Here is a 56,706-nt window from a genome sequence, read left to right as displayed (position 1 = left end):
GTACAGACGGATGGAAGGATTTTGAAAAGACATAGAATTACATCCTCCCATAAGAATAAGTCAGGAACATGGTTAAGGTTATCTGGGGATGACATTTGTAACATTTCGTTGCATGATTTTATAATCGAAGAGAAACAGAAAGTCTGAAACTTTGTAAATCTACGTACATGGTTTTCTAGTTAGGCTATGACATCGATATGCTCGTTTTGTTATCAATTAATCTCCACAAAGGTAAGCATACCTACAAACACTGTTCCACAAGAGATACGAATGTAACTTGTGATACCTAAGTGACTTTACAAATCTTACCTGTTAAACTACCAGCTACCTGATTATTGAAACTATGTCAGCCCGATATGAAAAGACATAGCCCTATCTTCTCCATGTAATATATCGGAATTTGTTGTCTTGTCGGGTTGCTCTAAGCCTTCAATAATCGGCCTGCTGATGAGTTGCAAAATATTTCCACTTCCAGACGAATGATCATGTCTTGGTTGATGCTTTCGATAGTAGAGTTGTGATGTCGGTTCAGCCGCAGCACTCACCAGAAAATTCCTTCTTCGATCGGACCTTTGATGATTCATTGTCGAAATAGCTTTGAACTGATTAAAGATAAATGACACCGCACGAGTGTCATTTAGTGATGAATCAGAGATCAAAGTATAAATTTGAAGCTGCTAGAGCAGTAATTTTATCAGGCAAGAGTGACCGTCTAAATGCAAAATCCACTTATGACAGATCTCAGAAACTTTGCATCACCGCAAGGAGACATTAACAGAATATCTATACACCAAATTATTTACGCAACTAGGTGAATTTCTTTGGTAAATTATTGCGCTTAAGAGAAAGTCCTGACTGTAGAAAACAAGAAATAATACCTGTACCGATAGCATAACTGTGTATACGCACTACAGTGGTCACTTATAAAGAACAGACACGAACAAACACTTATGACAAACATTGAACAAGAGAGCAGAACTGGATTAAGTAACTGTAGTCTCTGATTTAATTCTACACTGCGAATTTGAAGAGCCATAAGACTCACATCAGATGTGTAAGTAATCACTTGGTTTGGGCCAAAGAAACCTCGAACTACATGAGATCATATCGATAAAGCTTAAGAGGTCAAAAGGCTATAATACTAAATAAATCGTGAACTTCTAACTCTTGAATGAATTCAGGACCACTTACTTAAGATAAAAAAACTGCAAAACATTTGATTTGAGGCGAAAGTGAAAAGAGAATGGTTAAAAAAAAGTAAAAGAAGAAAGTCTGGGTTTGGACATTGGACTTGTAAAACTGATTTTCAGAATGCACCTTAAAATGAGCCGATAGGCCGTGGCTCCAGGTTGTAAAATACGATGAATATTATTGCCAAATGCTTGGTTGAAGTCGAAAATGGATTTAAATTAATTAAAATTAAGAGATTTCGAGTTGTTTGGATCATTTGTGTTATCAATCTGCGTTTGTTTACACGACCGCGACCCACATACGGCAGGGGCACGCAGAGGATCGATAATGGAAATCGTTCAAAAGAGAGATAATATTCTCCGCGCGCAGAAAAATCGATATATCGAAAAAGTGGCGCGCGGAATTATTTTCTGGTGCAGCGCCGGAAAAAACAGTCGGCGAGCAGGAATCGATATATCGAGAATTCTGCGCGCGGAACAGATTTGGAGCGCCGCGCCGGAAAAAATAGTTTTGACACAAACGGCGAGCAGGAATCGATATATCGAAACTTCCGCGCGCGGAACAGATTTGGAGCGCCGCGCCGGAAAAAATAGTTTTGACACAAACGGCGCAAATATATCGAAAACCGGCGCGGAATCCGGAAATTCAGAGATTTTCATCGAAAACTGATTTTTTCTTTCCGCGCGCCGAAAAAAAATTCCGCGCGCAAGAAAAAATTCCGCGCGCGCAAGAAAAGGGTTTTGACACTAACGGCGTTCCATACACGTGCTACCTATACACAGAACAGAACAGAACAGACTTAGACTTGTTCTCATCCTCATTCGCATTCCTTACTCTCGCATGGTGCAATTCATTTCAAAGATCGTTTTGATCAACGCTTTTTCTTGGTTCTTTCAGTGTTTTGTGCTTTCAGCTTGTTAAATAACAACTAAATCAGTCAAGTCCAGAGTTTCGAGCTTTCCGTAATCAGTTAGTAAATGCATTTACTGTGCTACGAGTCAACCGGAATTTGTTAAGAAAATGATGGATATTGTTAATTTTTTTCACAGAGTCTACAGATTAGGATCGATTTTATCAGAAAAGCACCAAGGTTTTGGATACGTTACAAATTTGTGTATCTCCCATGGGACACTTCCAAGTACTACCAACATAACCATAGAGAAAAAAAAGGAGGTGTTTGCATTTCGGGCATCTTGGAATTTTTCATAGAGTATCTATAGCTTTGATGACGTCATTGGGTACAGCGACGTTTTTATCCTGTCGATTTTCTTGGAAATGGTGTAATTTAAGGGAAAAAGTCATTCTATAAAAAGTGCTTGAAATTAAATAAAGAGTTGATTTAAGTAAAAAAATCGGACATTATGGTCCGTTTTTACAGCGTCAACATAACCCTCAACGAGCGTCTTGTTTACATCGATGACGTAGGTGGGTACAAATCCTCAAGATGCAAACACCTCCTTTTTTTTCTCTATGCAACATAACATCCATTTGTAAATAATATCCATGTGGCAACGGAGCAAATCGGCCGGTGCAACCGATGGCACCGTTGAGGGTATAACCTCAATCCTGAACATTAGAACAGCAATTCAACCTCGGGTGAAATTATTTTCCGCGGAGAAATTATTTTCGCCATGAATAATTCATCTCTCTCTCGCTAATTTTTTTCTCTCTCTACTATCTATTTTTCTCTCTCTGCCAATTTTTCCTCTCCCTGCCCTCTCACCCCCTCTCCCCAGCCATCTTCTCTCTCTCCAGTCTTTCTCTCTCTCCGGAAGAAGTTGACACTTTTTTTACAAACGGCCCTTCATATACCGGCGCGGAATCCGGAAATTCAGAGATTTTCATCGAAAACGGGTTTTTTCTTTCCGCGCGCCGAAAAAAAATTCCGCGCGCCAGAAAAAATTCCGCGCGCGCAAGAAAAGGGTTTTGACACTAACGGCGTTCCATAGTGGTCGAACTGGCATGCGATATATCGCATCGATTAGGTAAAAAATCTCAGCAAATTTTTTATTTTTAGCCAAAAAAGGACGATAGCCCCTACGCATAAGCCTGATAAATCATTCTAATCTCAAAACTCGGCAAAATTCATCAGAGAAATGGCAGCAGAGTAGTGTATGGAAGAAACCTCGCATTCGATTCAGCTATCGATCTCTGTATCGAATGCGAGGTTTTTTCCCAAACACTATTCTGCTTTCATTACTAGCCGTCTTTTATTTCGTCTACAGGATTCTTCGCGGACCGCGGACCGCGGACGATCGGTGATTTTCGTAGATACTTCAGAGAGCCAATCACAGCGAGGTAGGTGTTAACAGCGCGGACCGCTGGAGGGCGCCACTGCATTTTGTTTATGTGTACCTGATTCTGATAATACTGGGTGGGAAGCTTGCCATAGCCATAGTGAAGCATCTAATAATAAAAACTTTCTTAGGAGTGCTCGATAAAAATTTTCGAAAACGAAATAAGATGAGAAATTTGGGCATAAATGCCAACACATTTCAAATGACAACCAATAAATGAATAAAACCGTAATTATTGGATAGTTATAAAATCCTGAATTGTTTCAACAGATATGAAAGTTCGACGATCATGGGTCAAAATTGGTCAAAATACAAATAGAGACTAAATAGGATTGACAAATGACAAAATAGAAGGGCACGTGAAGAAGACAGAAGAAGATGATATTGTCGAGAGGTTAGGGTTTCGTCCGCGGTCTACGGTCTGCGAACTCCAGACCTCGCAGACGGCCGCGGACCGCAAACGTCTGCAGGTGTCCGCATCCAGGCGAATTCTTGTGTCCGCTTCGCATCCTCGAAATTAAGCCCCGCCCACTCCAAGTCATCCGCAAAATAATAAAAGACGATTGCAGACGCCTGCGGACCGCGAAGTGTCCGCTGCAGACGAAATAAAAGACGGCTACTTTGAATTTTGTCGATTTTTGGGTTTAAAATGATTCTTTAGACTCATGTGCAGGGGCTATCGTCCTTTTTTTGCTAAAAATCCAAAATCTGCCGCGATTTTTTACTTAATCAATGCGATATATCGCATCCTACTGCGCAGTTCCTCTCCCCTCCTTATCGCTTATCGCTCCCACTCTTCCGCGCCTAAGCCTTTCAACCTCCCTCCCTTTTGATCCATAGAGTACATAGAGTCGTAATGTAATTGGGAGAGCTGGCGCCACTTTTAAGCATTTTCCATGTCCCGAATTCCGAGACTCCTGTGTGACGCCGGGTCACTTTTTCGATACATAATCGATTGTTTGCGATACACGGGTACCCGGCCATCCGATGACAACAACAACAACAACGAAGGAGATAGGAATCACCATGTATTCCACACCGCCATTTTGGATCGAAAATGTATCGAAAAAGTGACCCGAACTCGGCGCACACCGGGCTCGGAACTCGTCGAGCAGAACATGGCGCCAGCTCTCCCATTTACATTACGACTCTATGTACTCTATGTTTTGATCCCGCACCATTGAATTCGTGGCGCCAATGCGCTAGCCTGCCGTCTGACCTCCCCTCCCTTTATTTATCTCTTCCCCTTTCGTCCCTCCTCCGTGCCGTGTGTTTTGAGTCTTGTGTTTACAAATTTAACTTGTGCTTTTAATTTTTCGGGAATAGAATGCTAATTTCTAATTTCCTTCAGAATGGTTCTTAGCAGATTATGTGTTTTATTTACCCTCTCAATCTTGGTCACACTCTCAATCGGTAAGCGAGAGCTTATTTCCTCTTTCTCTGTTGAATTTAATGTCCACTCACCTAACCTGTATCAGCAGATGTCCTTTGCAACTGCACTCTCAGATTTCCTATTTTAAGTTCTCTGGTCATGATTCAATTTAATCAGTCAATCACATCTCTTAGAAATTGATACTTGGAGAAAATAGGTGCTCTCAATACTTGAGGCCACGATTAATTTGTTAGCGTCTGTCATAGCCACAAATTTTTTGATTACCCAGCACTTTATCGAAGAGCATAGTGCAGGGATCGTCGATAAACAAATTTAAGGACGAAAACTGATGCCTGTTTTAAGCGTCACTGGTTTTACCTTTTCTCGTGAGAGTTTCAATGATGTTAACACAAACTTTGATGCATCCTCTCATGTAGGAGTCTTTATTTTCACTTTATGTTTGCCAGTAAGTTCTTAATGTAAGTAAGAATCCCTGCTGCATACAAGTACGCCCTTCCATGTTAATAGAAGTTCTCTAGTAGTGGGTCTCCATCTTTATCTCCATGTACTTAAACAGTAAATATCAGAATCAAGGTAGCACTTCTACGTTCTCTCTTGCATTGGCTGATCTACTGTGTGGGGACTCCAGAATCAATGATAGAGCATGCCAACTGTATGTTGAGGCTAAAATCAACATCTAATCAGCTTTGAATTGCCATTGCTTAACAGGTTATTACACGCATTCAAGTGGCTTCATCAATGTAAGGTGGGTAAAGAAGAGTGGTCGCATTTTGAGTTGAGCCGCCATTTTAAAGGCTGTGACGTGCAGAGTGCACATGCTCTGCCGTGCAATCAGAATGTACCCGATGCTGACGCCAAGCGGGTGCGAAATGCAACCACCATTCTTTATCGGCCTTGCCCTTAATGAGCAATAATGTGAATAAGATTTCTTACCTACTTACACGTACAAGTACATATATCCCGTATGAAGTTGAGGAGTGTCCTCAAACTCTTATCCTATCAACAGGTGCAAGGCAGTAACATTACAGCATGACCAGACTTTAGTTTAGGAGCCATTGAGTAATTTTTGTAATTGCTGCGTTTTGCAGCTGAGGAAAGCGATAATTCCATTTGTATAATGTTGCAAAATTGCCTTTCCTACTCCTAACAATGTGGGAGCAGTAGTGATGTGTAAGTAAGTGCCCTGCATCTAAAGGCTCTTGCAGCACTCATTTTTAGTTTTATCTTGAATGATGTGACAGGACTTGGTGATCCACTCAAAGTATGAGCCTCGAGTCATCTTGAAACGGTTGAAAAGTCAGGCATCTCAGGGGATTAAGCTAGAAATGAATTTTGTGGGTAAATTAAAGATTTAGTAAAGGGTAATTGTTCCTTTTAAGTGCCTCTTTGTACACAGTGAACCTCTGGAATATGCTACATCCAAACTAAATGATCTGGCCAAATTTTAGAGTAAGTCAGATGATCTGCTCCTCTCAGTTTTCTGAGCCAGTACTCTGAGTCTTCAGATGCATCTTGCGTCTGGTGGCAAATGAAGTTGATTGAACACAACTGCCATTACTTACCCCGTATTTTTATTGCAGGTGACGTTGATGTAATTTATGATGATGACAATGGTTTGAAGGCGTTAGTAGCAAACGTGACAGACGTAGAACACTCGTCAGACTCATTGGATAGCAGAACGGCCAAAGTGAAGGAAAACATAGTTTATGCTTCATTACTGAAAGCGCAAAACTTACATGCGCGTCCAGCACTCAAGCGCATCAAGTGTCACTCCTGCGACAATGATTGTGATACCAAGGGCGTCTGCACTGATGCCATAGTGGTATGTAGCTTATTTAAATGAGATAATTTTTTTACTGTCAAAAATAAACTGAGGTCAAATTTTTGACCAAGTCTTAAAATACATTTGCAAGTGTACAAATAAAGAAATAATAACAATAAATGTAATGCAACTACAGCATCATCAAAATATTTACCAGGATTGCGCATGCTCGGCCCTTAAGTAAATACAATCTCCACGAATTATGGTGGGCATAAAAGAATCAAATCATGGAAAAAATTAGACAATTTTATTTGAACTTGTTGCTGAAAACTTTTTAATCTTGAGACAAGCCTAGGTTTTTCCGTTTGTTTTATTTTTGTCACTTTCGAGGGAAACAACAGGGGAAGAATGTATGTTTCAAAAGGCAAAAGGTGCAGAATTGCTGGATATTCTTGAAAGCACACCTATAAAGCATTCATGCACTTGATAACTTGCAAAGTGTAAAAATAAGCTGTTGAAGCGAAATGCAAACCCAGACTGTCGCATCAAGTCTATCGCGAGCGCAGGCAAATAAGAAACTGTGTTAAAGTGGTATATAAGCCACCTGCTGAATCGGCTCACGTGTGGGAATTTTCATACCTTTTTGTTGGCCCAGTTGGGTCTATGAATTGGTTCCAAAAGTCTGAGGGCAAAATATGGCCAAGCGGAGACGGCAGCTCCGTGAATTGCTTTCGTTAGTTTGACTTTTGCAGTGATCCATCATGGAAAAATCATTTTATTTTATGCATCTTTGGTTGTTTCAGTGTTACACTGCTCACACTCGAGATAGCACAGGAGCGGAGACAAAAGCACGAGGTTGCACCGTAGAAGCTAACCATGTAACCATGTATTGCGGGCCACACAATATATCTGCAGGCAGCTTGATCCTACGCAAAGACTATACTGGTCCGGATGGCCATCATGCTGTGGTCGACTGTTGTTCAACTGATTTTTGCAATAATGCTTCCTTCCCTGAGCTTCGTCCTCAAGAACGAGATGGTAAATTTAGCTTTTGTTTTTCCTGCGCACGCTCAAACTTACAGTAAGACCTTAATTTATCCGATTGGGATTCAACGGATCAATCTTCTGATCCCTTCAAGGGCTTCAAGCTAATTGAAATTAATAGATTCTGTGATTTAATAGATCTATTTGTGGATTTTGTGAAATCTGATTAATTGAAGTTTTACTGTAGTTTGTCACTGCTTTGTCAAGATTAAGAACAAAAAGTGCTGTTCGATATCTAACATTTTTTAAATTTTTTTTTACGTGAAATCCTGGAGAATCCATGGCCACAGAGTAGCATCAATGTTAGAACAAACAAAAACCAAAAATGTACACCAGAAATAATATTATTTGAAAAAATTTACATGCACTCAGGATGCTGATACCTTAGCCAGTGCCAATCTGTAGATCTTCTAATTGTATAAAGTCTAGACCCCTGCATGATCTTAATCCTACATTCGATGTACCTTTCTCACTCTGTTCATGATTTTTGATTGCAGGTGAATTCTCGTATGAAAGCCAAAAGTACATCCTAAAACTATTTTTGGCAATTTTTGGTCCCCTGGTTGGAATCGGAGCTTTATCAAGCATTGCCATCCTTGTAATGAGGCGGAATCACCATAAAAGATTGTTAGCAGCTCGGGAGTTGCATGCCAATGCCTTCATCACAGATGGCGATGTCTTACGAGCTACAGCGGCTGGAGAAAGCACTGTCCGAGTAAGTCATCAGTGGCTGGTTATTATTAATGGTTGTAACACTTCCTCAATCCTCAGCATTTTAGAGAAAATTAGTGGCATGTCTTACATCTAAATTTTAAATCCAATTATGAAGACAAAAGTGAGGATAAACTAATGATCAAAAACAAAGTTTGCAAGGATCTGGATTTAGATAAGCTCCATCCTTCTTCACAGAATATGGCTTCCTTAAGTATTTCTTTGATCTTTCCAATTTATTCCTTTCTCAATTTGTCAAAATTTTGCAATTAATGATTGCAAAATTGCCTGAGTGTCAAGATTTTTCCAGCACTTAAATGAAACGAGGAGTAAATGTCAGAGCAGTAATGCTACGGGAAATTGAGCTTTATTTTCTTGTAACAATTATAACTAAAAATGTATGTTGTGTATTCCAGGAATATTTAGAGCAGTCATTAACCTCCGGTTCTGGCTCTGGACTTCCACTCCTGGTTCAGCGCACTTTAGCCAAGCAAATTTCGCTTGTCGAATGCATAGGGAAAGGAAGGTATGGTGAAGTGTGGCGAGGTGTTTGGCATGGTGAAAATGTTGCCGTCAAAATATTTTTTAGCCGTGATGAGGCCTCATGGAGCCGAGAGACAGAAATTTACAGGTAATTTCGTTTTTTCATCTATGATTTTATTCATTCAATGCAGAAAGATTACATAGTACGCTAATTTTTATTTTTTCTTGTTTCAATATATTAGTATCAGCCATTTCCTTTATTTTTTAATACCAGTTGGTGCTTACAGTGCTTTATTTATACTTCCCTCAACAGTTGCTATAACTGATGTTTTGATTTGTTTGAAAATATTTCAAATGATGAAATGAAACAGCCACATATCATTGCTTCAGAGCGGAAAAGTATCTAACTCACATTTTTCAAAAAATCAAGTTAGTGTCGTTTTGAAACCTCCAATAACGGTTCCGTGTGTGTGGAAAATTTGGTAGCCCTATCTTACGCTGGTTATGAGATACGGAATTTCAAAAATTGCTTTACATTGGAATCGATGGGGCCAACGCATAGCACGGATTTTCCCTGATATCTCGGAATGACTAAAATGAAGTTAGGTACCTCTTGACTCTGGGGTATGATGAAAAGAAAAAAATAAGTGTAATATCCCAGGGCAAAAGGAATGCAGCCATAAACAAGGCACAAACTTGACGCTAATTTTCTCCTATCTCTCGTGCTTTACAGGTCGGTATAAGAAGCTTGTGTGCATGATCCCCGCCAATAAGGTTAAACTCATAGTTGACCCATAGTTAAATTCAAAGTTTGTGTATATGAACTATGCTCAGAGTGAACTTGGTGAGATAAAGCCCAATCGCTGCGTTTAATTTAAGAACGTTTTTCCCATAATGCTTTATTGAACTGCCAAGCCAAAACCTGTTCGCCTCTATGTAAGCATGCAACGGACTTGTTGCAGGTGACGGTCTTGCAATAGTGAACATGTTTGAAAATCTTTTAAAATTTATTAACAATCGTATTTATTGAGAATTGGTAATAGTCATTGACAGTGGTGATCCTGGAAGAAAAGCATCACTTGGAAGACTCCGTTCTAACACTACCATTGCATGTGAATCAATGGTTAAATTGCCAAATCATGTATCTGGCTTTACAGTGTTGCAGATTTCCTGCCTTATTTTTTTTTACTTTTTCGAGGGATTGTTGTTTAAAAATGATTTGAGAAAATGTCCAGTTATATTTTCATAAAGAAAAGAAAAAGTGGCAGAAATTTTGAAACATTGCAATCAAGATTTGTGTTCTCAGGATCCCTTAATTTTTAAAGACATTTTGTGATTGTCCATATTTGTGGTCTAAGTAAATTCTGTACTGTACTTCACTGCAACCCTCCATTCTGCCTATTATGTATTACGTTTTATTTTGTTTTATCTTTTGTAATCTCTCCGTTTTGTAGCACTGTCTTGTTTCGCCATGACAACATTCTGGGCTACATAGGATCGGACATGATCTCTCGTAATTCATGCACTCAACTTTGGCTTGTTACCCACTATCATGCTCTCGGCTCTCTCTATGATCATTTGAACAGGACAACGTTGAATCATTATCAAATGATGAAAATTTGCCTATCAATTTTGAACGGTTTATCTCATTTACACACAGAAATTTTTGGAACGCAGGTAATGGCTTTTATTTCAAATGGATTTTTCCTCTTTTTTTGGACAAATTATTCATGTCAACCCTTAGACAACATCTATAGTATTTATGAATATTACCTTTGGAAAAAATTTGTAAGCTATACGCATGTGGAAAATTTAGCTTTTCTAATTAAGTCACAAATAGGGCATTGTATCAGAAAGGAGACGCAAGCAGATGAAAATACAGAAAATAAGAGATAGTCTAATTTCTGTACGAACAGTAGCAGCTCCTAAAAGACATTGAACTTTGAAGGATTTCTGATCAAGATTAGTTCAATACACTATCTCTATCCGTTCACCTCTCTGCAGCCACTCTTATTTTTCTATCTGAAGTCAAGAACCAATGATTACTAATTCTCCACAATTTCCACTAGTGGCAAGATATGGTTTTTTAGGAAATGTGAGTATACAATTCAATATGCATTTTGCAGCACCATCCTCTCTGCATTTTTTAATGTATTTTTTTCACAATATCATAAGGATCAAAAACTAAGAAATATTGCTGTAAAAATGCTCGTATTGTCCCTTGTTCGTAGCTGACTTTGAAAATAGTGGTCAAAGTTCATTACTGAATTGAAATTCTAATTCTGAATCAATCCGAATGTTTCAAAATTACACATATGGTTGAAATTTGTGCTATTTCTTTCCTTTTTCCAGGGTAAACCTGCCATTGCTCATCGTGACATTAAAACAAAGAACATTCTTGTCAAAGCGAATGGAACGTGCGTGATTGCTGATTTTGGTCTGGCTGTTATGCATTACCACTCAACGGGTCAAATGGATATTCCTCCAAATCCCCGTGTAGGAACTAAGCGTTATATGAGTCCTGAAGTTCTTGATGAAACGTAAGATACCATTACCTAAGATTTTCTCACAAAATGTTTAAATTTTAGTATGTAGATCAGTATTTTTAGATACTATGAAGAGCTCTGAAAACGCCCAGTGATCGGTAGTTTTAAGCAGCTTAATTTTTTTTATTGCGGCAGGAGAAAAACGGAGGTTGCCCAAATGATACTTTTTCTGAATTTTCTCTTTCTCATTCCTATGCTGGTGCCAGGATGGTTCCAGAAAACCGCAGGGTAATTTGAAATTTATGAGGACTCTGAAAGCGATGACTTGGGCAATTGTCTAAAGGGTGAAACTCGACCATATTGTACTCCCTCAAATAGTAAACTAAGCTGCCTCTTTGTCTTGCTCTTGTCCCTTTTCATGATATCAGCTGAACCATGTGTATTGTGATAAAAATATCTCTATTGAATTCTTAGTAGTTGAAATTTTTCCCCATAGAGTAAATCCTTATTACAGTGCAATGTGACTAAATCTATTTTGGAAACCATACATCTTTTTTTATCTGTAGAGGAAATCTTCTTGCGTGTAAAATGGAAGTTTGTAAAAGTCATAATGATTGCCAAATTGTATGTTTCAGACTAAATATGAGCTATTTTGATGCTTTTCGACATGTCGACATGTATGCATTGGGTTTGGTCCTGTGGGAAGTTTGCCGACGCACAGTTGTCAATGGAATTGTGGAAGATTATCGCCCTCCTTTCTTTGATCATGTGCCTAATGACCCCAGCTTTGAGGACATGCGTAAAGTAGTCTGCATAGACCAGTACAGACCCGATATTCCTAATCGATGGTCCTCCGATGCTGTGAGTATTTCTTTCCCTCTCAATTTTTTTCATTCTAAAAAGCTAAAGATAGCAGGAGCTCTCTACATTTTCATATGTCCACGTAGCAGCTTTCCACAAAATTTTCTATGCCTCTCCTAAGGTGACTCGTGATCCAGGATCTCACATTTTCTGCGCTCTTTAGTCACGTAACAGGGTCAATACAAATATTCATATGTATGCTAAAACTTGGACCTGTTGGAGGTCTGTGCAGATTATAAAGATTCAAAAAAGTTAGCTTTGCCTTTATTTTTTGTCACTCATCCTATTCCTTATTCATTCTTCTGATTGAATATCAAAATTATTTTTTATTTCAGGTCCTGAGTGGTATGTCCAAACTCATGCGGGAATGCTGGCATCCTAACCCCAACGCGAGACTCACAGCGTTACGAGTAAAAAAGACTTTAGTTAAATTGAAAACCAATTTACTGCCTAAAAACGATGAATGGTAGTTCATTTTAGGCACAATGCATTGCGTCTGAGTTTTTCGTATCTAATTGATCTTAAGTTAATGACTGAGATTTTATTTTTCTAACGGCCATATTTTTAAGGCAGCTCCTTAAGAAATTTTGTATCTCTAATTTTTTTTAGAGAGCGTGCCATATCTACATACGAGAGAATCGTTTTTATCGCAACATGATCCTTATCAATTCAGTGATTAGAGTTTGAGATAAACAATGTTTACTTGGTATCAATTGATTGTGATATTACTTTTCTAAATGTTATTTGTTGCTTAGATTAATTTATGCTGAAAATTGGTTAGGTTAGGTCAAAATTCGGTCACTACAGCTCAGTTGGTAGTGACGCCAAACACCATGAGACAAATTCATGATGTATACAAACAAGATGGAGGGAAAATTGTCCAATTTTTGCCGTGTGCATTATTTACATCGTTGAAGTTGCCTTTTTCTAGAACAGGGAGAACCCTCAACTTTCATAGTCAATACAAAGAGACCGCCCAATAAAGGATGATCCACAAATTCTTTGCCACCAGCACCTGCCTGTCACCCCCGTAACTTTTGAACAAAGTGAGAAAAAGACTCGAAATTTTGTTATTGTTCCTAGGTCAAAAGAAGTGGGTCAGTTGCGCTGGTCACAGAATCGGGCTTAGATGCTTGATTCTTTTAGATTAGCTGAAAATAATAAGATCCGTCCAAACAGCAACTTTCTGCGTCCAATATTAACGGAGGTATCGTCCTTTGAAAAGTTGGGTTTTTGACGTCATCCACCACGGCAATGACACCCTTGGTTTCTTCCACCTTACTTTCATCTACCAGTGAGACACACATTTGCACTGATTATTCAACGTGAAACCTGAATGAAAGCAACGTGGAAGAAACCAAGGGTGTCATTGCCGTGGTGGATGACGTCAAAAACCCGCCTTCAAAGGACAATATCTCCGTTAATATTGGACGCAGAAAGTTGCAGTTTAGACAGATGTTATTATTTTTAGCTTGTGTACAAGAATCAAGCATCAAAACACGATTCTGTGACCAGTGCAATGGACCACTAGACAAGGTACGAATTTCAGCATTCTGATACATGTTTCTTAACCAAAATTTCTCGTAGATCACGATACGCACAACGAAAATTACCGAAATTAACTCTTTACGAAGATATTTAATGATTCTTGATGCGTGAATTGAAACCACCCGCTCATGAAAACTCAATGCTCTACGTGATTTACATCGCGCGCTAAACGTTATCATAAACGTCTCAGCGATATAAAAATCTGGCAACCTCAGTCTTGACGCTTTGGCTCAGCTATAGCAAATTGATTATAGTTTGAACAACACATGGTGGGAGATGAACATTGCTCGATTGAGAAGCTTGCTGAAACCATTGTAGTGCGCGATTTGACTCACGTAGAGCTTTGAGTTTCTCGTGAGCGGCCAGTTCAAATTCCTCGTGACTGATGCGAAATAAAAACGTTAATATCTTCGCTAAGAGTTGGTTTCAGTAACTTTCGTTGCGCGAATTGTGTTCTACGTGAAATTTTAGTTCAGAAACATGTATTAGAATGCTAAAATTCGTACCTTGTCTAGTGGTCCATTGACTCATTACTTTTGGAACCACCCAAAATTGTGAAAGGCATCATAGCAACTCTGAAAGCAAGAACACTGAACTCTGGAACATAGGAAGAACTCTGGGAGCTTAAGGGGTGGTGCGAGACTTTTGAATCACCCTGTATGCAGGTATTAGACTCATCTATGTACTTCTAACCCTATGCAGAAGTTATGTAAAATAATATGGTGAATTCTTTGCATCATTTTTGACTCAGACAATAAATTTAAGTTGTAGATATAATGTTGAGACTTATTTTTCTGTTGTGCCTAAAAGAGATTTGAAAAGACAATTTTGTATATGTGTAAAAAGAGATTAGATATTTAAAAGGATTAATTAGTGCCAGCTTCTCTAAACTTGTGTAACAAAACTGTAGATCAATTTTCTATGCTCTGGAAATCTCATCTGCCCTTTGCATGTGCTCTTTTGACTTGACATACAGAATTTATGATAGCATAAAGCTAACTTTTCATGCTCGAATTCTAACAATAGGAAGAAAAAAGTGTTTTCTTTTCAAAAGGCAGAATGAAATATTCAAGGGTGTTTTTATTGTAAAAAAGTGTAAAATATTATAAGAGTTTGTTTCAATGACTGATCAATGATCTCATCTCTAGGGCTAGTATTAAACAACTGTTCTCCTCACAGCTTTTTCTTATTCTTCTTTTTTTTTAAATAACATTTTGATTTATCATTTTTCTCTTCCTGCAAAATTTTCATGCTTAATATGAACAATTCTTAGTGCTGGAAATTTCTCAACGTAAAAGATGAACTTCATGTAAAATGTGATGCCCATTAGCAAGCTATACCTTCTTAACTGGGTATTCATTGTAAAAATTGACTTCAGATTTTGTGAGGGAAGTGTCGGAGAAACATTTGTCATTGCAGTTGTCTCATTTCCTTTAGCTCATTTGCAAACTTATCGAGGGCTAAGGAATAATACCGTCTAACTGGAAATTTTGACGAAAATGAGTCTGCGACTTTATTACATTCTACAATAATGAAATATACAGATTCGAATTCTATATAGGAGCGCTGTAATGTATAAAAAAAATTGTAAACCTCTAATTTGCAAAAATGACCAAGTTTTTTCTTTGTCCTTTCAAAGTGTCATTTTGCAGATAGACGGCATTGTTTCTTAGCCGTCGATTATCATCTGTTATCAACTATCAGTTGTTATCATAGTAGGTATTTAAAATTTGTTTATTTCTTTGTTGTTAAATTATTTTTTTTTATCCTAGTTTTAATGCGAAAGTTGTAGTATGGTAGTAGTTGTGGTGAGTTTGTAGGATAACCCCTACATTCTTCTGCAAGGACCCTGGTAAATAGGAGCCTAGAAGTCTTAAAGCCCTAAAAAAATGACCTACAAAGCATTTGTGTCCCTCATTTGGCCAGCATTACTGTGACAGAAATTGCTGTTTCACTTATTTGTCTTTTGCAATGCCAATAAGTCATTTGCTTTTTAATGCTATTACTATAGTTTGGTCTAGCTTCGAATGAAAATGTACAATGACACTCTCTTTGTACATATTTTGTAAATTTGTGATTTAAAATCATCAATGCGAGATTAATTTATTTGTCTTTTTAAAATTTTATATGGTTCAGACCTTTTTTTACTGGTTTATGAGCACCAATTAAAACAAGACGAAAAATTTGAAAATTTTCAAACCGGCATGATGTAGCCTTTTCTAAGCCTTGGCTATTGAATTTGTGATCGAAGAATGTTAATTAACTGCTCTTTGCTAAATGCGATTAATTAGAAGGGCAGCTAAGTTGAAAATTCAGATCTGCTGCTTTCTCTTCTTTTAGTACATTAAGCAAGGCCTAAAAAATTCAACTTGAACTACCTGTGGTTTCCAAATTTTATATTTCATCAAAATTCAGCATTTATCATGTTAGGGGCTGTTCAAGGATTATGTAATGTATTTTTGCCGACTTTTTTCACCCCTACCTCTACCCCTTTGCCAGGCACCTGTCAGAGATCCTTTTACCCAATTTTTTAGAAAGTAATACAGGAAGCCTAGAAAATAGATGGACAAAATTAATTTCATTAGAAATTATATATCCTCCCCCCCCCCCACAAGTGGTTTATGTATTACTCGGCTGGCTGCCAAAAGTACACAGTAGTCAGGAATTCTACTGGATTAGATTTTTAACGTGATAGTTTATCTTGTGCTCAATGTACTACTTCTCTGTAGTTTTTTGATCTTTGAAAAATTGTGCCATTTCACACTTAATTATTGATATTCTCTCAGCTTATTTTGACCCTTGTATGGGGCCATGATAGACTCTCTCAGTTTTCAAAAGAAGTTGTAAAGTATATAGTCTCCTAGTGCTGTCACTTCAATTATGAATCTAACTCGCTTAAAAGAGAGAACTTTTCCACTAAAATATTAAAAATTTTAAGTCTTATTCCAGAGATGCTCTCATTAAATCTTGTGAAATGATTTCAGATGAAAAATTGATAGAATCTTGCCTTGGAACAACAGGCAGACATCTCTATAAAATAAAGTTAAAACTCAATTATATATATATAAAAGTCGCTTTATAACGCACTCTGGCGTTCTACGACACCCAAACGCCACATATGCCTGTCTTCCCAGAGGTTATCGGGCAACTGACACCGCAACATCTCTTCGTCAACGCCCTGCCGCCAACCCTTTACGGGACGTCCCCGTCGCCTCTTCCCAGGTGGTACCCAATCCGAAACTTGTTTGGGCAACCTCTCCTCCGACATTCTTTGCACATGTCCATACCAGCATAACTGCCTGGACATGACGTCGTGCACGATATCTTTCTCAACCTTCATCACCTGGCGAATTCTCTCATTACGGACACGGTCCCGTCTTGAAATGCCGGCAGATCGCCGCCAAAAATCCATTTCAGTTGCCCTCAACATCTCTTGCGTTCTTTTCGTCAAAGGCCACACTTCACTACCATAGAGCACGATACTTTTAACGATGGCGTCATATATCCGGTGCTTGTTTGCCTTTGAGATGCTCTGATCCCAGAGCACCCTGTTCAGCATCGCGATGGCTCTCCTGCCCTGGATGATCCTGTCCTTAATTGCTCTATCCATCCTTCCATCCTGATCGAGCCAAACACCGAGATACTTATACTCGTCACACTCTTCGATGCGCCGTCCATCCTCAAGCTCTATGCTTTGCCGTTGATGCGCTGCTCCCACGACCAGCTTCTCTGTCTTGGACACACTAACGTCCATGCCCCATTTCCGATATTCTTCGACCAACTTCCGCGTCATGTAATCTGCATCTTCCTCATCTTGAGCTACAACGATCTGGTCATCGGCAAAGCATAGAGTATAAAGGGTCTGCCCATCAAGGAGTGGAACGCCCATTCCCGCAACCTTATTTTTCCATTCCTTTAACACGTGCTCTAGGTATACCTTAAATAGTGTTGGTGACAAACAACAGCCTTGTTTTAGCCCTTTTGTGACGAAAAAACCTCCGGACAACTCTCCACGACATTTAATTTTTGCTATCGTCCGACGATAAAATTCAATTATTTTTTTCCAATTTTCTCAAGGATAAAAGTGGAAAAGTTTAGCTTTCCAGATGGCAGGTGGAATAAACAATGATTACTATGTACGAATATTTTTCAGGTTCGGTCTTTTATATTAATTTTAAATTAAGACACATCTTTCTACATTTCACCTTATTTTGCATTTCACTGTTGAATGAACTTGTAAATTTGAACTTAGAAAGTACGATTAATTGTCTTAAATAAAGAGGTGCAATTTTCTTATTTATCCTTGTCAAGTTTTTTCTCATTGTCGCTCACAAAAATATACATAAATAATATACACTTTCAACATATTTACACACTTATAACAGGATTTTCATGAGCATTAAATTACAAAACATTAACAAGTTGTCTAGTTCTACAGCAAATCTAGTTTTTGCCCTTGAGCATTAAATTACAAAACATACATAAGTTGTCAAGTTCTACAGCGAATCTAGTTTTTGCCCACAGATTTTCAAACACATTGTAATAATTAGAGGACCTTACGTCGTTACTATTCGAACCGATTCAACCCAAATCAGCCTAATCAGATGTTGCCTAATTTGCTCTAATGTTTTGTTTTGTACTTAAACAGAAAACCTAGGAGCACTGAAGCTTGAAATTTCATGAAAGTGTTCTGCACAAAATAAATTTGCGGAAAGCTTACAGGCATTAAGTAGATTAGTTCTCTGTTAAAATAAATTTAATTGGGAGAAAATAATGGTGATTCTGGTTGATCCGTTAAAATGGACTATGTTTTGCAATCGGGATCTACAATTTCTGGCTCAGCGTGGAAATGACGCGTGTACCAATGGTTTCTCTATGCACGCAAGTGTTTTAGCGGATAAGCCAGAAATTGTAGTTCCTAATTGCAAAATGAAGTCAAATAACTAAAGGATTTTCAGCAATTACCTACCATTTAGCAAAAAAGTCGCACAATGCAACAAAAAAAGGTTGAACGACCAGTTGGATAAAACTATTTTTTTCACCGTTAGATCATCTACATCATTTAGGGAGTAAAATCTTAAGACTGTTAAAAAAAAGGACTATGACAGTCAATGTCACTACTCGTACGGAATTTACGAAACATAATAAAATTTACACTTTTTTTTTGTGTTCAATATCCCCTATGGATAAAATGGGCGGCGCTGTAGAAATTGTTCTTATTGTGAGTATTAGAATAGAGAGATCGTTAGGTTTTAAATGCACCCTAAAAAGAAACAATTAAAAATAGATCTAAAAATTAAGGGAATTTTTTGAGTTAACTCTCACCACATAAAAGAAAAAAAATCTTCATATAAAAATCTTCAAGATATGATCATTATCACTTCAATAAACCATTTCTATTTTCAGTTGAAATTGCATCTGGGGTAAACCTTGAGACTAAGTCATTTCCCAAAGCAGTGGGTGCTGATTTTCTAGAGGGAACTTTGGCTGTCAAATAACTAGATCTGGGACCATCGATACTTTGAGTCGTAGCGGGTAAACCATTTATTCCGTAAGGCGTGGAAGTGAAAAATGACTGTTTTGATGACTTAGAAGGATCAGCAGAGATTGGCCTACTCAGAGCTGCAAATTTGGATATGGGTCTTGCGGGTACATCTGAAAGACTTGAAAGAGGCTTCGTCTGTTGATCATTCAATTTCCTGTGTAAAAAGTTGATAACATTTTCGTTGCTTTTCAATTTATCTTCAGTCAGGTGTAGTTTTTCTTCTAATTCATCAACCTGTTTCTTTAATGACAATTCTTGTTCAGAGGATGACTTTAACTGTTCTTTAAGATTTGAAATTTCCTTTTCAAGATTGTTGATAAAATGCTTGTTACTCTCTATAAGTTTTTCTTGCTCGAGAACTACATTTGTTCGGGTTTTCAATTTGTCCTTCAAGGATAAAATTTCCGAACTCAAATTATTGATAACTTGATTTGCAGTGACTAGTTCGTCAGTTATACTTTTCAGTGTTTCTTGTTTTTTCTTCAGAATGGTCTCTTTGTCATTTATTATTTCTTCAAGTCGACTTTTGTTATCGCTTGCTAACCTGAGTAATTCTTGTTGTTTTGTTACAAGAAGACGTTTATCTTTGACCTCTTGCTCGAGAACAGCAGATTTCGTGATTAGCATGTTCAAATTTGCTTCTTTATCATAGCATTCTTTATCAAGTTGATTATTGCGTTTCCGCAGGGCGACCACATCACTGAGTAGAGAGGCATTTTCCTTTTCAAGCAATTCCATTTTATTGCACCGTTGTCTACATGAAGCTTCAACGAGACTTTCCTTTTTAGAGAGCACTTCATGCTCATGTCTACTTCGCGCAAGCTCTTCCTCTAGCTTTTTGATTTTGCTTTTGAACTTGTCCTCAATTTCATTCCTTTCACTGAGGAATTTGTTTTCTAAATTTTTCTTAACCTGCGTCAGCTGCTCTTTTTCTTTTTCCAATTCTCTGCATTGTGATGTTTTCCAATTTCTTTTTTCGTCTTGCCATCGTTTACTTAGATCATCATACTCTCTACTTTTTGATTCGAAACTCCTGATTGACTCTGCAAGTTTCTCCTCCAATTCATTGATGATACTACAATATTTGTTCCCATTTTCTTTGAGTCGTTTTATCAGTGAAGACATTTGCTGAATGATCTCTTTATCTGATGCAGCATTTAACTGAAGGGCAAGATGACAGGATTGCTTAAAAAAGTTAATTTCAATAACTTTTAAAACAAAAATTGTGGGGGAGTTCAGATCTGAATTTGAATCCCTAGCTTCTTCCAGACAGAGTGTGTACTTCGCTGACTGAGGTGATGTTCCCAATTTGCAAAGATCTAGAAATCTGACGACCTGCGCAGGGAATTCCTCAAAAGTGACAAGAAAACCTTGAGAAATTCGACAAACCTCGTAATCCTTCGATGTCATGGCAGTTGTGAAAAGGAAATAGGGATCATTTTCGTCTGTCAATTTGATCACCATCACCTGCAATAGCAACATAAGTTTCAGAATAATAAAATATTATGGATCAATCTCCAACTGAACAAGGGCTTAATTAGTGATGGTATTGGTTCTGTAGCATGTGTTTTGGATCGCATTGTTGCAGATTTTATTGCCTTCTCTTTCATTTTAAACTTGAAGGAAACTGATGAGCATTTTTCTGTGAGAATTTAAAACAAAAATGTTGGTCATTTATCCTTTGAAAGAGGATGAAGAAGTTCATATAGATTCTAAAAAATCAAAATTAAGATGCGAGTCTTAAACTTTCACATTGCATGATTAAACTCCTGAAAATCCTCGAACGAGAATATGAAGGTAAGGAGCATTAGTTATGAAATCACACGAAAGGTCAGGAAAACATATGGAGCCAGTCAACCAGAAAAGACTGAATCCATATTTTGTTTCATGTTGCATGTTTTTTTTTTTTTTTTTTAAAACTGACTCAACCTCAAACAGGGTATCCACAAAATATTTTTGCAAACTAGCCTCATGAGTAGCCACGCATGGATGCATGGGCTGTAAGGCTTGTGGGTACGCCTCCATGCCAAACAAGATCTAAAGGTTTCAATGCTGCTTGGCCAAATGTACAGCTGATCTTTATCACTAACATACATCTAACATAGCTGACTTATGTACCATATTCAGTAGACACGGGACGCGCTGCGATGAAAAAGATGTAGCTCGTCCTATGCGTGTGTATGAAACGCTCAAGTGGATACCTAGCTCAACGAGCAACACTCGGTTGAGTTCTGTTCAGTTACTGAAATTCTCGCAACTTTGTATTGAGACATGAAACATTATCGTAATCATTATCATACCTTCTCTCCACAGTTTTTGGTTTCCAGGTCAAGATTGACATGAAGATGCTGCGATCGCTCCCCATTTCTGGTCTTCACTGATACAGGCAGTTTTTCGCTGTACAAGTTTTTAACATTATATGCGAAGTGTTCGAAAGCCATTAAACTTATTATTACACTGGGATTAAATTTTTCATAAGAACTGTTTTAATTTTTTGAACATGAATAAAGTGGGGGGTATGACACTGTAGTAACCGATAAACGCACGTTATCTCCGATTTGATTCAAAAAGCGTCTTTGTTTACCTTAGAAATTTTGTTTTGAAATATTTTACCGGGTTTTTTAATTGTATGACGTCATCTACGTCAACGCTGAATTAGTGATAAGAACGGCGACACCGAAGTGATTTTCTTCAACGTTTTCCGTCCATATTCCAGAAAATGTTGGTTATTATTTCAGTGCAGAGAGTATATAAACCTGCCAGAGCATATTTAATTATGATTTTGGATAGTTTTTGAAATAACACTGGTATAATCACAAAATCATCACTGACATCCGTTGACATCGGTCTAGGGTCTCGGGCGACATAATGACGTCATCAGGCGTTATCGACATGTTTTCAGCTCGCGTTGTTGATGATAAGACGATAACTGGATAAACAGAAACACGGAGAGCAAGTGTCTGGAAGACCGGCTCGACAATCTCCATCGAAAAACAAAAAGTTCAACATGATCTCAGTGTTTTCCACAAACGCCAGTGCATTTCCTCAAAGTTCGTTTCATTCTCTGTAGTTAATACTCTCGGCAATTTACCCAAAATGGAGCGTGGATAAGCCGCTCCAGACGTCCAGACAAGCGTCCATTGATATGGTATGATTGTAATTAATCTTACTTTCGTTCCTCTAATATATTATTTCGTTTCCTTCTTTTTATTGCGCTGTATTTTAAATTGCGAGAGACGAGAACCCTCAATCATGCGCTCTTTAATTACAAGTCGGCACCAACCCTCCACCCGGCAAAGCTTAATATCAGATTGTCTGCTTTGTTGTTTTAAAGAAGATCCAGAGAAAAGTAAGAGAGCGATGGAAAATTTATGCCGTAACGTCCGTCTTTAAATTTTGCATTCAAAGATGAAGAAAATGTTGAATAATCGAGTTGCGTGTTCCTATCGGTCTAGTCCCCAGTAACATGCATGTATACTCTAACGGTATACTACATTTTACCCGCCTTTGGGTTTGTGTTACAGGCAGCTCCCACTCAAGACAATCTGAATGCTTTGCAGCACGCTATAGATTCAATGGAAGAGAAAGGTATGCAAGAGGATCCTAGATATTCTCAGCTCCTCGCTATCAGAGCTCGTCAAAATAACATGGAGCCCCCTCGACTTCCTGGATCGGTGAGTTGTCAGTCCCGAAAAATGCTCTCCGATCAAGTTTTATTTTTCAGGGAAAACCAATCAGCAGTTTCTATTTAAGCTCCCTGTAAATTTTCATCATTTATCGTAAATAAATCACAGAAAATTGCAAGGAAACATTTTGACTAATTTTTCTTGGAGAGTAAAACTCAATCGGAGGGTTTAAACATTACCATAAAGGCGGATCTTTTTCGCATTCAGACATTAGTACATGAAGAGTGAAAATTTTAAATCTGGCAAGTGTCATCAGGTTATTGCTAAAATTATGCATATTACTCCTCAGCGTAAAAGAGCTCTCAAGTTTTGTGAGGAATTTTCTCTATATTTTCCATGAACTGTCGCCCAATTTAAGCAACATCTAATGGCACACTTAAGAGATTTTAAATTTCTGCTTATCATTCATTAAAGAAAAAAGTCGCACTTCTTTCCTTCTAGTGCAGCTGAGGATGAACGCCGATTTTCTCTCATGTTTTTTTTTTTCAAACAGAGATGACACGGCTTGACGCCTTTAAACTGGCAATTGATTTAAGAGGGATCTTAGTAATTTGCCAGTGCATGAGGTAAAACATACGGAAGTAAAATTCTATGATTTTGATCAACTTTAAGGTGGGTGTCAACCTACCTCAAAATTTACAAAACTCGCAATTATGCAAGGAAAGTTGCCGAACACACGATTAAAGGGGTTTTAAAGCATGCACACTTGTCTCCACCCCGCGGGAGGAATGAGCGGCGCGGTATCCTGATGCGCTAAGGAAAATCGGAGTATACTTAGAGCATGGCCAACTTTCCTCCAAAAAAAACATGGATTTTCTGGAAAACTTGATAATGTGCGCAAAAGAATCGGATAAGAGATGAAAAAAAAATCCATATTCATATCTGGAACTCTGGAGAATTATTTAAGTTTTCATATAAGTTTTAATTATATAAGGGAGTGGGAGAGTTCTTCGGTTTCCCGTCAGTGAATGAGCTCGCGGAAATCAGGGAAAAGCAGGAAATGATCATGGCCAAGAATTCTATTCATTCTATCTTGTTTTACTTGAAATCATTAATATCTCAATTAATTTTTTCAAAAACTGCACTTATTCGCCTTGTCCTCCAAGCCCCTCAATTAGTCATGTCTGTATTGCCCACAAAAAAATTAATTGGTAAGAAACTCTCAGAAATTGTTAATTTGTTCGCTGCAGCTTTATGAATGTTCATCTTATTTATTTTTCTTTTACAGCAAGGATTTTGCGTATCCTCTGATAGCCCATCGAATTCCAAGCAAGTTTTGAGTCCCATCCAGTTGCAACAGTTACGAGTCCAAATCATGGCATATCGAGTTCTCGCTCGGAATCAGCCGTTGCCTCATCAACTTGCAGTAGCGGTTCAAGGGAAACGAATGGACTCGTCTCTCATTCAACCGGGTCTGGGACCTCCACCTCTCATGCCTCCAACCTCCGGTGGAAACACTCCAAGCCCACAAGCACGACCCACTGATTCAAGCAATGAAAACTCATCTGGAATGAGTGCAGCTCCTGTGTACCCTGTCGCACCCCCAACTTCACCCAACGTACCCCAAGGACCTCCGCCATCTCAGTTGCCCCCAGTAACCCCACCTCCCCCACAGTCATCCTCAACGATGGCTCCACCTCCTGCTGTTCCAGCACCACCTGCTCCATCTGTTCCTGCCCCTCTCCCACCCCCTGCTCTCAATTCAACACCCCCTGCGCCCCTCATGCCTCCCATTTCAGCACCGACACCACCTGTACCCTTGCAGCCACCAGTGACGTCACACGTCCATATCGCCCCACCCATGCCTCGGCTCCCCATCACGAGTCATCCCGTCATGGTTGTCCCTCCTCCTCCTAACTCAATGCTGAAACCGATGCCCAGTCCAGTTGTTCTGCCTCCTCCGCCACCACCACCCCCCAATCCGCAGCAACTTACGCAGCAACTTCAGTTACAAAAACAGAACAGAGTTACGACTATTCCTCGTCCAACTGGGATCGACCCTATACTAATTTTACAAGAAAGAGAAAATAGAGTCGCAGCTCGCATTGCCCATCATATGGAGAAGCTCTCCAATCTTCCGTCAACAGTGTCGGATGAAATTCGCCTCAAAGCTCAGATCGAACTTCGTGCTTTGAGAATCTTGAATTTTCAACGTCAGCTCCGAAGCGAGATCATATCTTGTGCTCGCAGAGATTCAACCCTGGAAACAGCCGTCAATATGAAAGCCTACAAGCGAGTCAAAACCCAAGGATTAAAAGAATCTCGCGCGACAGAAAAGTTGGAAAAGCAGCAGAAACTGGAAGCAGAGAGGAAACGGAGACAAAAACATCAAGAATATTTGGCAGCCATCATTCAGCACGGTAAAGACTTTAAAGAATACCATCGGAATAATCAAGCGAGGATCGTCCGGTTGAATAAAGCCATGCTTAGTTACCATGTGAATGCGGAGCGGGAGCAGAAGAAAGAACAGGAGAGGATCGAAAAGGAACGAATGAGACGCCTAATGGCAGAAGATGAAGAGGGTTACAGGAAACTCATCGATCAAAAGAAAGACAAGAGACTGGCATTCTTACTGTCTCAAACTGACGAATACATCACAAACTTGACAGAAATGGTCAAACAACACAAAGTTGAACAAAAACGTAAACTTGCAGAGAAAGCGAAAGAAGACAAGAGGAAAAAGAAAGAAACTGAGGATGCGGAGCGGAGAGCTTGCGTAATGGAAATGGAAAGTGGGAAAAAATTGAAGGGAGAAGAAGCTCCCTTGATGGTAGACCTAGGCACTTGGCTGGAAGCTCATCCTGGTTGGGAAGCATGTGAGGACTCAGAGGCAGAGACTGAAGAAGAGTCTGATTCTGATTCCGATCAAAATATCGAAGAAAAAATTGAAGAAGTCAAAGAAGAGAAGAAACCAAAAGAAGAACTTGATCCGAAAGAAGTTGTTGAAAAAGCGAAAAGTGAAGACGATGAATACAAAAATACCTCCGAAGAACTTACCTACTACAGTATTGCTCACACAATCAATGAAATTGTGACAGAACAAGCCTCTATCATGGTTAATGGTAAATTAAAAGAATATCAAATCAAGGGACTTGAGTGGCTAGTCTCTCTGTACAATAATAATCTCAATGGCATCCTGGCCGATGAAATGGGTCTTGGAAAAACCATCCAAACAATCGCATTGATCACATACTTGATGGAGATGAAAAAAGTAAACGGTCCATATTTAATCATCGTACCTCTTTCCACCCTTTCAAATTGGGTGTTGGAGTTTGAAAAATGGGCCCCATCTGTAAATGTTGTTGCGTACAAAGGCTCACCAGCTGTCAGACGTGCACTTCAAGCACAAATGAGATCATCTAAATTCAATGTGCTACTCACAACGTATGAATACGTTATCAAGGATAAAGCTGTTCTAGCCAAGGTAAATCCACTGTATTTCAAAATTTTTTTTTAAGTCCTGTAGATCATCTCCTGGGGGGTAAAAGAACTTTTTTATCGGATAGTTAACTAAAAACCTCTGAAAAAGTATTGCTTAGCATTATTATTTAATGTTAACTTACGCCTGGAAAATGTCTGGTTTGATCAAATTGATTTTTTAATAAAATAAATTTGATGGTGACAGAAGAAATGCCTTTTGTTCGTATTTTGATAAAATTTTCTCAATCAGTCTCCATAGGTTTTGAAAAATCAGTCATTCACTCATAAATCCATAAGTTCCCGCCCTGAACTCGATAGGTACAATGATTTTAACAAATCATTGAGCTGTGAATTCGTAAGTCGTAAGTTTATTGTTTCCTTTTTTACAAAGCAAATTGAAGACATTCTGTTTAAAAATAGATCATAACAATCTAATTTTAGATAACTACTATGTTTGTTTCTCAGTTTGTTTCTTTTCTTTGTTTCAACTACACATAAAGTCAGTCTAATGTTTTGTGAATTTGCAGTTGCACTGGAAGTACATGATCATCGATGAAGGGCATCGAATGAAGAATCACCATTGCAAATTGACACAAGTGCTAAATTCACATTATGTTGTTCCGCAAAGGCTCCTTTTGACTGGAACTCCGTTGCAAAATAAGTTGCCCGAACTGTGGGCTCTCCTCAATTTTCTTCTTCCGTCTATTTTCAAATCCTGCTCAACATTTGAACAGTGGTTCAATGCTCCTTTTGCCACAACTGGTGAAAAAGTAAGTACTCTCTTAAGCAGAAATTGGGGAGTTAAAAAATGAAGTGTTCAGCTCACACGCAAACCACCATCAATCATTATTATTTTCAAAGTATAGGCACAAAATCAGCAGCATGGTGTAAGGCGAAAAATGAAAAACTAAAATCAGTCTCAGTTTTTTACTCCATGATAATAGTTGAATTTTGTGCATTTCAGGGGCTGATCTTGCTCGGATAAATTTTGTCTCTTGAGCATTCTCTTTTGGATACTTGACTAGAGAGTAGGTAGTGGATTTGGGATTAAAGTCATGGAAAATACCTGTGGTAGACAGCAAAACATTATTTTAGAATCAATATTAAGTGTGAAAACATATTATTATTTTTTTAAGCCGCAAACTTTCAAATGTCTTTTTCTGAAAACTAAAAAAATAATTTTAATTAGTTGTTGCCAAGAGTCGATTAGTTGTAAAATCGATAGTATGATTAGATTCCTCACAATTAGATCAATGTTTAAAAATGATTAAAAATGAGTAAATTGATTGATAATTTATTTCTGCCATTTCTGAAATTGCAATTTTGCTCTTTAAATATGCTTTCCTAGTATGTATAATCATTTTTTTTTTTTTTTTTTATTTCAAGGTGGAATTAAATGAGGAAGAAACTATTTTGATCATTCGCCGTCTACATAAAGTTTTACGTCCATTTTTGCTGCGACGTTTGAAGAAAGAAGTCGAGTCTCAACTTCCAGACAAAATCGAATATATCGTAAAATGTGATATGTCAGGGCTCCAGAGAGTCTTGTATAGGTAAGGTGTTTTTACAGGGCTTGATAATAATCTTCATTGTACCATCTTGGATGTGAAAATTAAAGGGGGAAAAAATTCAGAACTTTAATATTCCCTGCAAAGTTTATTTGAATATTATCAGAAGTTTCTAATATTTCTCAGTTCTTGAAAATAGTTTCATTTACAAGCTTTATAATTTTTTTGCATTATTGGTAACGTATGGAAGTTTGAATATTTCAAAAATTGCATTGAAATTTTCAGACAGCACTTTAGAAAAAATCTTTCTTGTACTTTTACCAAGGGTCATGTTCCTAAAGCCGTAGACATGGTGCTTACAGTCCCTGCAATTGCTTTGGCTTCCAGTAATCATTGTTTCAAAGTGGAGACCTCTCAGGAAAATTTTACACTCCTGTCCCCTTTAATAAAAGACGCGTCTTTTTTCATTTTTTTATTTTATAGATGAAATCATCCCTGTAATTTTAAGTTATACCTTTGAAAATTTAAGTTCTCAGTTTTTATTCAGTTATTCTTTGACCATATGAATTTTAACTTCATTAAATTCTATTTTAAAAAGAGTTAGGCGTTACACTAGAAGCAAAAGTGCGGTTTTCAATAATGTTTGTACAGTAATTATTACTATTAAGAATAAGCTATCAACAGATTTGTTAAAATATTAATTTGTCATCTCTAGAATTTCTTCAATTATTTTTATCCGCAGCAGATTTGTCTAAAAAATAGTACATCCTATTGTCAGGAGGTCCGTTTTGTAAAATTGTCCTGTATTGTAATCTTCAGCTTTGAAATATATTTGCAAATCATAATTTTTTCTTAACAGGCACATGCAAAGTAAAGGGGTCCTTCTAACTGATGGCTCTGAAAAAGGTAACAAGGGCAAAGGTGGAGCCAAAGCACTGATGAATACAATTGTCCAACTTCGCAAGTTGTGCAATCATCCATTCCTGTTTCAACATATCGAAGAGAAGTTCTGCGATCATATCGGCTGTTCGTCAAATGGTGTTGTAAGTGGGTAAGTTAGCTCATTGTCAGTAGGAGAATGTCAATTGAACTGTAAGAGTAAATTTTATCTGTCAAACTCTGTTATCTACATTAGCTTTTAAACTTTTTTAATAGACTGCCAAATCCAATGACCAAATTAATAATTTCCGATTAACTTGAAACCTAGAATCCTGACTCTGTCAGCGAATGCTCTGTATGGAACTCTCCGATCGGTGTAAGTATTTGTGATAATTATCAAAACTTTGCCGTTTGAAGAGCCCAGGGCCTAAAAATGTTGATGTCCTGGAGAAAAATGGTGGTATCGAGTAGGTCCCAGATTTTGTCATACCTCACAATAGTTGTCCATTGGGTAGCTGATGGTTGCCAGAAGTAGTAGCTTTAACACAAATTGGGGGAAAAGAAGAAGAAAACAACAATTTTTTATATTTAATAAATTACTATTAATCGCTCTTTTAATTTTGCAGACCTGACCTTTATCGAGTCTCTGGTAAGTTTGAACTATTGGATCGAATTTTGCCAAAGTTGAAGGCCACCAATCACCGAGTACTTCTATTTTGTCAAATGACCCAGCTCATGAGCATAATGGAGGATTATTTCAACTGGCGAGGATTCTCGTACCTTCGTCTTGATGGAACAACCAAAGCGGAAGATCGAGGGGATTTATTGAAAAAATTTAACAGCGCCACCAGTGAATATTTCATATTCTTACTGAGCACACGAGCTGGTGGACTTGGCTTAAATCTTCAAGCTGCAGACACTGTAGTTATTTTCGACTCTGATTGGAATCCCCATCAGGTTTGATTCTATCCTTCATTTTTTTTTTTTTTTTTAAAGACAATAACATCCTTCTTCAAGCCGTTGTGAGCCGTTGTGCTGGCATACTATGAAAGCAGTCGAATGCACTACCTGAGAGAGTCTAATTTCCTCCAGCACTGACACCTCAAGCAATAAAAATAAATATGATTTTTTTTTTTAAAGTTTCTAGTCTAATAAATTTTAATGGGAAATGAAATAAATAAAATAAATGTTGTTATGGGTAGGATCTGAATTCAGTTAAACTTTATTAAGTTTATTGTATCAAAATCGTGGTAAAGTTATTCGAGTTCACATAAAAATAAAAGGTCTGGTCTTCATGCCTTTAGGCAACCAACAAAATAATTGTCATCCTAAAAAAATTGGCAGTGATTGTGTCAATATCAGAAAAAGAAATGATGCTAATTCATAGTTAGATTATATTATCAGTGGCATTTTTTAGAAAAACTATTCACAATTTGTCTGACAAATTTTTAGAAAGTTGATTAAAGCAATTGCAGTCAAAATCACCTTTTCCAGTCTTTGATGCTGTATTGTTTGAAATTTGCTCAAAATTCTATTGGAATCTATCTTTGAATCTCAATATAGTACTAGTGAATAGAAGGCTCTTAGTGTATTACTCAGCAGAAGTTCTTCTGAAGGATTTTCTAATGGAATACTTTTTATTCATGTGTAGGATTTACAAGCGCAAGATCGAGCACATCGAATTGGTCAAAAGAACGAGGTACGAGTATTGAGGTTAATGACGGTCAATTCCGTTGAAGAACGAATCTTAGCAGCAGCTCGATACAAATTGAACATGGATGAAAAAGTCATCCAGGCAGGCATGTTCGATCAGAAGTCTACTGGAACTGAGAGGCAGCAGTTTTTGCATAGTATTTTGCATCAAGATGATGCAGAAGATGAGGTTTGTTCAAATTTTGTCGATTTTTTGGAAACACTTTTGCTGGAATCTACCCTACCACTGCAGACGTTGACTAATTTTTTCTGTTGTTCAATTTTTTAAACAAAAAACTGAGCAACCCAGAAATTAAAATTCTATGAGTGTATTCTTTACAATCTAGGGTAAGTTCACAGATAGTATGAAGGTGTTATGCTATTTAGTTTTCAATTGAAGAAATAATCCATGAGAGTGAATCAGGTAAAGTTAACTGCAGCAGTGGTGATTCGGCAAGTTGTAAACCCACATTTTCCTCCATTTCAATCCATTTAAAATGTCGATTTTAGGCGAAACAAGCCACCTTGTCAAGAATTGATTGTTTTGTACACATGTAAATGGAGAAAGAATAGTTCTGGCAACTCTCTAGAATGGCCACTGAAGTGACTGAACTGCAGTTCAGCTGGTTCTAGTTTCCACTTAACTTGAGTAGAGTTATTTAACCCAATAAATTTTCAATTCAGTGCTTTTTAGTCAAATTAAGTGTCTAATTTCATCTCTAAATCCTATTTTTCTAATACAATGTTGCAATTTAATTTAAAATTCCAATTTTCTCTCTTTCCTTGTCAGGAAGAGAATGAGGTTCCGGATGATGAAACTGTAAATCAGATGATTGCTCGCAGTGAAGCTGAATTTGACACTTTTCAAAAAATGGATGCTGAAAGACGCAAAGAAGAGTCTAAGGGCAAAAAATCCCGGCTTATTGAGGAGAGTGAACTACCAGACTGGTTGGTTAAAGATGACGCAGAGGTTGAAGCTTGGACGTACGAACAGGAAGAAGTGCAGATGGGACGAGGCTCAAGGACAAGAAAGGAAATTGACTACTCAGACAGCATGACAGAAAAGGAATGGTTAAAGGTATTCTTCACTTGCCTCCATCCACGGCGTTTAAATTCTATCCTCAATTTCAGACTTGTGCAAAACCACCTTTTTTCTGTAACATTGATTCCATACTGCTGCGGATGCTTATCCAATCTCAGTAGAGCTTTCATGATGGATTATGTGATATTTTATCGCAAGGTAGTTCTCCGTGTACATCTCAGTGCAGCAAATTTTCATTATTTCCTTTTTTCCCCTTCAAATGAAAAGCGTCGAGAGACTACCCTGTGCATTGGACTTTTTGTTTCATGCCAAAAGTTTATGGGTTTCTAGTGCTACAAGCAGCATATCAAACAGAGGATGGTGGGCAACGAACTACACCTCTAGAATGGCCGCGAGATAGCAAACCTGCGTAACGCGCAAGGGCCGGTTTTTGAAGGCAGGAGGGGGGTGGAAGCCCAAGTATAGCTAACCTCAATCTTCATTTCTGCTGCGTCTTGCCCTTAAGGATTACATGTGAAAATTTCAACCTATGTAAACTTTCATTTTTTTTGAGGTTTGCTTTCAAAGTTCCTATTTTTTGAGTTAAGAAAACCTATGGAGGTGCGATCATTATGCAATCTTTTCATTGCTATTACTTTATTCAACAATATTCGGCAAAATGTGGGCAGCGTCTGACATGGGTTTAGATGGCAGCCTGCTGTGTGAGCCCAAGTAAACCTAACCTATATCAACTTCAAAACGTTCCGGGTCTCTAACACTGGTCGGCCATTCTAGAGGTGTAGTTCGTTGATGGTGGGTGGTCATACCTACCTAACATAAACTGTTGTTGTTGTTGGTGTGCACATATTTCAATCTGTCATGTTTTATGGTGAGATAATTTTGTTGATGAGGTAATATCCCATTTTTATTGCATTAAAAGGGGTGTAAAAAAACTCTCTCCTCTCTAACTCATAACTTTTTAAACAAGCTCAAAGGATTAATTAAATTATATTTTTAATTTTTTTACTTCTAAGCCTAAGAAAACTTGAAAGGAAAGTTGCGAAGTCAAGAAGAACAAACAAAATAGCCGCAAAAAAAATAATGGTGTGAATAATTGTTACAGTGAAATGCTCTGGTGCATTTTTGCAGGATGTAGTGCTACGCTGTGAAGTTTTTCCATTCCTTTAAAAACTTCATGGGTTTTTTAACTAAAAATATCGAGAAAAGGGTGCTGAGTTAATGATGGACTGTAACAATGCATTGTCAGTTGTAAACTGCAAATATCTTGGATGAAAAATGTGTTGAAATTCATCTTTTCGTTGCACTTTTTACAGGCCATTGATGATGGTATTGATGACTTTGATGAGATTGAAGATGAAGTGAAAGTGAAGAAAACTCGCAAACGGCGCAAAAAAGAAGAGGAGGAAGAGGAACCGGCCAAAAAACGAAGAAATGGTACAGAGAAGAATCCGCAAGAGAAAACACCACCTGCTAATTCAGGAGCGGATGCTCGAATGAAGAAGCAAATGCATAAATTGATGACGATTGTTGTAGAGTACACTGAACCTCAGTAAGTCAATTTATGGCAGTAAATGCCGAAATGAAATGAATACCAATACAAGTAAATTTTAACACTGGACATTTTGAGAAAGAATAAGCATAAAATCAATGAGCAACTAGAAGAATGTAATGATTATTGTGTCATAGAGTTGTTCGTAAACTACTGTTAAACTCTAGTTCAGGCTATTACCTTTTTAACAAAGTTTTGCAAAAGTTTTTCAAAAAATCCTTATTCGAAAACGTGAATCAGAAAATGAGTTTTAAAAATTGCATATTTATTCATATTAGCCTCAAGGCAAACAATACACAAATGTACCATTAAAAATCTAAGACTCGGTCTTAACTTTAAAAACTTTTAATGGCATGGTATAAAGTCTCTGCCTTATTTGAATGATATCAAAGAGAGTCAGATTATCTGCATCTCATGTTGCCTACTTTTCTTTTAGGGTTTAATTCATTACTAGAAAACTAAAAAACATAACAATTTGAAACTCTCAGTGAATTTTCCCAAGATAATGTAAATATATCCACAAAATTCCACATCAGAATGTTTACCAGTTTTCTGTTTAAAAAATGATACAGCCGATAAAATCAAGTAACATCTGCTGTGTGTCTGCTGATTCATGTTTAACATGTCCTTTTTATCTTGAGTTAATTTTCTCCAATAGTTCATGCGTAGTAAAAGTCTAAAATTATCCTATCTAATTTTGCAGAGATTCGCGTGTTCTCAGTGAACCATTCATGAAACTACCATCTCGTCGTGAACTTCCTGATTATTATGAAGTCATCAAGAAACCCCTCGACATCAAGAAAATTCTCACAAAAATTGATGAAGGAAAGGTTTGTGTTCGTTGCATTTTCAGTTTGTCTCTATAAACTGCTCCATCGTTTTTTTTCTGATTTTAGGCTTTGAACCACAAAGTATTTTTTTCTTTCATTATGTATATTTTTTAATACTGCTTTACCATTTACATTTTTTATCAACCTTGATAGATTCTATTTGTACACATCACCTATTCATTTAGACCCTTAAGGTGAATTTGCATCAAAAGCAAGAAACATCGAGAAATGGAACTAATTTTACTAAATTTTGGGCTTCACTTCAAATTTCGGACCAAATAACGGATTGATTACACCTGGATGTACATTTTAGTTGTTTCCTTCCAATGAGTTCATTTTTTAAACCTTAAAATAAAACTAAAAGAATGCTAACGCAATATTATCACCCTCCATTCTTTACTTACAGAGTTTGATTTTTGCCCGTCTTCTCTAGAATGATCACTTTGCCTCTCATTTTAAACGAGAATGAATTTTTAATTTTCGATGACTGGTTTTCAGTACGAGGAACTGGATGATCTGGAGCGCGATTTCATGCAATTATGCAAGAATGCGCAGTTGTATAATGAAGAAGCATCACTCATCTATGAAGACTCAATTGTACTGCAGTCTGTTTTTACGAACGCTCGTCAGCGTTTGGAAAGTGAAGAGGAAGAAGCTCCGGAGGAAGAAGAAAAAGGTGAGCGTCCCAAAGGAGGGCTGAGCTTTTTCCGTTGTGACCTATTATTTGATATTTTTTTGAGAGAGAAATCTTCTGATTTGAAAAATTTAAGAAATAACCCATCTGCATATGGGATTAATTGGAATTTTGGAGGCTGCACTCAGCGGAATTGGATTCTTAAGCATTTGTCTGATTCAAAATTGACCTGTGAGGAAAAGCATGACTTGGCCTGTGACCATGTCATTTTTGTCGCATGTACACTCGAATTTCGAATCTTCAAAATTTTTGGAATCCCGTCACATGAAAGCATAAAAAAGTACAGAGTTTTTTTGTTTAGGGGTTAGTAATTATTTTTGGGAAGTATTGAAAAAGTATTGTATTTTTTTCCAGCCATTTTTATTAGACACTGTGTCGAATTTTTCTTCGTTTTGTGTTGTCGTTTATTTTAACCTAACTCTTATAATTATTTTTATGTTAAAGCGGCACCTGCTGAAGAGGAAGCCTCATCTGGAGCAGAATCGTCCTCTGTGAAAATGAAATTAAAATTGAAGGCATCAACCAAAGCGCCGAAAAATTCCGATGCCAAAACTGATACAAAGTCTACCCCACGATCAAGGAAAAGAACCTCGAAAAAATACATAAGTGACGATGAGAATGAAGATGATGCCGAATCAAGTAATGGCTAAGGTATAATTTACCTTATTTTGTTAATCGTAATTTTTTTTATCCTTCATTCTTATTATCATGTTTTAATTTTTTAATGTGCTTTTATTTTTAACTTTTTTTTTTTTTTTCATTTTACGTCTACAGCCTCTCAATGTCAAGTGACTGTAATATTTTTAGCTTCAGTATTTTCTTTTTATACTTTTGTATTTTTATCAGGGGTAAGTAAGGAAAAGAGGATTTAAATTTTCATTCCTTAAAATTGGGTGCTCAGGCTAGTATTATGAAGGTTCTAAAGCACCACTAATTGATAATTAGAATCTTACATCACTAGTACCTAGATGCTTTGTGAGTATTTTTGACCCATTGCTTTTTCTCCAGATTGAAGTTAAATTAGATAATAGAAATGGCACTAATGAGTTTTGAAAATTAGCAACTCGTATCTCGTCAGATCCTTGTGTTTTTCAAAATTTTAAAGTATCTCATGGTAGCTCTATAAAGAAATGTGAAGTGATATTTTTCTTGTCGTGTATTGTTACCACTATTTTACTTAGAATATATATGATCATTTGGCAAGTTTTAGCAATCAAGCTTCAGTTTCTTTGTACTTATATTTTGGCATCGACTACTCTCAAGATCATGTCAACAACAAGTTGGTGAGAAGAGTCAGAAAGCCACCTGAAATTTTGACTGTACGAAAATTAACATTTATTATCCATGTCATCCATTTGCTGTTATACCTATGTAACTACCACCTACATGTTCTATAGGAGCCAGATCTGCTCATTTGTTAATTAGTAGCTTAGGTTGGAATTAAAAACCTAATTAAAATTCTATGAATATATCGGCTAAAATATCTGATGAAGGTCGAATTGATTGCTATAACCAAGGTCAGAGCAGACGCTAGCTCTCACACAGGCAAAAATACTTGTGAAAAAAGCAAAATACTCTAAACAAGTAGTTGAAAAATTGTCACTTGTAGTTTTGTAATGATTTTTTTCGGGTAGTTGTAGGATTCTACGAGGGGACAATGTTTTTAAAAGCGTTTCTGTGTTCGTCAGTAATTCATGCGCACATCGGAACCATTATTTAACATTACATTTTAAGTTGCTGCCCCAAGTTTCACAATGTAGTTTTTGTGTCCTATATTATCGGAGGCCCTGAAGGAAGTAGTCTGTTATTTAACTTAATTTGGAAATGCACTAAGTAGTATTGTCAAGCATTTAGTTTGAAGTATTTTGAAGTTTTTGTGGCCCATCCTAGGTCCAGGTGCTATAATTTGTCCGAGTGCAATCAAAAGTCTGATGTAATCAATACAAGTCATTAATTTTAAGCTGTCTCTTAACATCCAATGTCTTTTTTGTTATATCATCTTTGAACTAACTTCATGTTTTATGAATAATATTATCTTCTCTGAACAATTCTCATCTTACTGGGAAAATCTCTAATTTTTAACCTGAACTATTTTAATTTATTGTTTTATTTTTATCTTGAACGTAAAAGTGTCCAGAAGTTCCAAGGGAAGTGAAACGAAGGTATGCGCTTCCGAAATTGACCACCCAAGATGGACAGAATGCCCTATCGCTTTGTTTTTTTTTTCATTCCTAGCAGGAAGTTTAAAACAGGGCTCCATGTCTGCAATATTCGATTCTTACTGGTCCATTTTTTCCTCGGGCATCAAGAGACAGGTTTCCAATTCTGCAACATTTGTTCCTTATTGGCCCACTCTTCCCCATGAAACAATTTTCCCGCCAAAAGATTGGAATGGAACCAAAGCAACTAAGCATTTTGTTGACTTTGGGTGCCTGAATAGAGGAAGAGCATACCTCCGTCTCACTTACCTTGCAGGAGATCAGCCCTTGGTTGGTTGTAGAGCTACATTGGCATGAATGAATGATTTACTTCTTTCATTTTTAACGTCACATTCCAAAGGAAAGTTTTCAGTTATTGTAATCTGTTTTTGTTGAGAATTAGTCCTACTAAAAGTTGAGCTTCATGTGCACGCATTTTTTTTAAATTTTTATTTTAGTTTGTATCTAAAGTTCCTAATGTAACTGATGGTAAATTTTATCTTTTCTCTTCCAAATTTGATCTTCTGACAGACTGATCTTTTCTTTTTAAGTATGTTATCAGTCTGTGATAAAATGCTGTAATGTACTTTTTAATGGCTACTCATTTTTGGAAGTAATGATTGTATCTGTTTCTTTTTTTTAAATTGAAATATGCAGGTAAATTTTGCAATAGATTCCTTGTAAAGCACTGTAAGTTGTTTTGAGTGCTATCGAAATTATTAAAAAATCATGGATCTACTCTGGCAAAAATTTTACTCCGATTGTTGTGTCATCATATGCTGCAAATTTAGCTACATTTTTTTCTGAAATCCACGATGCTAGTTTTGGGGTGCAATTTTTTACTGAGGCTCTTTTAACTAATTACACTTCATAACTGTTTGAAAATGATATGAGATATGTTAAAATTTTAAGAAAATTCATTCAATTGGATTAGGTATGATTCTCAGAAAGCATGTAATATTCATATGCCAAATTCAATCAGTCGCAAAACCTTAAGGTTACACTGCCATTGAATAGTTACTTATCTTTAATCTCTTATAGTTCCTATTTTCTAATCATCGATGCAAGCTGATCAAAGGTAAATTAATTGTAATTTTTGCAATGACTTTTCATGTGACTATTTGTTAAAAATCCAATGTGAAAGTAAGTCAAGGTGCCCTATCAGTTTTAGGTAAACTATCGAAACAGTTCTCTTAAAAAGTATTCGTAACAATAAGAAAACCCTTACCGAAAGCAATCAAAGTTTACAGAAGCGGCGAAAATGAGCTATTGTCATGAATGTCAGTTTTACGGGTCCTGCAACCCAAGGTACTGAGACATACGAGGCCATAATGGCTTGACTCGCGCAGTTCTGATGAAACTGCCCATTTCTAGCAAAATCAGCCATATTGAAATGTATTATCATTTTGAAACAAGTTGCACCGATAGTTTACTGACATGGATTCGTTTGATCATCCTTCTGTGAAAGAATCAAATAAGAAAATAGTATTGTTTGCCAATCTTTTTTTGTGCAGTTGCATAGTTGCCTCAGTACATAGTGTATGTGTATTCAAAGTACTCAACCTTGATCATCTCTATATTATCATGCATTAGATTTTCAGTAAGGTGCCAATGTACACCGGAGGAAATATCTGTATGTTATTTACATCTATGAGCAAAGAATCTTTATTTAACTTATGTACTTGTTGAATTAGGACCGTATGGATAAAGTTTAGTTTTTCTCTTTATTCATTATCTCTTATGTATGCAAAATTGGAGCTTTTGTCAGGATTTTTAGTAGAATCTGATACAATTTAAAAGTAATAGTTTAAATTTGAACAAGATTTTTTGGTCTTCGGCCACTCTTAATGATGAAAACAATATTTGAGCTATTAGCCGATTTTTCATATATGAGCAATGATTGCGACTCAGGCCATGCTTTAATAAAGTAAAACAATGCACATTGCACATTGTTTTATTTTATTAAAGCATTGCCTGAGTAGCAATCTTTGCTTATATTTGAAAGATCGGCTAATAGCTCATATTTTGTTTAAATTTGAATAGACCAAAATCTACACCTAGGAGATATGTGAGACGTTTAAGGACTTCTTTCAAATCTGGCAGAGAGACAAGGATTCACCCATTTAATAATTTCTGCCACATTACTTCCTCCATTTTTTTAAAACTAAATCAAATTGGTAAAAAAAAAAAAAAAAACATATCCGACACATTCTAAGCTTATGGGGAAGTCCAAGATTTTGAGAATCGGTTGACGGGTTTACAATGAGACTCAATTCAACCAGGACTATGTATCATTGCAACAGGCCCACGTTACGCAGCTGGTTCTGTTGGAGGTCGGCCGATAGCGACTTTAGGTTGTCACAGTAGAATTTCGTTTCCTTGCACACCTGTCACCTGATTTTAAAAAATTAGGGCTTTTTTTCAAGCTGAAAATAAGTCTGATGTACACACCTTTCCAGATTTGATTTATATCCCTCTCTTTGAAAGATCTGAAGTAGCGGAACCTACTTTTTGGATGATCCTTGTGTTATGATGAATATTTTACTCCATCCCCTTTTGCACCCAAAATCAAAGCAGCAAAATATTTTTTTCCATTAGCCTCCCAGTCTGTAGGTCAAAATTTCTTTATTTGTCTTCAAAGAAAGCTCAAATGGACTGAGTTAAGCAAAACAGTCAATTCTACATGGTGGTGTTTCAAAATATTATCTACTGTTTTGATTTTTTGGAAGTAACCAACCAACATTTTCGCTCCAAATTTCGCAGAAATAGCCTCCAGTAGAGCGAGAAAAACTGTACGAATTCTCGGGTAGATATATTTGATGGTTTCCTTCCAAAAAATTAAAATAGGATATGAGATACAGCAACATAGGTGTGACTGTTTTGCCCATCTCTGTCCTAACATTATTGACTTAGATTTTTAAAGTACTGACTGCCACCTTGTTTTTTCTAAAATTTCCTGCCCATACACTTCGTTTTCAACACCTTTACATCAATCGTCCACCACATGTCATGCCATGCATTGTTAAATGGCTGTGTAACTGAGTAGTGTCATATGAACACACAGTCACCTGTTTTGCAGTTTTGTTGGGACGCTAAATTTTCTCAAATCAATGTATTTTTGTAATAAGATTACAAACCGCATCACAGACAAACAAAACGTATTCATCCATAGCAAAAGCTCCAACCAAATCCTCTTTTACCCCTCAAATATTTGTCTATCATGCCCTAGTCCCTAACTCCTGTAAAATTATTTCAGAATACATTCGTCTCATTTTAGTATGTGTACCGGTAAATGTCTGTAATTTGTGATCATACATAGTTTCATGTATCTACACTCTTTCATTTCTTCAGGTTCTTCATGTTTACATTTGTAACAGTTGTATAATGCAAATGCAGCAGAATCTGTAAACGAGTCATTATTAAATTATCATTACCTTATTGATAAATAAAATTTTTTGACGCAGTCATATCGGTTTTTTTCATTTGTTCTTTTTGATACAGGTATCTACTCTGGTTACATTTTATAACTTTATTATGGAACATGGAAAGGAATTATTGCTGATCAGAGTTGACAGATATAAATACTGATTGATAGCAAATGCAGGTTCTAGTTTTTAAAATGATAAAGATTTATTTCAAACTAACAAGATGTAAATATACACAACAAAAACCAATGATTGAAAAAAAGAAACAAGGGGAAATCAGACTAAAGAGATGATAAATAAATTACAGAACAACTTGAATTTTTGATTGATAATTGGAAGATAAATTTCTACTCAACAGTGGAGGAGGGCAGGTCAATAATGTAAGACTTTACGGAACATTCCCTGCACAACAGAACTCTCACAGACATGCAACAGAAAGCTCTTTAGCAAAGTCAAACTTGAGGAACAGAAAAAAATTTCAAGAAAAAAACCATGAATAGTTGCGATTCTTTGAAAATTATCAGGAACTTCATATTTGATGTTTGTCAGTGACAGATATGAGGGTAATGGAGAATTTGCACGCAATTTTTTTATTGCTTCATCTGAAAGTGCCTAATGAGCTGAGTTCGCAACATTTTTCATAATTTTTTTCTGACATGGGAAATTGGAGAAAAATTGATTTAAAAGTGAGAAAATGTGCCGCCTTGTGACGTCATCTGGCGGCATTTCCCATTTAAACACATGTATTTTGGCAAATTAGGTTATTTTGTCATATCTCCTCTAATAATTGCTCAATTTATGAATCAAGGGTATCTTCGTGTTCAGTTCACTCAGAGGATTCCACTTAAACAGGAAATTCATCAAATTTCAGACCCTTGCAAATTCTCCATTTGCCCTTAACATCTCCAGGAGCCACAAAGGTACAGTGCTTCTACTAAGAGAACTGCACGAAGCAAAAGATGAGTCATCTTCACTATTCCACCATTAACAAAGAGCGGAGGAAACATTTCCAGAATAACAATTCTTGATGACTTTATTGGATACTGATAGATAAAGATTTTGCAAAATTCGGGCAGAAAACATAATATTCAATTACTTGTTAAAGACTCCCTCACTTTTAAGGTGTTATTAACAATTCAAGGCCTTAGTATGGAAAGAGACTACCTTTAACATCAGAAAAAAATGTATTAGGTACGTATTTAAAAGGACCTAACAATAAGTAGCGTGGATACATGTGAATTAATTTAAAAAAAAAGATGAGATCTAAGTTCTACCATTGCAGTTATAACTGACTTAAAAATAAGTAAAAACATGTATCAATTAATTTCTTCAGGAGTCAGTCAGTTGCTCATTATCAAAATTCAAATTGAATTCAGAGATAGCATCATGCCAGAGCTACAAGATACTTGATTTAACAAAAAATTCAGTTGAAAGAATTGCGCTTGATTGAAATTCTGAACATAAGGTAAGATGTCATTATTTAATTTGGTAGTGCCTACTCATGACGATGCCTATTCAACAAAATCCCTCTCATCAAATTAAGATAAGTCTTCACCATTTGATCTACTTATTTCGACTGTCTTTTAGTTCTAATAATGTCAGAAATAAGAGGGACGCAGTCATGTCGGTGATACACTGCATGTTAGCAAGATGACACCCTAAAATAAAAAAAGAATTCAATCCCTGATTCAAGTCTACATATTGGGGGGCTGAAGTTGAAAGTTACATATTTCAGATTGCAACGATGGGAGTTGCCACTCATGTTGTATCTTTTTGAGAAAAAACTACCGGACAGTTTCAAAAGAAATTTTCTGAGAATTTTTCCATCATTATGTGAACATCACTCAAAATTGTGAGGAAAAGTTTTGACTAGTTTTCCTCAAAGAAAATAAGACACAATCGGAGATTTTTAAATTTTGCAACTGTGATATACATTTTCGCATTTAGCTATGAATGTGCACCATCATAAATGGCCTTACAAGTTTTAATGTTCACATGCTAAGAGTGTTTGCTTCATGGACGATTCAGTTAGGTTAATTCAAGATTTAAAAAAAAAGGATCGAACGATGAAAGCACAAAAAAAAAGTCAACGAAAGAGGTAAAAAATAACAGCTCATGTGTGCAACTCTATGTCATCTAATGATATGGAAATAGAAAAAGTTATCACAATGGAGCCTCATGTAAATATGAAAGCTGACAGGTTTTCAGTGATAGTAATAAGCCCTTGATCTTAAATAAAATATTCTACCCTCAACTCCACCAAAAGTTTATGCATCAGTGATTTTCCAAAAATATTTTGGAGATAAAAGGAACATACACACACCAAAAAAAGTGATAATTTGCACATCTTTGTCCAGCCTTCAGAGGTTTTTTGAAAACTTGCTGTCAGCTTAACATTAAAGCTCAGAGGAGAAGAAAATGAGTCAGTTATAAACAAAAAGTTAATATCCTATGTTGAATGACAAGGGTACTTCGGTAAAAAGAAAAGCACGGTTAAGAGTTTCTATGGGGGGGGGGGGGGGGGAGTTGATAAAATGATGGGTAAACTTAACGACACCGGGTTGTTTGGATCTTTCAATAACAAAAATAACATTAAATCACAGTAAAAATGAAAGCAAAGTTTCTTTAGGCTGTCAGTGCCGATTTTAAGTTAACTACTGCCTTAACATACTTCCAAAATAACAAGAAAAAAGGAGATAAGTTGTGCTAAAAACACAATGGCACAGTAATTGGGAGCCACATTAGATTCTGTTCTTCTTTGGAACTGAGACTGACTACTCTTACATCTATACAAAGTTTTAAGACTAATTTCAAATGATCAACTTGGAATTGTAAAATCAGGAGTTGATGATTTTAAGATTGACAAGAGGTAAAGAGTTTGAGTGGCTAGACAGAAAAAAATGTTCGCAATTTTTTCAGTTTTTCACGTGATTGATTACAGAAGATTTTGTCACAATTTAGTTATTTATTTAGATTGACCGGTTTAAGTTATGGCACCGTTTGAGATATACTCCATGTTTGGTTTAGAAGATAGGGTGACAGACAGCCGACTGACCATAAGTTAGTGATAATTTACTTCCAATGGTAATAGCGGAAAACTTATTTTCTCTTCCTCTCGGTAGGCTCTGCTAAGCTCTAAAGCAAATTTTAGAAATTCCTCACATCACCTGGAGGCAGAGTAATCTAAACTCAACCTAATTTTTTTCAAAAAGACCACACCGTAATTTATAAAGAATAATCAGGAACTGACTAAACTTCATGCTAAGATTACGTTCCGTCAAGATAAATTAATTATTGTCTAGTAGTTCAGTAGGACACCTATACTTGAGGCATTGAGGATCAAATCTCGTCGAAGAATTCATTCTGCTGCCTAAAAATTTGTCAATCATTTTAATTTGCTGAAGAGAGAGCATCAGAGCCTCTGTTCGCTAACTTTTTCACGAATTTTCTAAATATTATTAAAAAAATTATCACAACATTTTACACTAGAAGTCATATTGGTTACTCCTTTTATTAAATTAAAATATCTGCTAAATTTCTCGACAGCGAAATGAAGTTGCGGCTATTGATTCTCCACACTTCACTTGTTTTATCTACCAGGTAACAAGAAAGTGTATGATTCATTTTCAAACCATTAAAGCTACTTTTGCCTGAAATGTCACAATCACAGTAATCGACTTTCAGTACTTTTAAAGTCATCACTATTCACATCAACAAATCAAATTTTGAAGTTTTCAAGTTCTTGACCAAAAATTTGAGTACGAAATAATGAAGTAAAATTAAGAACCAGCTAAACTATACATGACTTTTCAAACAGTTCTCATGTTGATTCAGTAGCATTTATTTCTATGAGACAGTAGCGACTAGGATTCGTAGCCTTTAGGATTTTGCGATTGCCATTTCCACATGTCCTCACCTGCAATTTAAATTTAATAGCAGGTTAGTACACAAAATATAATCACTGAATCAAAAAACTTTCATGGCATTGTAATAAAGGATTATCTGTTTGAGTGGCAAAACAAAAAAGATATTCATAATTTGGCTGGTATTTCTCATGACACGGTGTTTAGCGACTGGAAAACTGGGAGAGTCAGGGAGAAATTAGAGAGAACAAACATTAACTGGGATGGTTGCAAACTGCCGTACAAGATTCTGATCTTTTGCACAGCTTCGTGGTGGTAGGCGCTCCCAAAATAGCTAGTATAATATGTACATATGAATTATTATATTTATAATGTATACCGCTGACCGAAGTGTAAAACCATGTACCTCCATTGTAATGTTTCAAGATTTCCGCTTCTATTTTATTTTTTCGAAGAAAACCAAGCCAATTTCTTAACTTTCAATTTTTACAGAATGGAGAATTTGCATGCAAATTTTTTCTTGCTTTGTCTGAAAGTGCTTTAAGAGCTGATTTCACAGTATTTTTTGTAATTTTTTTCTGATATGGGAAAAAGTATAAACATAGGTTTAAAAGTGAGGAAATGCACCGCCTAGTGACGTCATCTGCCGGCATTTCCCATTTAAACACACGTATTTTAGCAGATTAGATAATTTTGTCATATCTTCTCCAATGATTGTTCAATTTATGAACCAAGAGTATCCTCGTGTTCAGTTCATTCAGAAGTTTCCACTTTAACGCGAAATCCATCAAATTTCAGGCACCTGCAAATTCTCTATTTTCCTTTAACCAAGATGAAAATTTAAGAGCGCTCTCAAGAAATTAAATTTACCAGTTTTTTGAAGAAAAAATAAAGTATGACCGGAAGTCTGCAACGTTGCAAACAGCACTTGCACTGCACATGCGTTGTGTTGCACTTTGGGCATCGATAAAACATATAGCGCACTCTGGACAAATATTTGTAAATGATTTAAGTTCATGACAGCCTCTCATACTAAAGTTCAATGACAAAGCATAAAAAGTCAGATAATATTTTTGCAACTAAGGCTGTAATGCAATCAGATGTATCTGTTGTTCAGCAATAAAGCCTCTAAAAAGTACATTTACTACCTTCAATCCAAAAAGAGCCTTGAAGGTCTGCTCTTGGGCTCTTTAAAAAAGGTTTCATCCTAAAGAATAAAGCTGAAAACTAAAAATTATTACTTACACATTTTTTTGAGACCGAATTTTGCTTCCCAGCCTAGCTCTTTTTTGGCAAGAGATGCATCACAGTACGAGCTGGCAATATCACCGGGACGTCTGGGGACAATTTTATAGGGGATCGTTTTATTTGAAGCTTCTTCAAATGCTTTCACAACCTGTAAATGAAAGAGATTCATCAAAAAATTGATACTGAATAGGAAAACACAAAATCAATGAAAAATTAAAAGTGAACAGAAAAGCATGTATCAATGAAAAGTCAAATATTTAGTATATGAAGAAAGTAGTTACAAAACAAAGGAAAAATTTACCTGGAGGACAGAGATAGTGATGACTGAGAAAGGAGAGATTACAGTTACATATCAACAGTGAAGCGCAAAAATGCAGGTCTTGGATTGCAACCCTACAAACTTTGTGACGTAATTTATTTTCTGAATGGAAAAATATTCAATGTCATCTCTGGAAGATTTTCCTGATTTTTTCTCCTTGTGAAAAGAATTTTCTGTGAAAATGTCATGCTGTCAGTGCTGTTTGCTTTCCTTTCATGAAAACATGGTCAAAGGTTTTCGAACTTTGCAATTGATATTCGCATTTTTTGCATTTAACCATCCATTTGCTACGATGCTGGAGTAAGTGTATGTAAGTAAGTATGAATATTGATACATATTATGAATTACACAGTCAGCTTGTCAGATTTGAAACTTTTGCTTTAAATGGTTTGATAGGTCCATACAAGTTTCTTTCATTGTATAATTCTTCCTACTGTTCTTTATGCGCTAATTGAGATATTTGCACTTCGGAGAAGGTAGATTTTGAAAATCATACCTGGAGAACAGAGTATCCTGTTCCAGTTCCTAGATTGTAAACTTTAAATCCTAGGGCATCGTTGCTCAACAATTTTTCTAAGGCACTGACATGGCCGACAGCAAGATCAACAATATGGATATAATCCCGAACACCTATGATAAGAGGAAGAGTAAAAAAAGTATGAACAAGATTACAATATCAGAATTATCACATTAATACATTAATGCTACATTTAATGATGTCTGACTTCCTTTTAAATTTTATTTTTTGGACAGAGAAATTTAATTTTTTTAACAGAGAGCTGAACAGCACAACGCTTTGAACTCTCTAAATTTTCCTCCAATTATGCAGAATATACATAAAAAATTTCAAGTCAGAGTGTTGCTTAGTTTTAAGGTAAAAAGATAAAACATTAGAAAAAATTTGTAGTTTCACAAACTGAGGATCACGACTATATTTCAACTTGCGGAATTTCTTTTCTACATTTTTAATTTAACTCAGAAATTGCTGAACACGTTTTATCGAAACTTTCACACATTTTTCCAACATTTTTTTCTTCTGCAACTGCCTTTTTTTTTACAGGCTGATTCTCGTCTTCTCTTGAAGTTCACGCCAAATAAGTTTACTCACTTTTATATTGCGACAGAAGATTGTCTGACATCAGTTTAGCATGGAAAGTAAATGCAAGAGTTAAAATGGCAGGTCCTCTGCCACAGTATAAAAGTGTGTAAACTCCTTTGATGTAGACTCTATTATGTGGCTTTTTAGTAATATCCTTGAATTCATAATTATTTACAAGTTTCTACAATTTCAGGCATCAATTTTGGTCTTTTTCTCACTACTTGATTGTAAAGATTTAAATCTGTGCAGGTCAAAATGGATAGGTGAACTACACAAACACAAATGGAACAAATGAATACTTTAATTAAAAGAAAGGAGGAGGTACCTGTGCCGTCAATTGTGTCATAATCATTTCCAAAAACTTGGAGGCTGGCAATTCTGCCGGTCGCAACTTGAGCAATGTAAGGCATTAGATTATTGGGAATACCCACAGGGTCTTCACCAATTTGACCAGATTCATGAGCACCAACAGGGTTGAAGTAACGAAGGGACACAATTGACCAACTCTGCAAAAAGAGATAGAAACATACAAATAATTTACAGAATTAGTGCCAGCTTACATATGTACGTATTCAATTACATACTAATTTCCATATCTTAGCAGGACCTTAAAATACTCCATCTATGGAAGCTGGTATATATTTCTGTATATAAATTGTCAAGAGTGCAGCAAAAACAGGAATGCGGATCACATTTTGCTAGATGGAAAAGACTCCAAGAATCGAAGCAAATTTTTTTTTTCACAAAAATTTTCTTTCACTTTTTTCCCTTAATGTCTCTGAATTTTTTACTGCAGGAGATACTCGAGCCAAGTATAATTGGTATGGAGAGACAAAAGCAGAGCAAATATTTTAGCAAGAATCCTTGCATGTTGTTGCGGGCCATTTGACTTGATAAACAATTTACAGCAAATTAAAACGGTTGACCTTCAATTACACTACATCATAGCGGATGAGTAGATACTATAACTAGACAAAAGGGAATAGAAAATGACATTACCAGGTCAGAGGCTGCAAGGTCTTTCATAATCTCTTCTACAAAGTACTTTGACTTTCCATATGGGTTAGTGCAGTTCCGTCCAGTTGGATGTGCCTCCGTGAATGGGAGAAATTCAGGTGTTCCATAGACAGTGGATGAAGAAGAGTAGATAAATCTCCTAACATTGTGTGCTTTCATGACCTTCAACACAAGAGAGGAAAGATGTTCCATCAGTAAGAATGATGATAAATGATTAACACTAACAGCAGAGTAGGAGGTAGGTTTCAGGATGGTTGCCATAGAATTCAAAAAATGAATTTTCCTGACATTTTCCTGATTTCCCTGTTAAATTTTGGTAAAATTCCTAGATGACTGAAGATGCGCCAAATGATTGAAAAGACACAGTTTGAAATAGTTTTCGCGCAAAATCAAAATGTCAAACCCTTTTTAGAGAGTAACCCTGTTTTAAAACCATTACAGCCAGTAAATAGTCTGATAAATATTATACTATACCTTTTATGGTTGAGTTCTATTGTTTCATTAGAAAATTTCAATTTTTTTCTTTTTTTTCCATGAGTTGATCTTGAAAAATTGTTGTAAAAATGAAATTTCTGAATACTTTGCAAAAAAACTTCCAAACAGAAAAGAGACCCCCATTTCTAAGACAAACTTTTTCAAGAAAACTATTAATATAAAAATTCGATTTTTTAGTTTTTGCCAAAAAGTTCTCTATTGTCCCTTAATACTTGTCCAGAGTGATATCAATCATTTTTAGCAGGGTGAAAAGCATTCCGATTTATTCACTAAAATATTGTGAATCTGCACATAATCATACTGTTAGGTCTCTTCAGAAGATTTTCTGGAAACTTTCGGCAGAAAAACTGAATAAGACGTGGATCTTGCTTTTTGGTGCTCAATTTTAAAATTTATTTAAGCCATCAAACAATTGCAAAAATGTTCGTGAACCTTTTATACCAACGTGTATCCTATTCTTTGTTTAGATTGAGCACATGTTTTTATTTTACTAGTGGGGATATTACTTTTACATGGTAAATGGAGAAGATGATTCTAACCTCTAAAAGAATGATTGATCCGGATACATTGTTCTGATAATAGGTCAGTGGTATTTGACACGATTCTCCAACTGCCTTCAATGCTGCAAAGTGAATGACACATTCGATTTGATGCTGTAACAGAGAAAGAGAGAAAAAGAGATATAAAATGAGGAGAAAACGAGGGATCAATAAAAAATTACGCAAGATTAGCCAAAAGCAGCTAGAGAAAAAGATTGATTGGAACCATAAACAACAGTTATTCGTTTAAAAAATTCTGCCACTTAAACCCTACATGCAAGAGGCTATTGTTCCTGCTTTCCACCTAACTCCATTTCAAAATACTTCAGAATAACGCTCAAGGTGGGAGTGGAGCAGCTGGGATTATTCTACCAAGCAATGTATTTCTCTGTTACCATCGCATGCCAGCAATGTGGCTTCTGCTTGCTCTGGCTTTTGAAAGAGTACCATCTGCTAGGAATTTAATAGATAGCTTTTTAGAGGGAAAGTGGGGAAAGAGTGCAGACTGGCTTACTGATGTTACCACTTCACATTTTTACATTTTTGACTCAAGTTCTCTTTCTTATTTCACTTAAGGTACGAAAAAAAAAAAAAAAAAAAAAAAAAAAAAAAAAAAAAAAAAAAACAGAAAAAAGGATTTAAAAAACTCACTTTTCGAAACACTTCGGTAAGTGCTTCACGATTAAGTAGGTCGACATTATAGAAAGTTGTTCCTTTTCCGGCGAGTTCTTCCACCCTTAACAAGGAGACTGGTTTGGGCGAGTTTTTGGCTGGAAAAATTCAATTAGAAAATAAGAGAAGAAGGAAGACGAAATGATCTCACAAGCTTTTGAAGTTATGTACTAAACTTGATTGATTTTTCAACTGAAGACAACTAATGTAGGAAAAATAATTTTCTGTCTCAGAATTCAAGGACCATCCTTGACAATTTATTTCATTCCTTACAAGAGAAATACAAGCTAAGCTTATTCCAGAAAAAAACAACAATAAATTATGAAACAATTTCTTTCCAAAAAAATAAATTGTCCAAGTTTCTGAAAACTTTAGGTAACAGAAAAAATGCTCTTCCTCCACCCCATGATTCAAATACATTTTCTTCAAGTGCTAACAAAATATTTCTCATAATATCTCTCCAAATATTTACAATTACAGGACTGCTCCCCCTGATAGCTTTGCGAGCCAACCACCAACCCCCATAAGCGATTTGCGCCTCAGGTGTAATGAGTTATGGGTTACTCTTATGATTTTATATTGTTTCTATTATTCACATTTACAATTTGCACCTATATTGCTTAACTAAAATAGCAGTGCCACAAGCTATTCGTGAAATTCCCTGACAATTGGTGATTGTTGGGTTGCTTTGATGATTACATGTCTCTTTACATCCTCCATTGATAATTCGCTTCAGCAAGATTAGACCTGGGGAGGGCGAAATCTTGAAAACTTGAAAAAACGAATGTGCGAGTTCATTTCACTGGGGGGTTCACCATAGGGGGTTTCTGAAGACCTACACAAATCAAAGCTTTTTTAGAGCTCTTTGAAGTAAGTGCTATATTCTTCACTGATCTTGTCTGCAAGAGGTATTTCTCCTGTACTGTTGCTAAAGTATTAGTGATAAAAAATTCCTACAGCTGCTAATAATGCTGTTGAATAATTATTATTGCCCTCGTCTCAATAAATAAAATAAAATAAAAAAGAGAGAGAGATTAAAGAGATTGTCAGAAAGATAATAATTCACAGCTGACAATTCTGGAAGATTTCTGCATGAAAATCTACATAAATTTGGACCACGATAAGCAGAGAGGAACCAAGCCACATCAGCTATTGCCAAATTTAATCGGGCAGTTAAATTTTTTACATGAAAAAGGTTGTGCAGATTTTTTTGCAAATTCTAATGATTTTTCTGCATAGTACAAAGCAATTCCTTGAAATTATCAAAAAACTCCGCATGAACGTTATCTTGTAATAAATTAAATTGCTCTGTTAAATTTGGCAATAGCTGATGTGGCTTGGTTCCTTTCTGCTAAACGTGGTCCATTTTTCTTTTATTTTCCCCTTTTTTTACAGAGCAGTGCTACTCATGATAAATTCTGCTGCATACAGAACCATAGATCCAATTGAACAAAAAAAATAAAAAAATAAGCCAGGGCCATACCCCAGAGTGAACTACATCTCTTTGCTTAAAGATGCATAAAGATGTCTTTTGAGTTGCTTGTCCTGTGAGTACATTCAAGGACTCTCTAGGATGGCTTTAGGATCTGCTGAGTGGGTGGTTTTAATACAAAACCTTGCAGGAATTAAAATGAAAGCACAGTTAAAGCAGTCAATAGTGTGGACATTTTATAATCAAAAGTAGAGACAGCAAAATATGTGACCATCGACAGGAAAAAGTCTCTGGCGGAGAAGAACTCCAGCTTGAGAAACTGGCGTCAACATGTTCGCCAGAAATTGATAGAAAATATCGAGTCAAACAAAAGGTGTGATCATCCTGTGGTTGGCGACAGGGAGAGGAAGAGGAGATCATAAGGGGTCAACTGCCTGATGATCTGTGGGATAGTGGGCAATGGAATTTGGATGTTGCAAAGCGTGAACCTGCACTGTAAAAGCGGCTGTTAAATAAGAATTTTGGATCATGTTTGAAGTACACCCTTCAAGTTTCAAGAATAATTGTTCTCTCTTGGTTAACATTAACTATACATGAAAAAAAAATAAAGAGGGGGAGAGAGAGAGAGAGAGAAAGGGGGGGAAATGTTAATTTATGCTGTAAAATGTTTTTTTTTTTACAAAAAATCATCATTAAAAATAAAACAGCAGGAATTTGTCAACTTCCAATCTCCCTTTCTTTTTATTTCTGAACTAGGATAATCACTATGCTGATAGTTTTCAATAAATCCTTTTTAAACGAACTTCCCTTAATTGTAGAACTTTTACGCGGGAAGCTGACTTTATCAGCTCAATAAACTGATAAGAATATCTTTAGTTTGACCTTGACATACTAGCTCTGCTCAGTGGCACTTCATTTACATTCATAGTGCTAGCCAACTTCTGAAAACATATACCACTATTGCGGCATTTCAAAATTTCAACTTTTTTATTGTTTCGAAAGAGAAAAAGCCAACTTAATTTACTTCTTGTTTAACATTTTCATGACATGTTCTTCCCAGAAAAAAGAGAAATCTAGAAAATTTTCTCGGTCTAGCATAAATTAGCCTACTATTGTGTAAGTAAGCACTCTCCATGAAGTATGATGGAGAACTTGCAACATTGCGGGTAATATAAAGTATTTAATCCACAAATTATCTGGGTAATAACATCCATGGCCAAAGTGCAAAACCATGTGATTCCAATTGCAACGTTGCAGACTTCCTTCAATAATTTATATTATATTTGGAAAACTAGTCAACGTAATTTCTTGAAAACTACCTAGATTTAATTTTTCTATCAGTAAAATATTCTGTACGAATTTCAAGCTATTAAGTTGGCTTGTTCTTCTTTGAAAAAATAAAATAAGAGCAAAAATTGTGAAAAACTACGATAGAGATGTATCTCTATTGTAGTTTTTCACAATTTTTGTCAATTCGTATACATTTCACAATTTTGTCAATTTTGGTCAATTCGTATGAGTGGTTTCACACTTCAGCCATCAACATCTTTTCGCCTTTGATAATATTTACTAATCATGGAATTTTTAAAACCTCTCACCTTTACATGCGTTAATAAAATTGTCTACAACCACCACCTGATACCCATGCTCGAGTAGTGATAACACAGCGTGAGAACCAACATACCCCGCTCCACCAGTCACCAATACTACTTTACTGGCTTGCGGCATCTCTATTACCTGGAACAAGAAGTTTGAGAAAAATAAAAATGATGGACACAATTTCTGACAGAATGATGTGACTTTAAGCCTTGTCGTAAGGTTTATCTTATTACTATTAAAAGTTTGATGGCTAAAATTCAAAACCACACTTTTCAATTGCTACCCTTCAAAATATTTATGCTTGTATCAATTAATTGCTACCCTTCAACATATTCATGCTTGCATCAATTTACAGAAAGAGGACAGATCAATATTATGACTTGAAATTTCCCTAGGATAATTATAAAATGTTATGGAAAAATTAGAGAAAATTGCTAACCATAATGTTGATCTATTGGCTTAAAAAATGAAGTGAAGCGAGAAATTTTTGAGATATTGTGCTTGAATTGAATAGTTTTGGGGTTAGCCGTAGAATAAGTTCCACTTGTGATCAAATGTAAAATTTTGACAGAAAGCAAAAAATTATGAAAGGATGATTTTCCATGTTGCGTAACATGTTTCGGAAAATGATGTGAAAAATGATTTGCTCAATCCTGGATGGTCCAGAGCTGATTGAAGGTCCAGATTTGAAAATTTTTAAATAAGCCCTTCCAGAATTAGAGGACACACTATTTACAGTGTAAGCTAATACATTTTATCCCATCTTTAGCTAGGTCCGGATCTATCAGAGGTATACCTTCTATAATCTCTGGGATCTATGCAGTCATGCTGATGGCAGGCTAGAGGTCTCAATTCCCTTCAAAAACACTTTTGGTAAAAGGTAGGGGGGCAAGTTCACCTTTGGAAAATTGAGAAAATCAAACAGCTTATTGCGATGATAAATATCAATGAGCTATGATTTTCTGAGTCAACATGTAGAGAAAAATACTCGGCGCTTTCAGAAGGTCTGATTACAAATGTTTGTTTCAATGAATTGAGATTAGTATAGGTATTGAATGTTCATTAAAAAAGCATTCATTTAACAAGGGTCAAATCTCCCAAAAAATTAATTCTTCGTAACTGTTGATAAGTACTGAAAAGGAAACTCAATACAAAATCTCATTGAATTTTACTCGGTGAAAAGGAGTGTTGGATGTCGTGCTACTGTAATGTTGAAGGGAAAATTCATGCTTTGCACAAAGATTTTACATACAGGATTAGGAAAATAGTATGGGGTATCATGGATTCGGATGATTAAGGGCTTAAGCGTGATGACTGCTCACTTATTGACGATGAATTACTAGTACCTCACTAATTAGGATAAATAATACTGTATCTCTGGCGATATTGTATTTTCTAGATATTGCGCTTGAACTCTCAAGATGTATTTCTTTCCATGAAAGCATTTACATCCACTCAACTCCTAAGAGAATGACAGGGACCGAGCTTCCAATGCTCTCCCCTCTCCATCTGCTCATCGTATCGTTGACGCAGGAATGGTAAGTGCGCAGCAATGAATTTTACACTTAAAGATTTCTCAGGGAATAAACTTAGCACATACATTAAAACCTAATGCACCTACATCTACAGAGAGCATAATTTGAAATTAAAATTAAATTTAAGATTCACAGTATAGAATACCTACCATAAAATCTGGTAAAACACTATACAACACAACGATACACAAAAGAACGTAGTTCAAATATCTGAAATCAAAAGCCAAAAAAGCAACTATCATTAAAGAGCGGTTTTGCCTACTGGGAGGAAAAGGCAATTAAATTATGGCAGCAAATTTTTGCGCTAAAAAATGCTTAGGATGGAGCAGGGGAGGTCATGAAGACGTAAACTTGATGATAATGGGTTGAGAGGTGATAAAACTGAATGGGAGGAAAACATCGAAGATAATCACCTGAGTGACACTGGCGTCATTTTCTGAGCTAATGCAAAATATAAAGCTTACAGTGCTCTACTTTCATAACTCGAAGAAGCACTCTTTCAGGGAAAAAAACCGGAGGATGATGACTAATTATTCAACTTCACAACGTGCATTGTTTACTTATTTTTTACAGACGATAACCTCAAACTGAAGATGATTGACACAGTTGCCAATTTGCGGCAGTAATTTTCCCAAATCCACCCAAACCGCACAGGCACAGAGAAAATAATGCAAAATGAAACGAGATGAAATTCCAATGAAATTTCATGCTGATGAAAAGTGAAATATTATTTTCTATAGAATCTCAACGATTTTTCAGAGCCACCCCTTAAGCCCGCAACAAATATCCGCGGCTTTGATAAGAAACTTCAAAATGTGACTGGTACTTTTTTTCCTTTTTTTCAAAATTTCAAAATCAAGATTTTGAGTGAATAATGTTTCTGTGCGTTTCAAACACGAAGAAAAACTGAGGAGACAGAAGCAATTTATCAGGAATTTCATATATTTGAGTTTCATGAAATTTTGCATCTCTGAAACGGTGGCAGGTAAATCAATTTACTTCGCTAGCGCCTTCAATTTACCGATTGGCAAAATGCGCGCCATATACGCAATTGCAGAGCCGTACGTAATGAAGGAACTATGAACTCCACCAGTGTTTATCGGCAATGAGTATTTAAAGTAGGAAGAGTAATGGTTTTAACAAATTGCTTGCAGGCAGCGGTTACTACATTGTCTGAGCTATTACTTGAGAGCTCAACGCTGGGAGCGTCAGGAATAGGCAAGGGAGAAAAAGAAGCAAACCTGCTTTTAATTTTAATCACTCCAGTGTGAGCATCATTTTTACCTAGAACCGGTGTTTATGACTGAATTGCTCAGCCTCCTTAACTCCTACAGCGAGATGCGCAAGCAAGTCTGCTTTTCTCGTCTACATTCAGTACGGATTACCTTTAAAATTGCGCATATCGACGCGACGGTGAATCTACAGAAACACGTATCTCGCTCAGTGTTTTAAAATCTCCGCGTCCATTTTATTTTACCAACAAAGAACAAATGAGCGCTATTTGCTTGAAATTTTTATAGATTTTTCTTCGCACAGAGATGAAAAATTAGGGAAATTTTCGAGAAATGACATTGGATATTTTTTCATTTAAGAAATAAAGGATGACAGGAAGTCTGCTGCGTCTCACCGATGTACCTACACGTCCCTGCAGTTTCACCGCCGAAATCGATGGCAAAGTGCGAAACCGCGTATTTCCATCGCGGTGTTTCAACATCTCCACTATTATCTTATTTTTTCGAAGAGAGGCAAGTCAATTTTATAGCTTGAAATTTTCACAGAATATATTCTACTAACAGTAAAAAAAAAAAATCAAGGGAGTTTTCAAAAAATTACGTTGACTAGTATTCCAAATAAAATAAAAAGTATATGACGCGAAGTCTGCAACGCTGCAAAACGGAGATACGCGGTTTCGCACTTTGGCCATCGATATGTCGCTCGACACGTGGCATCACACGCGGTACATTGACGGTAAAACTGCAAAAATGCGTAACTCGGTTGCGGTGTTGCGAAATCTCCGCCACTATTTTATTTTTTAAAAGGATACCAAACCAACGTCAGCACTTGAAGTTTTCGCAGAATATTTTTTAAAAAGGGTTGAAAAAATCACTGAGATTATCAAAAAATGACGCTCATTAGTTTTCCAGATAAAAAATAAAGCGTAAAAGGAAATCTGCAACGCCGCAAACCGACGTACGCATTTCTGTAGTTTTGTCATCGAAATGGGACAAAGAAAAAAAAAACTATCTGACTATGAGTTCACAGTGATTTCTGTACCTATACGTTCAGCGGGCACCGCCAATTTCCCCTGATCAACGCACACTATTTCCAAACTGGGTAACAAATCTGATGCTAGAAGCCTGAAGAGCTGCGAATCCATGACTGCAGGCAAGAGCGTCAGGACTCAGAAACTGAGCGACTATAAGCACGTAGTGTCAATTACGGCACTTCATGAGGCGCAGAAGATTCCGCATTCTCCAATCCGTAGTCAAAGCGATGCTGCAACAATAAAAGATGAGATTTACTCGCTGCCATCTTCAATAAACTTTCGAGTAGAATCATTTTTATCGCTTCTCGATGGCTCGCGTGATTTTGGAGCCAGCTGTTCTGCCGTGTTGAGGAAAAACGCCGCATGAGCCTTCAGACG

General features: G+C 36.5%; 4 protein-coding genes across 7 annotated transcripts; 2 read left to right on the top strand and 2 right to left on the bottom strand.

The window, feature by feature from the left end:
• The first annotated feature begins 4,692 nt into the window (after positions 1–4,692).
• On the top strand, positions 4,693–18,074 carry sax (type I BMP receptor saxophone). The gene is made up of 9 exons (XM_019044967.2): positions 4,693–4,901; positions 6,462–6,703; positions 7,447–7,681; positions 8,185–8,402; positions 8,815–9,029; positions 10,336–10,558; positions 11,234–11,421; positions 12,003–12,228; positions 12,564–18,074. The coding sequence occupies exons 1-9, from the start codon at positions 4,841–4,843 to the stop codon at positions 12,696–12,698; spliced, it is 1,743 nt and encodes a 580-aa protein (XP_018900512.1). The 5' UTR covers positions 4,693–4,840; the 3' UTR covers positions 12,699–18,074.
• LOC109031286 (spindle assembly abnormal protein 6 homolog) lies at positions 17,920–21,923 on the bottom strand. Its single transcript, XM_019042732.2, has 2 exons — positions 21,622–21,923; positions 17,920–20,788 (listed from the first exon to the last, which is right to left on the bottom strand). Exons 1-2 carry the CDS (start codon positions 21,760–21,762, stop codon positions 19,154–19,156), a joined length of 1,776 nt encoding a protein of 591 aa, XP_018898277.1. The 5' UTR covers positions 21,763–21,923; the 3' UTR covers positions 17,920–19,153.
• Positions 21,924–22,231: 308 nt separating this feature from the next.
• Positions 22,232–40,286, top strand: LOC109031277 (ATP-dependent helicase brm). Its single transcript, XM_019042722.2, has 13 exons — positions 22,232–22,469; positions 22,846–22,995; positions 24,236–26,431; positions 26,955–27,197; positions 27,814–27,980; positions 28,795–28,986; positions 29,441–29,771; positions 30,466–30,696; positions 31,297–31,584; positions 32,862–33,097; positions 33,801–33,927; positions 34,426–34,603; positions 35,066–40,286. Exons 1-13 carry the CDS (start codon positions 22,467–22,469, stop codon positions 35,269–35,271), a joined length of 4,548 nt encoding a protein of 1,515 aa, XP_018898267.2. The 5' UTR covers positions 22,232–22,466; the 3' UTR covers positions 35,272–40,286.
• Positions 40,287–40,424: 138 nt separating this feature from the next.
• Gale (UDP-galactose 4'-epimerase) lies at positions 40,425–56,455 on the bottom strand. Of its 4 annotated transcripts, none has more exons than XM_019042701.2 (10): positions 56,337–56,455; positions 54,212–54,272; positions 52,527–52,665; positions 49,476–49,594; positions 48,825–48,938; positions 47,773–47,952; positions 47,099–47,279; positions 46,171–46,304; positions 45,353–45,503; positions 40,425–44,160 (listed from the first exon to the last, which is right to left on the bottom strand). In XM_019042701.2, exons 2-10 carry the CDS (start codon positions 54,212–54,214, stop codon positions 44,108–44,110), a joined length of 1,074 nt encoding a protein of 357 aa, XP_018898246.2. In that variant the 5' UTR covers positions 54,215–54,272; positions 56,337–56,455; the 3' UTR covers positions 40,425–44,107. The 4 variants fall into 4 exon arrangements, with proteins under 4 accessions (XP_018898246.2, XP_018898238.2, XP_018898255.2 ...); XM_019042693.2 differs by lacking the exon at positions 56,337–56,455 and adding an exon at positions 54,476–54,638; XM_019042710.2 differs by lacking the exons at positions 54,212–54,272; positions 56,337–56,455 and adding an exon at positions 54,476–54,642.
• Positions 56,456–56,706: the final 251 nt, after the last annotated feature.

The sequence above is a fragment of the Bemisia tabaci genome, chromosome 5 (genome assembly GCF_918797505.1).
Source record: "Bemisia tabaci chromosome 5, PGI_BMITA_v3".
NCBI lineage: Eukaryota > Metazoa > Arthropoda > Insecta > Hemiptera > Aleyrodidae > Bemisia > Bemisia tabaci.
Note: the sequence above shows the minus strand (reverse complement) of the source record. Positions and strands in the feature narration are given on the sequence as shown.

Coding starts and splice junctions, on each gene's coding strand:
- sax (XM_019044967.2), top strand. CDS start 4,841: ATGGTTCTTAGCAGATTATGTGTTTTATTTACCCTCTCAATCTTGGTC. Junction 6,704..7,446: donor TCTGCACTGATGCCATAGTG/GTATGTAGCTTA, acceptor TGGTTGTTTCAG/TGTTACACTGCTCACACTCG. Junction 10,559..11,233: donor CAGAAATTTTTGGAACGCAG/GTAATGGCTTTT, acceptor TCCTTTTTCCAG/GGTAAACCTGCCATTGCTCA.
- LOC109031286 (XM_019042732.2), bottom strand. CDS start 21,762: ATGGCTTTCGAACACTTCGCATATAATGTTAAAAACTTGTACAGCGAA. Junction 20,789..21,621: donor CCAAAAACTGTGGAGAGAAG/GTATGATAATGA, acceptor TTGCTATTGCAG/GTGATGGTGATCAAATTGAC.
- LOC109031277 (XM_019042722.2), top strand. Junction 28,987..29,440: donor TCAAATGGTGTTGTAAGTGG/GTAAGTTAGCTC, acceptor TTAATTTTGCAG/ACCTGACCTTTATCGAGTCT. Junction 29,772..30,465: donor CTGATTGGAATCCCCATCAG/GTTTGATTCTAT, acceptor ATTCATGTGTAG/GATTTACAAGCGCAAGATCG.
- Gale (XM_019042686.2), bottom strand. CDS start 54,304: ATGATAGTTGCTTTTTTGGCTTTTGATTTCAGATATTTGAACTACGTT. Junction 52,666..54,211: donor GTGTTTTACCAGATTTTATG/GTAGGTATTCTA, acceptor TTCTTGTTCCAG/GTAATAGAGATGCCGCAAGC. Junction 48,939..49,475: donor TTACCGAAGTGTTTCGAAAA/GTGAGTTTTTTA, acceptor TCTCTGTTACAG/CATCAAATCGAATGTGTCAT.